General features: G+C 63.8%; 3 protein-coding genes across 12 annotated transcripts; 1 reads left to right on the top strand and 2 right to left on the bottom strand.

The window, feature by feature from the left end:
- The first annotated feature begins 3068 nt into the window (after positions 1–3068).
- Positions 3069–28923, top strand: RIMBP2 (RIMS binding protein 2). Of its 10 annotated transcripts, none has more exons than XM_079800892.1 (17): positions 3069–4431; positions 5290–5435; positions 6487–6563; positions 9554–9663; positions 10206–11024; positions 12140–12291; positions 13541–13978; positions 14213–14353; positions 15805–15960; positions 18365–19081; positions 20739–20853; positions 21796–21980; positions 22505–22673; positions 23457–23563; positions 24545–24616; positions 25061–25195; positions 28728–28923. In XM_079800892.1, exons 1-17 carry the CDS (start codon positions 4401–4403, stop codon positions 28806–28808), a joined length of 3651 nt encoding a protein of 1216 aa, XP_079657018.1. In that variant the 5' UTR covers positions 3069–4400; the 3' UTR covers positions 28809–28923. The 10 variants fall into 10 exon arrangements, with proteins under 10 accessions (XP_079657018.1, XP_079657014.1, XP_079657016.1 ...); XM_079800888.1 differs by lacking the exon at positions 28728–28923 and adding an exon at positions 27176–28332; XM_079800890.1 differs by lacking the exon at positions 28728–28923 and adding an exon at positions 27176–28332 and having other exon boundaries at positions 23460–23563.
- A 1132-nt stretch (positions 28924–30055) lies between these two features.
- On the bottom strand, positions 30056–39073 carry PIWIL1 (piwi like RNA-mediated gene silencing 1; the record flags this gene model as incomplete). The annotated part of the gene is made up of 20 exons (XM_079800895.1): positions 30056–30172; positions 30265–30412; positions 31005–31130; positions 32118–32271; positions 32454–32524; positions 33155–33258; positions 33329–33529; positions 33960–34032; positions 34501–34688; positions 35231–35345; positions 35667–35784; positions 35890–36016; positions 36117–36228; positions 36327–36524; positions 36940–37020; positions 37180–37301; positions 37468–37682; positions 37979–38096; positions 38640–38759; positions 38996–39073. 20 exons carry the CDS (start codon positions 39071–39073, stop codon positions 30056–30058), a joined length of 2586 nt encoding a protein of 861 aa, XP_079657021.1.
- A 25070-nt stretch (positions 39074–64143) lies between these two features.
- Positions 64144–66174, bottom strand: FZD10 (frizzled class receptor 10). Its single transcript, XM_079800894.1, has one exon. The coding sequence runs from the start codon at positions 66035–66037 to the stop codon at positions 64235–64237; it is 1803 nt and encodes a 600-aa protein (XP_079657020.1). The 5' UTR covers positions 66038–66174; the 3' UTR covers positions 64144–64234.
- Positions 66175–68167: the final 1993 nt, after the last annotated feature.

Consider the following 68167-nt stretch of genomic DNA (forward strand, 5'->3'; position numbering starts at 1 on the left):
CATCATCCATCCACCCACCCATCCATCCATCATCCATCATCCACCATCCACCATCCATCATCCACCATCCATCCATCATCCACCATCCATCATCCATCACCCATCATCCACCATCCATCCACCATCCATCCTTCCATCCATCATCCACCCATCCACCATCCATCATCCACCATCCACCATCCACCATCCATCATCCATCCATCATCCACCATCCATCATCCACCATCCATCACCCATCATCCACCATCCATCATCCACCATCCACCATCCATCACCCACCATCCATCACCCATCATCCACCATCCACCATCCATCATCCATCATCCATCATCCACCATCCATCACCCATCATCCACCATCCACCATCCACCATCCACCCATCATCCATCATCCACCATCCATCACCCATCATCCACCATCCACCATCCATCATCCATCATCCATCATCCACCATCCATCACCCATCATCCACCATCCACCATCCATCACCCATCATCCACCATCCATCACCCATCACCCACCATCCACCATCCATCCCGGCCGGTTCCCAGGGCAGGGGGGGGGCCCTTCGAGGCGCCCGTGTGTCCGGCCCGGCGTCCGGAACGGTGGCCACAGGACGTCTGTCCGCCCGCTCTGCCTCCCCCTGAAGCCGCCCCCGTCCTTTGACGGCCTCCCGGCCGCACCCCGAGCCTCCCGGGTGCCGGTCCCTCCCCGGCCACGGTGTCCGTCGGAAACCGTCCCGCGAAGGTCACGGCCTCCCCTCCGGCCGGCCCCGGCCCGGCCCCGCACACTGTGGCTCCCGTTTTCACGGTTCATTCTAACCGTCTCCGCGGAGGCCCGCACGGCCGGCGTGGAAGGAGCCCAGGAACACGGCGCCCGGCATTCGGTCAGAAACCACGCCGTGGCTGCCTGCTCGGCGGCGCTCCGCCGGCCGCTCCGTGAGCTGTAGCTTCCCCTTCCCGCCGCGGGGAGACGGGGCGGCGGCGGGCGGGCTACCACATCCTCCCCGTGTCGCGTGCGTCGTCCTTTGGCTGTGAAAGGAGCCCGCTTAAGCCCTCGGAGCCGGAGCCGCATTCAAGGACGGGAATCGGTCGCCCGTGTTCTGGTCACGGGCGCTGCGAAGCCTCGTTTGAGCAAACAGAACGGGGGGCGGGGTTGGGCCCAGCGCGTGGGGGCCAGGCCCCCTCCTGGCTCTGGACGCTCCCCGGGGGGCGCGGGGTGTCAGTCACTGTCCTCCAGGCCCGAGAGAGCATCCTCCTTCAGACGGAGACTTTTTACTTTGTTTTTTATTTTTCCTCATTGACTTTCAGAGAGAGGACAGGAGTGGGAGAGAGAAACATCCGTGAGGAGAGAGAATCACGGCTCGGCTGCCTCCTGCACGCCCCCCAGTGGGGATCGAGCCCGCACCCCGGGCCTGTGCCCTGACCGGGAATCGAACCCGGGACCCTTCCGTCCGCAGGCTGATGCTCTACCCACTGAGCCGCACCGGCCAGGGCTGTCCCACATCTGTATCCAGACGTCCTCAAAGGGCACGTTGGTTTCAGAATCAGCCGCCGCCCTCGTGCCCGAATCCGCCCCCCCCCCCCAGGCTCTCCGATCAGGGCGCACCTCCCAGTGTTGACGGGCGGACGCAGCGGAAGTCCCCCCCCCCCGCCCCCATCTTGCCCAGAGGGGGAGGGGGAGGAGAACGGATTGCGATGCTCGGAATTCGGGGCTTATGAGGGGGACGGAAGCCAGGGCTCACGCCCAGCTCATCTAGACGTCGCCCCGTTCTCTCAGATCCCCCCTTTAAGCCTTCACTTGTCTCTTTGTACCACCCACAAGGCTCAGGTGGAAGCGAAGAAGGAGCATGAGGGCGCCGTGCAGCTGCTAGAGGTAGGCGGCGAGGCCGGGCCGGGCCCCTGGGAACCGTCGCTCACGGGGTCCCGCCACCAGGGCTGTGCCCACCCCTCCCTTCTCACCGGCACGGGCGGCCCGCACCGCGATCCCCCTGCATGGGAGGCAGTGAAGGCACAGAGAGGTTGAGCCATTTTCCCTGGGCCACACAGCCCGCATCAGGGCGGGTCTCAGCGGTGGCCGCCTCCCCCTGCGGGCGTCTCCCCTGCGCGCTCCCTGGGCGGGAAGCTGGGGGGAGGGCCGGGCAGGGGCGGGAGTTCTGGTTTCCGTGGGGGGGCCCCTCCTGGTGGCAAAGGGGCTGCAGCTGCTCCCGACTCGCCACGTAGGCTCAGGCCCGGGCGGCGAGGAGCCGACTTCCCGAGGAGACGGGCGGGCGGACCCTTCCCGTGGGCCCTAACCGTGGGCCTCCCGCCCCCCGAGAATCGTGCCCAGTGCATTTTTAACTTTATTTCAATCCTCGCCCGAGGATACTTTCTCATTGATTTCTGGAGAGAGTGGAAGGAGAGAGAGGGAGACAGAGAAACATGGATGTGAGAGTGACACCTCCATGGGTTGCCACCTGCACTCGCCCTGCCCAGGGCCCGGCCTGGGGATGGAGCCGCAACCGAGGGACGTGCCCCCGACCGGGAATCGAACCCGGGACCCTTCCGTCCGAGGGCCAGCACGCTACCCACTGAGCCACACGGCCGGGGCCGCCCGCTGCGCTTTAATCGCATCGTCTCCCGGCTGCGAGCGTAGCTGCTTGGTTTCCAGTCGCCCGAAGCGCGTGGCCGGGACGGCCCTGCTGTCCTGATCGCCTTCGAGCTGCCGCCGCGAGGGTCCCCGGGCTGGCGGCCTGCATGCCCGCCGTGGCGTGTGCTGGCGGCCGTGCCGTGCTGGGGGCGGGCGCTGCGCTGGGCCGGGGGCCGTGCCTGCTACTCACACGCGTTTCTGTGCTTGTGTCTCGTTGCTTCGGCCAGAACACCTTGGAGAGCATGCAGGTACTTGGGGGGCGTCCCGCCCGCCGCGGGGTGACGCCTCCGTGCATGGAGCCGCCACGCTCAGGGCCGCTCAACCCTCCTCCCCAACGGGCAGCTCCTGGTGCCGCCGAGGGCGTGGGGTCGGGGATCGGGGGTCGGGCTGGGGGCCGAGGAGCTGCCCGGAGCCCTGCACGGGTCAGACGCTCACCGGGCCGGGCGCCCCGTGCTGGCCTCTGAGTGTTGGGCGGCCGCGAGCTGCTGTGACGCTCAGGCTCCCTGAACGCCGATGACCCAGGAGGGGAGTGGTGTGCACGGGCACCGCGCCATCCAGAGCCCGGCCCAGAGCCTGGGCGTCGGGGGTCGGGCATCGGACTTCAGACCCGGCCTGAACGTCGCACCCGCGCGTCCGTGTCCGTGTGTGTGTCGTGGGGGCTGTGTCGTGGGGAGACAGGCGGCACGGCGGCTCCTGCCTGCGCTTCCAGGCCTCGGCGCGGAACCAGGGTCGGCTCTGCTCACGGCCGTGGCCCGAGCGGCACGGGGCTGGGCTTGGGCAGACGCGGGAGCGAGGCCAGGGTGGCCCGTGGCGGCGGCGTCTCTGCCGCGTCTGGATCCCGGGGTCTGTGTGAGGCCACGCAGGTGCCGCTCGGGGCCACAGGGCTGTGCACGCGAGAACCCCAGAGCGAGCAGATACAGCTTGTGCGTCACTCCTCGTGGTCTGCGGGGCCTCGTTTCTGCCCAGGGCCATGTGGATATTTATGGGCCTTTAAAAATATATTTATTTCATTGATGTCAGAGAGGAAGGGAGAGGGAGAGGGAGAAACATCAGTGATGAGAGAGAATCATGGGTCGGCTGCCTCCTGCTCGCCCCCCACTGGGGGTGGAGCCTGCAACCTGGGCCTGTGCCCTGACCAGGAATCGAACCCTGACCTCCTGGTTCATAGGTCAGTGCTCAATCCCTGAGCCCCGCCACGGGCTAGAGCTCCCCTTCATTGGGAGCGAGGTGTCCTCTGAGGCCCCGGAGGAAAGTGCATTGTGGGTGAGCGACTGAGCTCTCCCCACGTCCGGGCTGTCCCCACCTCTCACCCCAAATCTCAACCCCAAAGTGCCCGGCTGCACACACAGCCAGGGGCGGCCCTCGGGGCGCTGAGTGTCGGCAGGTGGGGTTTCCTGGCTCCTGCGGTTCCCACGTTCACCCGGGAGGGCGCTGGGCCGGCAGCCGGGCTGTGTGGGAAGCTTGCTTTTATCGGACGCCGAGCCGATGGAGGTGGGAGGCAGCCCCGGCCACGCGCAGCACGCATGCACACCCATGCACAGACACGCACACGCATGCTCCCCGACCCCGCCGCCCGCTGACTCACGTGCCGCCCGCAGTGCAAGGTGCGGGAGCTGGAAGACAAGTGCCGGGCGCAGAGCGAGCAGTTCAGTCTCCTGTCACGGGACCTGGAGAAGTTCCGGCAGCACGCGGGCACCATCGACCTGCTGGGCGGCTCCCTGGCCCCCCTGGACGCCCCCCTGGCCCCCGGCAGCAAGCCCTTCCCGCAGTTCATGAACGGACTCGCGCCCTCCATCGGGACAGGTGAGGCCTGGAGCCTCCCCTCCCCCCCGAACCCGGGGCCGAGTGGAGAGGGGACCGGTGAGCCCCACGCGGGCCGTGCACAGCGGGGTCAGGAGGGTGGGCAGCCAGCCTGCCGGGACCTGTGAGCACCTGACAGGTGTCGGCAAACGTGACTCAGTGCTGCCCCGAGCCCCACTGCCCGGACGAGGAGGCCGGGCCCCGCGGGGACCATGTGGCCGGGAGCCCAGAGCAGGGCTCGAGCCAGGAGGTCGGGGGCGGGGACCACTCTGTCACTCAGGCGGGGTCTGCCAGCCGCGTTTCTCTCTTTTTAAAAAAATGTTTTTATTGATGTCAGAGAGGATGGGAGAGGGAGCAAGAGAGAAACATCAGGGATGAGAGAGAATCATGGATCGGCTGCCTCCTGCACGCCCCACACTGGAGATGGAGCCCGCAACCTGGGCCTGTGCCCTGACTGGGGATCGAACCCGGGACCGTTCAGTCCGCAAGGTGACGCTCAATCCACTGAGCCAGGCTGGCCGGGCCTGCGTTTCTCTTTAGCTGATCCCTCCCATCCCCCCCTCTGGCAGCCCCTGGTGACACGGGCCGTACCGGGAACTCGGTCCCGACAGAGGCAGCGAGCTTGACAGCGGTGCATCGAGCACGGGGCTGCCAGGTCCCGGGGGCAGGGGCTGGGGCTGCCCACTGCCCTGTGCCCAGGCCCACAGCCCCGCTGGGCCCAGCGGGTGCACAGGAGACATTTATGGGATGAACCGTGCCCGGGGGCTCGCGAAGCCAGCGGGGAGCAGGCGCGGCTGCGGACGGTGCTGTGCGTGTTCCCATCATTCCATCTCCGTCCACCGTGTCCGTGTCCGTGGCCAGGTCAGGACGGCCCCTTCGGAAGCCGCGCTGTGATTGGGGACTACATCCGGCCCCGCCCGCTGCCCGGGGACACGCAGGAGCCTCCCTCCGCCAAGCCCCCCTTTCTGTCCAGATCTGGAAGCTCAAGATGCAGATTTGAGTCCGATGTGAGTCCTGCCCCGGGGAGGGGGCCTGTGTGTGAGGAGGAGGGAGACAGTGGACGCACAGCCTGTCCTGGGGAGGTGCCCACGAATGCTCACGCTCACGCTCACACCCACCCCTCGGCCCGGTGCCAATGGTGGGCCCGGCCCCGCCCCCTCCTGTCCCCCCCCACCCCCCCGTGGTTGTGGCTGCGGTAAGGGAGCTGGGTGGGCAGAGTCCTTGTGCTCTGCAGACTCTGAGACGGCAGAGAAGTGGGGACCTGGAAGGAAAGAGCCCTGTGCCACCTCCTCCGTGCAGCCCTCCCGGGTGCCTCAGGCTAAGCACTGAGCCAAGCGGCCCATGGGTCCTTCCCTGTTGAACCTTGAGAGCAGAGGGCACAAATCATGGTCTATCTTTGTCTTCTCCTTCTTCTTTCTAAATGTATTTTTATTGATTTTGGAGAGGAAGGGAGAGGGAGAGAGAGAGAAATATGATGAGAGAATCAATGATGAGAGAGGATCATTGATTCAACTGCCTCCTGCATGCCCCACACCGGGGATTGAGCTTGCAACCCAAGCGTGTGCCCTTGACCGGAATCGAACCCAGGACTCATCAGTCCTCAGGCCAACGCTCTACCCACTGAGCAACACTGGCCAGGGCTTTCTCTGTCTTTAAGGACCCTCGCAGGGCCCAGCTCAACGAGCGCCCCGTGCCTTAGATCATGTGGGGAAGGCCCTCCCCCACGTCCAGGCGTGGCGTGGGCACAGGAGTGCTTTATCGAGGTCCCCACGGGACCCGGGAGCCCGCGCAGCTTCCTCCTGGCCTCAGGGGCGCCAGCATTTCCCGGGACCCTCCCATGAGAGGCTGCATCTCCTAGGGACCCCCCACATAAGGATGCAGCAGGGCCCAGGGACCCCCCCCCACATGCGGCTGCAGGGCCCGGGGACCCCCCACGAGAGGCTGCAGGGCCCAGAGACCCCCCACGTGAGGCTGCAGGGCCTGGGGGGCCATGGGAGGGTCCCGTGTGTCCCGCGCAGGAAGCGTGACGTTTCCTAACCAAACATCCTGTGTCCCCAGATGGACAATGAGCGGAACGCCAACCCCCCGAAGCAGAGGTACTCAGGGAAGGTGCACCTGTGTGTGGCCCGCTACAGGTGAGGCGGGGCCCGGGCAGACGCGGGACGGCGGGGGCCAGGCCGGGAGCTGAGGGCGCCCCTTCCCGGCCCCGGGAGAAGGTTGGGCGAGGCTTCTGTGGACGTGGATCTGAGGGACAGGGATGTGGCCGCGCCCGCACGGACAGGCGTCGGGAGGCCTGAGTCCTGGGCCACGCCCACGGCTTCATGGATCGCGACGTTGGACACGTCCACGCTCCTCACTAGGATGTTAACGTCGGGACTAAGACGTGTGCTTGGCCTTGTCCCCGAGAGCTAACTTCGACCAATAAAAACGTGGCCTCAGGGCTGCAATCGCGGGAACCATCACCCTTTGTTACAATTGAACAGCGCACGGCTGTCACCACGGGCCGCCAGGGATGGCATGCTAGGTGTGCCGGTTAATGATGCGGATTTTTTTCACTAGATGGAGTTACACGTATGTTGATATAGATGCGATTTGATATGCATGCTATTTTGTTGTAGTGACGACAAGCTGCAAAACGTCCTATGTCAAATTTTCTGAAGGTGTTAACATCAGATATTTTTACGCTTAAAAAGGTCGAATTTCGTGCCCAAAAAAAGAGCATTTGCAGGAAGTTTTAATTCATTATTTTGAAGAAAAGTGCTGCTGAAAGTGATCGTAGACTTCGGGAAGCTTATGGTGAACATGCTCCACCTCAAGACACTTGTGAGCGCTGGTTTAAACGCTTTAAAAGGGATGATTTTGATGTGAAAGACAAAGAACGTCCAGGTCCATTTGAACCACGCTTTGATCGTAAAACGACCACAATGGGCCAGAAGACACGGCAAAGTAATTCTGCTTCACGATGACGCACCATCACACACTTCAAAACCAGGTAAAGACACGTCAAAAGATCTTGCCCGGGAAGTATGAACCCACCCGCCGTGTTCACCAGACCTTGCTCCTTCAGACGACCACGTGTTCCGATCGACGGCACACGCACTGTCTGAGCAGCACTTCAACACGGACGAAGAAGTGGAAAATGGGGTCTCTGAACGGTCTGCCTCAAAACAAGAAAAGTCCTATCGGGACGGTACCCACAAATCACCCGAAAGATGGGGGAAATGTGTGGCTAGCGATGGACATTACTTTGAATAAAGCACTTTTGATGTTTCTCTTGAAATTACCGTGTTTTCTTTGATTACAAAATCCGCATTTAAAAAAAAAATTTATTTTATTTTTTAAAGTATTACAAATAGTAGTACATATGTCTCTTTTTCCCCCCATTGACTTTCCCCTGGCCTCCCCGAACCCCTCAAAAATCCGCATTTTTAACTGGTTAAGAGGCAATCCGCATTTTTAACCAGTACGCACATAGCTAGCTGTTCACCAGTTAAAAATGCAGATACTGGTTAAAAATGTGGATTAGCTATTAACCGGTTAAAAATGCGGATTTTGTAATAAAAAACACACACGATAATTTCAAGAGAAACATCAAAAGTGCTTTATTCAAAGTAACGTCCATCGCTAGCCACACATTTCCCCCATCTTTCGGGTGATTTGTGGGTACCGTCCCGATAGAACTTTTCTTGTTTGAGGCAGACCATTCAGAGAACCCATTTTCCACTTCTTCGTACGTGTTGAAGGGCCGCTCAGACAGTGCGTGTGCCATCGATCCGGACACGTGGTCATCTGGAGGAGCAAGGTCTGGTGAACACGGCGGGTGGGTTCATACTTCCCAGGCAAGATCTTTTCACGTGTCTGTAACTGGTGTTGAAGGGTGTGATGGTGCGTCATCGTGAAGCAGAATTACTTTGCCGTGTCTTCTGGCCCATTGTGGTCGTTTTATGATCAAAGCGTGGTTCAAATGGACCTGGACGTTCTTTCTCTTTCACATCGAAATCATCCCTTTTAAAGCGTTTAAACCAGCGTTCACAAGGTTCTTGAGATGGAGCACATTCACCATAAGCTTCCCGAAGTATACGATCACTTTCAGCAGCACTTTTCTTCAAAACAAAGTAATGAATTAAAACTTCCCGCAAATGCTCTTTTTTTGGCACAAAATTCGACATTTTTAAGCATAAAAATATCTGTGATGTTAACACCTTCAGAAAATTTGACATATGAGGTTTTGCAGCTTGTTGTCAATACAACAAAATAGCATGCATATCAAATCGCATCTATATCAGCATATGTGTAACTCCATCTACTGAAAAAAATCCGCATTATTAACCGGTACATTTGGTATTTTTCTACTGAGGCGCCTTTTCTGTTGTTTTTATTCTATTTTTAATTTTTAAAAAGTCCTCAAAACCTCAGAAGGAAGGTAGGGGACAGTGGGGGTAAGTGGGGGGAGATCAACCACAGGACTTGTCTGCATGCATATAAGCCTAACCAATGGACACAGACACCCGGGGGGTGAGGGCATGAATGGGGGGGTGGGGGGCATTGGGGGGTAAGGACGCATATGTAATACCTTAATCAGTAAAGAGAAAAAAAAAACGTATTTAACTTTGATGGCAAGTAACTCTAAAGACAGAGACTTTTTAATTGAATGTATTGGGGTGATATTGGTTAATAAAATTATGTAAGTTTCAATTGTAAAAAATAAAAATCCTCACCCGAGGATGTTTCCCATGGATTTTAGGGAGAGTGGAAGAGAGAGGGAGAGACAGAGAGAAACATCGATGTGAGAGAAACACATCGACGGGTTGCCTCCTGCATGCGCCCCGACCAGGGCCCGGCCCCAGGGAGGAGCCTGCAACCAAGGTGCGTGCCCTTGACCGGAATCGAACCCGGGACCCTTTGGTCCGCAGGCCGGCGCTCTATCCACTGAGCCACCCCGGCCGGGGCTCGCCCTCTGCCTCAGGTCTGTGGGAGGAAGCTGGCGATGGCCAGGATCTGACTTGTTGGTGCCGAGGCGAGGCCCACGGGGAGCAGGCGAGCACGGCCCAGGGTCCGCGCGGCGGGGGCGGCCGTCGGCCTCCCTCGGAGCGTCTCCGTCTCCGAGCGGCTGTTTCTCCCGCAGCTACAACCCCTTCGACGGCCCCAATGAGAACCCAGAGGCCGAGCTGCCGCTCACGGCGGGGAAATACCTCTACGTCTACGGGGACATGGACGAGGACGGCTTCTACGAAGGTCTGTTCCAGGCGGCGGTCGGTGGGCGTGCGAGCGGGTCCCCGCTGGGCTGACCTGTGCGGGGCCTGAGGAACGGGCAGGCCGGGCCCCAGACGACCCGCTGGCCCGGGCTCCCCCGGCCTCCTCCAGCGGGACGGGTCCCCCCCACCCCCGGCGCCGAGCGGGGCTCCTAGGATCACTCCTCTGACCCCGGCACGCGGTGGTGTTATTACGTCCACCTGGTTTCCCAGCAGCCACGCGCCACACGCGGCCGAGACCCCCGGGTCCCCACGGGCTCCCTCCTCCCTCTTGAGTCACTGCCCAGCACTGGGGTCCCCCGTTGGCATCCTCTCGGGCAGGGCCCGTTCAGGAGCCCCCTCTTCAGGCTGCAGCAGGCGCCCTGGAGAAGAGCAGGCCGATGGGTGGGGTCGCCCCGTGGGTGGCCACGGGGGTGTCTGCAGTGGGACCCGGGTCCGAGGGATGACGTCTGCGCGGGGGACCCGGTCACGCTCGCGTGGCTGCGGGCCGTGGGCTCCGGGCGGTGACTCTGCCCTCGCTCCCAGCAGGTGAGCTTCTGGGTGGGCAGAGGGGGCTGGTGCCCTCCAACTTCGTGGACCTGGTGCAGGACAGCGAGGCCCGGCTGAGCGCGCTGGAGACCGAGCAGAACCTCCTGAACCAGGCGGGCCTGGGCCTGGGCCTGGGCCTGGGCGGGGAGGACCCCCTGGACCTGCACCCGCCCTCCCCCCCGGCCCCGGGCCCCGACGACGACGGCGTGGGGACGCTGGACGTGAGCATCGACGACCTCGGCGAAGACCTCGTGCCTTACCCCCGGAAGATCACCCTCATCAAGCAGCTGGCCAAGAGCGTGATCGTGGGCTGGGAGCCGCCGGCCGTGCCGCCGGGCTGGGGCCCCGTGGGCGGCTACACGGTGCTGGTGGACCAGCAGCCGCGCCTGAGCCTCCCGCTGGCCGGCAGGACCAAGGCGCTGATCGAGAAGCTGAGCGTGGCCGCCTGCACCCACCGCGTGTCCGTGCAGTGTGTGACCAGCCGGGGCAGCTCGGACCAGCTGCGGTGCACGCTGCTCGTGGGCAAGGAGGTGGTGGTCGCCCCGTCCCAGCTGCGGGTGGACAACGTCACGCCGACCTCCGCGCAGCTCTCCTGGCTGCCCACCAACAGCAACTACAGCCACGTGGTGTTCCTGGACGGGCAGGAGCTGGGCGTGGTGCGGGCCGCCCGGTACCAGTACCAGCTGCTCAACCTCAGGCCGGGCACCGCCTACAAGGTCCGCGTGCTGGCCCGCCCCCACCAGGTGCCCTGGCAGCTGCCCCTGGAGCAGAGGGAGAAGAAGGAGGCCTTTGTGGAGTTCTCCACGCTGCCCGCCGGTGAGCGGCCTCCGGGGCTCCGTGGGGAGCGGGGGGGGGGTCACCCTGCAGGACATAGGGGCAGGGGAGGGGGACGGGGAGCTACGTGCAGCCACAGCATCCAGGGAAACCCCTGTCACCTGCCAGACACGGTGCGTGTGTGTGTGTGTGTGTGTGCGTGCGCGTGTGTGTGTGTGTGTGTGCGCGTGTGCCTGTGTATGTGAGAGAGAGGGGGGGTGTCGGCAGTGGGACCTGGGTCCCGAGGGGGTGGCGTCTGAGCGGATCCCTGTGACCCCGTCACTCTCCCCGCGGCCGGTCAGGCCCGTGTTCTCTGGGCGATGACTCTGTCCTCGCTCCCAGCAGGTGAGCTCCCAGACAGCAAAGGGGATGGCGTGTGAGGGAGACACACGCACACACATGCACACAGAGACACACGCATACACACGCACACACACGCACACACACATGGAAGGAGGAGGGGCGAGGCCGGGTGCAGTCGTGTGCCCATTGGCCAGGCCTGAGTCGGGGGCGGGGGCGCGCCTGGGGACCCCCAGCAGCTCGGTCCAACCACAGCCTGAGGACCCAGCGCTGGTTCCCGACGGGGCAGTCGGGGGGCGCCCTCCTCCATGCTCTGGCACTCCCCTCTCCCCGCCCTGCCCAGCCACCCCTCTTCGCATGCGCGTTTGTTTGTTTATTTATTTATTTAAAATACATTTGTATTGATGTCAGAGAGAGGAAGAGAGAGAAACATCAGTGAGGAGAGAGAATCATGGACCGGCTGCCTCCTGCACGCCCCCCACTGGGGATCGAGCCTGCAGCCGGGGCCTGTGCCCTGACCAGGAATCGAACCCTGACCTCCTGGTTCAGAGGCCGATGCTCAGCCCCTGGGCCAGGCCGGCAGGGCTCATGTTTGTTTATTTTTATTAAAGTGGAGCCGGCACACGCCCGCACACGCGTTCCAGGTACAACACAGGGATCCCTGCGACCCCCCTGTGACCCCGTCACCGTACGAGCTGTGACGACACGGCTGACCACGGCCGGCTCTGTGATTGCTTGTGTTGGCAGCCGGTCCCTGTAGCGAGCGGCCTCCTCCTGGGAGAGCCCCGCCCGGCACGTGCCTCTGCGTCTGTCCCCAGGTCCCCCGGCGGCCCCCCAAGACGTCACCGTCCAGGCGGGGGCCGCCCCAGCCACTGCCCAGGTCTCCTGGAAGCCGCCCGCCCTGAGCGCCGCCGGGCTGTCCAATGGGGCCACCGTCACGGGCTACGGCGTGTACGCAAAGGGGCAGAGGGTGAGTCACGGGGGAGGGGCGCCCAGCACCGTGGATACTGCTCCGGGGATGGGTGACCGCTGGGCGTCCTTCCTCCCTCCTCTGCCACCAGCATTTATTACACACCGGCCACCCGCCACCCAGGGCCACCCTCACCCCAGGGCCACCCGCCACCCAGGGCCACCCTCACCCCAGGGCCACCCTCACCCCAGGGCCACCTGCCACCCCAGGGCCACCCTCACCCCAGGGCCACCTGCCACCCAGGGCTGTAGCAGAGCACAAGGCCCCCCACTTCTGTCCCACCCCTTCCCAGAATCCCCTGCCCGCCTCCCACTGCTCACCCTCCTGGTTCTCCTGCCCCCGGGATTAAAAGTCCACCTGTTTCGCCCAACCAGCGTGGCTCAGTGGTTGAGCGTTGACCTATGAACCAGGAGGTCCCCGTTCAATTCCCGGTCAGGGCACATGCCCGGGTTGTGGGCCTGATCCCCAGGTGTGGGGCGAGCAGGAGGCAGCTGATCCATGATTCTCTCTCATCATGGATGTTTCTCTCTCTCTTCCTCTCCCTTCTTCTCTGGAATCGATAAAAATATGTTTTTTAAAAGTCCACCTGTCTTGAGTTCCCCGACATCAGGGCCCCCCGATAGATGACAGGCCTATGAGTCCCCCATGAACACGTGGCCGGGCCTTGACTCCACAGGGCAGGGTGGGGAAGCTGACAGCCTGAGCCCCATCCCCATCCCCCTCCCCTTCCCCCCCCCTTCCCGGCCCAGGGGTCATGCAGCTGCCTCCTCCCTCCGCCCCGTTTCCAAGGAGCAGGCTGACCGCCCAGTGGGCCGCAGTGTCTGGCTGCCTCCAGCGCCCTCTTGCGCGGGGTCCCTGCAGCCGGGTGGCCCTGTCTCTGCTCCCGGCCAGGCACACCCTGCCCTTCTCCACTGTCCGGACGCCCGTCCTGGCCTCGGCCCCGCCCCCTCCTGCCCAGCTTGGGCCACAGTGACCTTCACGTCCTGACCCCTCTGCGCCCCCAGTGTGTCTCTGAGTTGGTTCTGGACACGGAAGCCTTCTGTCCAACGGGGGGGGGGGGGGGGGGGCGGGGCTGGTGTCCACAGACCCCCACGGGCCCCTCCCTGAGACCCGCTGATGCGCAGGCTGCGCAGTGGGCCCGGCTGGACACACGGGCCCCTCCCCGGCCACAGGGGCAGCTGAGGCGGCCCGCCCAGGGCTGCAGGGAGATGGCGGGGTGGGCGGCCTGTCAGTGGCTCTCTCCGTGCAGGTGGCCGAGGTCGCTGCCCCCACGGCAGATGGCGTGGCCGTGGAGCTGGTGCGGCTGCGCAGCCTGGACGCCAAGGGCGTGACGGTGCGGACCCTCTCGGCCCAGGGCGAGTCCGTGGACTCCGCCGTCGCCGCCGTCCCCCCCGAACTCCTGGTGCCTCCCGCCCCCCAGAGAGCGCCCACCCCGAAGCCATTAGCAAGTGCCGGAGCCCCCGAAACCAAAGATGACCGCCCGGGTCCCCACGTCCACGCGGACGAGGCCTGGGAGCAGGGCCGGGCGCCTTCCCTCGGGCACACGCTGGAGCTCCCGGGCCTGCCCGGCCGGCGCTCGCCCTCGCCCAGCCGGATCCTCCCGCAGCCGCAGGGCGCCCCCGTGTCCACCTCCGTGGCCAAGGCCATGGCCCGGGAGGCCGCGCAGAGGGTGGCCGAGAGCAGCAGGGTAAGGCCACTGCCTGCGTCCGCCCCTCTCAAATCAATAAAAATATATAAAAAATAAAATAAAATAACCCCCCCAGGAGCCAGGCCGGCCTCTGACCAGGGCCCTCGCACGGTGGCTCTGAGGGGCTGTGGGGGGCGAAGGGAAGGGTGGGACCCAGAAGACCTGGGAGCCCGGGCGCCCCCTCCCCTCTGCAGCCCGCCCAGCACCTCGCTCACCCGCTCTCTCCTCCTCAAGTTAGAGAAAAGGAGCGTGTTCCTGGACAGGAGCGGGCAGTACGCCAACTCGGACGAGGAGGACGGCTACGAGTCCCCCGACGTCAGGAGGAGGGGCGCCTCCGTGGACGACTTCCTGAAGGGCTCCGAGCTGGGCAAGCCGGTGAGTGCCGGGCGGGGGGTGCCGGGCGGGGGGTGCTGGGCGGGGGGGGGGGGGGCGTGCCGAGCGGGGGGTGGGGATGCTGGGCGTGGGGTGCCGGGCGGGGGGTGCCGGGCGGGGGGTGCCGGGCGGGCAGCTGGAGCAGTGGCCACAGGAGCCTCTGGAGGTCAGGACCCCCCCACCCCAGAAAGATGGGGAGGTGCCAGCCCTTGTGGCAGCCATCTTAGTGGGTGCGGGGGGTTCCGATTTAACTGCTGTGCTGTGGGACCTCATTGGGGGACAGTTTAAAAAGTCTGTATGCGAGCCCCCCTCTCTTAGCTCCCCTAGCCCCTCCCCCCCACCGCCACCTAAGTTCAATTGGGGCAAAACCCGCCATTGGTTGGTTCACTCTCGGTAACCAGGCAGATGTTTGCTGGTCATCTGCTAGGTGCTAAGCATCACGGGAAATTCAGAAATCAAACCTCCGGTCACGTGCAGACCACGCAGCGCACACGGAGGCCTTGCACACCGGGGCCTTGCACACGGAGGCCTAGCACACGGAGGCCTTGCACACGGAGGCCTTGCACACGGGGGCCTTGCACACGGGGGGGGGGGGGGGGCCTGTAAGCTTTCTTTGATTGCAGTTAAGGTTCATTTTAGTTTTTTCTTTCAACCCGTGTGCCATCCCCAACCTTCCTAACCCGGGGAACACTCGGCCGACCAGGGTGCGGGCGGCGGGGCAGTGCCCACAGCGGGTCCCCAGGGCAGGGCAGCCTCAGGTTCAGCCGGGCCTCGTCTGACGGGAATGTCCTCAGACGGGTCCCGATCCCGCCCAGACCAGCTGTGTGTGTGCATTTTATTTAATTAATTAATTTATTTAAAACGTGTTTTCATTGACGTCAGAGAGGAAGGGAGAGGGAGAGAGAGACAGAAACATCAGTGACGAGAGAGAATCACGGACCGGCTGCCTCCTGCACGCCGCCCACTGGGGATGGAGCCCACAACCTGGGCCTGTGCCCCGACCGGGAATCGAACCCTGACCTCCTGGTTCCTTGGTCGACGCGCAGCCACTGAGCCGCGCAGGCCGGGCTCTGTGAGTTTTAGACCACAGGCTGCTGTTTAAATCTTAAACGCCCGGAAGAGGCGCATAGACACCCCACTCCCCCGCACCCTCCATCTCCCGTGCCCGAGCCTCCGCCCACCTGGGCTGCTCAAGGCGGAGCTGCTGGGGTCCCGGAAGAGCGCTGTTTCCCAGCCCCGGCGACGAGCTGCCGGAGCCCACGGTCTGCGTGCCCGTCCCGTCCGGGCCTACCTCCGGCCGCCCAGCTCCTGGGCTCACGGCCGCCGAGGCCTCCACGCCTCTCGCCCGACGCCAGACGCATCTTTGAGCGCCCGAGCCCGAGCCCGTTAGCCGAGAGGGCGGGGAAGGGGCTCCGGGCCTGGAGCGGGTGCTCACCGAACCCTTCCTGCCCCAGCCGCACTGTTGCCATGGAGACGAGTACCACACGGAGAGCAGCCGGGGCTCGGACCTGTCGGACATCATGGAGGAGGATGAGGAGGAGCTGTGCTCGGAGATGCAGCTGGAGGGGGGGCGGCGGCGGCCCAGCGGCACGTCCCACAGCGCCCTCAAGGTCAGTGCGGCCGGCCCCCAGGCCCTGCCCGCTGCTGGTGGCCGGGCTGTGGCCTCGAGCCTCACCCTGCTGCCCCTGGGAGCCCGCCCCTCGGGACTGGCTTCTTCCTCGCCGTTGACTGTGCATCCGGGAATCCCGCCCCTCCTCTGGGTCTGAACTCGGCCAACACGTCGGGGGAGGGGTGTGGGAGAAGCCCTTCGGCAGCCTCTGGGGCCCCCAGCTCGGCAGCAGGGATTGGGGGGAAGGAGGGGAACAGTGAAGGCCCACCTCCACCCTGGCCCTGAGCGCTCACCCCAGAACCAGCAGCCGAGAGCAGGGACCCCTGAGTCAGGACGGGGATGGGGAGCCCCTGGGCCGGCTGGGGGTGGTGGGAAGGTCCCGGCACCCAGCTGGGCCCTGAGGGGGAGGCGGGAGGGTGAAGAGGGCAAGGAGGCATGGCTGTCCTCGGGGACAGTGGGGTCCCCACACACGACCCTCCTCCGACACCCCCCACCAGGGACCCCATGCTCGGCGCGGCTGTCCGCGGGGTTTGAGGGGAGGTCACCGTCATGGAGACGAAGCCCGGAGTCGGGCCCTCGTGTGTCCCTGTCCTTGTCGGGGGCGCGGCCACCCCGCTGCTGGCTGCTCTGGCTCGAGCGCGTATTCACGCCCCTGGGCAGCGTGGGTTCCTGGGTGGGTCTCCTCTGCGTGCGAGGCCCTGCACCAGGCCACAGGGGCGAGGATGGGCGGGACCCCTGCTCCTAGCCCCTCCCCACCCCTGGGGAGACAGACAGAAGGCTGGACAGCTGGTAGGACCCTGTGGGTTTTCCGGATGGAAAGGTTTTGGGGAGGAGACTCCGTGGGGGATAAGGGGCCCGCCCGGCGTTTCTCCAGGAACTCAGGGCCGCTTTGCACAGAAAGACTGACTGATGCTCCGCAAAGGCCAACACCCCACCCCCCTCGGCCCAGGTCCCTGTGCAGACCCCGCTCGGTTGCCGCTCCCGCCCCTGGCGCTGGCCCCTCGCACCTGCCCCCGCGGCTCCCCAAGGCCCCGTCCAGCAGGAGGCAGGAGCCTGTGACGCAGGAAGGCCCTGGGGGCGGGGGGCGGGGCGGTCCAGGCTCATGTCCCCAGGACGCCGCATGCTCACAGCCGGACCTGGGGAAGCGGCCTGGTTTCCTTGTCGGGAGGAAGCTCCTGGGCGGGAACCCCCAGGACTGTTGAGCAAAGAAATGACCGGCTGCCTTCCCTCCCAGGGAGGAGGCCCAGGGGGCACACAAGGTCGTTGTAAAACCCTGTGGCCGCAAGCACAGCCCCCACCCCCTTGGGAACAGCTGAGTGGACATCACAGCTGGCAGGAAGTGGGGCCAATGACGTGGCAGGAAGTGGGCCAATGACGTGGCAGGAAGTGGGCCAATGATGTGGCAGGAAGTGGGGCCAATGACGTGGCAGGAAGTGGGCCAATGACGTGGCAGGAAGTGGGCCAATGACGTGCAGGAAGTGGGCCAATGACGTGGCAGGAAGTGGGCCAATGACGTGGCAGGAAGTGGGCCAATGATGTGGCAGGAAGTGGGCCAATGATGTGGCAGGAAGTGGGCCAATGACGTGGCAGGAAGTGGGCCAATGATGTGGCAGGAAGTGGGCCAATGATGTGGCAGGAAGTGGGCCAATGACGTGGCAGGAAGTGGGCCAATGACGTGGCAGGAAGTGGGCCAAACACGTGGCAGGAAGTGGACCGGCTGAGAGCTGCAGGGTCCCTTTAGTTTGTCTGCAGTGCTCTCAGCTGTGTGAGGGTCAGAAGCTGCCTCAGGCTGACCTGAAAACCCCAAGCCAGGGCTGGGCTGGTGCAGGGCTCGGGGAGCCGCAGGGGAGCCTGCTTCCTGCCGGAAGGGCCCAGGAGGCCTGTGCAGACGCCGAGCGACCAGGTCCCGGCTTCGCACTGACCTTTTAGCCGGCAGACGATGATGCCGGCCAGGCAGGAAGGAGGTCCGCTCAGTGCTGGGCGAGAAGGAGAGCGGGCAGGGACTGCTGTGACGCGGCTCCGGCTCCCGGCGTCCGGTGGCCGCTGCCCTGAGGCTGTGGGCGCAGCCAGCGGGCCGCGGGGCTCAGGTCTCCCAGCGCTCTGGGCACGGCCGGTTCCCAGCACCCAGCAGCTTGGCCATGGGCAGCGTCCTGCCTCTGTGCCCCCTCCCCTCCCCCCCGCCTACCCCGCTGGTTTAGTGCATGGCCTGCCCCCTGCTGCTCCCGCCTGGCTCCATCCTCCGCCCACTGCGCCCTCATTTCAGAGCCCGGCCCGAGCACGCCCCCCGCCCCCCAGCATGCTCCCCGCCCTCATAGCCCCGAGACTAATGCTGTCTGTCTGTTTTCTTTCCCTCCCTCGCCCACTTCACGTCCGCTCACACCCGTGGGTCCCGCATGCCCCCTTAGGAGTGCTCTAGGCATAGGACCTCGGACGGGGCGTTCCCGGAGCCGCCCGAGGGCCCCCCGCAGGCCCCACACAGTGCGCGGCTGTTCAGTATCCCCGAAGTAGCCGAGGAGGACGCGGAGCCCTGTGAGTTCCTGCACAGACAGGGCGTAGGGTGCCCCTCCAGGGCCTGGGAGCCCCGGCACGCCAGGCCCTGCCGGGGGCACCAAGCTCCCCAGGGCTCCCGGGTCTCCGCGAAACCCAGGGGCCCCCACGCCGAGGACTTCCTCCACGAAGACCGGGGCTGCCGGGTCGGCCGCTCGGCCACCAGGAGCCCAGACAGCGGCCTGGACTGCGGGAGCGAAGAGGAGGACCCGCGATTGAGCCTCAGGAGCGAGGCCGCCACGGGCAGCCCGGGCCCCGGGCCCTGTCCCTGCAGGACCCTCCGGCCCCTGCTGGCCCGGCGGCGGACGCTGACCCGGCAGACCAGCATCGAGGAGGACTTTGGGGAGCAGGACCCCAGCCCCGTCGTCAGGAGCGACGACCCCCGCCCGAGCCCGGAGAGGCCGGCCCCCAGGACGTCTGGCTGGGACCAGCCCACGGGGCCCAGCGTCTGGAGGAAAAGCATAAAAACGCCCCACAGTAGGGCGACCGCCCAGCACCCACAGGCGGCTCCCCGAGTGGCAGACGGCCCCGCGGTGTGTGTCGTGAGCCCGCCCCTCCGCTTGCCAGACCAATCGGTCCGCCCCCTCCATCTCCCCTCTTTATGTTGGTGCCTCCGGACCCGGCGGGTGCTCCGATTGCCATGCGGGTTCATCACTGCCATCGCTTCCAATCGTAGACCTGCTGGCGGCTTCTTTATGTTGCTTTCGGATGAGATCCTCCCCGCCCCCCAATCAGCGACGATTCTGGCTGCTTTGGTTAAAGGACAACTGAATCTAAATTTTAATTAAGGGTTAGCTGAACGCTCGTCACCCACGCGTTTGACAACGAATGAACACAGGGATGGTTATGGCCACCGATAGGATTGAAGGGTTTCTTCTTGGGGTGGTTTGGGTATTTTTGTTTTATGGCCTTCATCCGTCACTGGAAAAAGAAAGAGAACAATGATCAAAGAGATCCACTTGTGCATCTTGTTCCAAAGGTGTTAATTCCCTTACATCCAGTTTTCAGAATGAATTTTCCATCATCAGCTCTAGACACACACACACACACACACACACCCCGCCTTGCCCTCCGGGTGTGTGAGTGGCTGTCAGGAGCTCCACTCCCCTCCGAGTTGTGTCCGTTTTCCGAGCATTTGCTCACACGTGTCCATGAACACACAGGTGAGAGCGCAGGTGGGCCAGGCCTGGGCTCCGGGCCGGTGCAGTTTGCGATCTGTCCACTAGAGGGCTCTGCCCCACGCCCCACGCCCCACGCCCCACGCCCCACACACTTCACCCGGCCCACCTGTGTCCCGCCCACCTGTGTCCGGCCCATGCCAACCCCTTATCCCTGCTCCTTCCCTGAGTCCCCAGAACTTCCCCACTCAGATCACTTCCCCGGGAGCTGGAGGCTTTGCCGGACGCTCGGACACAGAGCTAACCTTGGGTGCGTGTTAGGGCCACGTATCAGGCAGGGCAGCCCCAGAGGGACCCTGTCTCCAGAGCAGGGCCAGGACGGCGCCTGGAGTTTCAAACACCCAGAAGCTTCTGTCCTTGAGGTTTCCAACGTAACCTCACGTACAGCTTGGTCCCCGTGGGACACGTGGCCGTGCGGCGTGGTCCCACGTTTGTGATCCTAGGAGGAGGCCCTAGAGGTCAAAGGGGCCGTTGGGGCGATGAGTCGTATTGAAACCATTCTCTCTTGGGTCAAAGTATCAGCCTTCTCGCCCGGCTGGCGTGGCTCAGTGGCTGAGCGTCGACCTATGAACCAGGAGGTCAGGGTTCAATTCCCAGTCAGGATACAAGCCCGGGTTGCGGGCTCCATCCCCAGTGTGGGGTGTGCAGGAGGCAGCCGGTCCATGATTCTCATCATTGATATCTCTCTCTCTCTCTCTCTCTCTCTCTCTCTCTCGCCTCTCCCTCTCTGAAATCAATAAAAACATTAAATATATATATATATGTATCTGTCTTCTGCAGCAGGAGCAGCAACACAGATGCCCCCTGCCCCCAGAATTCTTTCTAGCCCCCTCCCCAGTCACCCCCCTCCCCCAGTTTCGAAAAGCAACTCCGCTGTGGAAGTCGGGGTGCCCAGGGTGAGCGGCTTGGTCCCGGGTCATTCAGCTAACCTTTCAGTTAAAAGCTACGTTTAGTTGCCTTTAGAGCTTCTGCTTCTACGTTGAGTTGATTTGGCTGACTTCATGCTCGTGTCTCTGGGCCGGCGGGACTTATGACTCTGCTGTTCTGTCTTAAGATTTTAGGAAACCCGGCGTCTGCAGGACGGGCGGACAGGGCGGAGCACGGGGGCCGGAGGTATCCCCACGGAGGCGCCGGCCCACAGAGGTCCCGGCCCGCGGCCCCGTCCATCGGTTAGTGGGCCTGCTGACCCTTTGTCCTTCTTTCCACCACAGGGCCCGTGGCGGCTTAGTCCTCAACCTAAACATCTGAAAACACGAGTGGGCGGTTCGATTCCCGGTCGGGGCACAGGCCCAGGTTGGGGGCTTGATCCCCAGTGTGGGACGTGCAGGAGGCAGCCGATCCATGGTTCTCTCTCATCGTTGATGTTTCTAGCCCTCTCTCCCTCTCCCTTCCTCTCTCTGAAGTCAATAAAAATATATATTTAAAAACAATAAAAAAATTAAAAATGATTGGGAATAGCGTTTTCATCTAGATACAAAAAACTCTCAGTTGTGGCAAAGAGAGGGCAGAAACAGCACAAGATAAAACCGATTTGTACGGATTCTCAGATGGAAAGATGCCGTTACACTTTCAGGAGACAAAAGTGAATCGTGCTCAGCAGCCACCCAGAACGGGGAGACGGGCTGTTTAGAAGCCGTTGGAAATGAGAAAAAAATAGGAGTGCCTGCCACGCACTGTAAACAAACCCCAAAACAAAACAGAACAAACCCCCCAAAATCCGTGTGAAGAAATGGAAGAGGCCGCTGCTCAGGGTTTGTTCCCTCCCAGCAGGTAGCTCACTGGACTTCCGGCTGATGTAGGCGTCCTAAAAAGATCTCTAATTAACGAATAAGTAAATTAATTAATAATATATTTTTATTGGTTCCAGAGTGGAAGGGAGAGGGCGAGAGAGAGAAACATCCATGATGAGAGATCAGCTGCCTCCTGCGCGTCCCCTACCGGGATGGAGCCCCCCCCCCCCCCCCCGCATGTGCCTTGACCTCCTGGGTCATAGGTCAACGCTCAACCACGGAGCCACGTGGGCCCCAAACGTGTTTTCAAAGGACAGAACGAGCGTGTCTGGGTCCGAGCCCCCGGGGGTGACCGCTCTGTCCTGTGCCTTCCGCTCCCAGATGACTACGGGGACCGGGACCGGCTGTCCCCCGACTTCTACGAAGAGTCCGAGACGGACCCTGGCGCCGAGGAGCCCCCGGCGCGCATCTTCGTGGCCCTGTTCGACTACGACCCTCTGAGCATGTCCCCGAACCCCGACGCCGCCGAGGAGGAGCTGCCCTTCAAGGAGGGACAGATCATCAAGGTGGGTGCGGGGGTGCGTCCCCCCCGTCACCCCCCCATCACCCCCGCCATCACCCCCCTCCCCCACCATCGGGGAGGCGTGGCCTGGAGGGGGCGGAGCAAGACGGGAGCCCGTGGGCAGGGGGTGGGGATGGGGTGGCGGAAGGTGGAGGTACCGGGCGTCCCGCCAGACAGCGAGGCCTGGGAAGGACGCTGGTGCCACCGGAGGGTCCGTGGGTCTCGTCACGCCCCCATCCCGCTGCCTGACTTCCAACGCGCCCACGGCGGGCCCAGCGTGTCCCAGCCCGTCCTCAGGGCCGTGCGCTCCGGGCGTCGTTGCAGGCACATGATACAACCTGTTGTTTTACGGTATTTGACCGAGGCCTTCTGAGCCAGCCAATCACCGCACTGTAAGCGGTGACGGAACTCTGAGCCAGCCAATCACCCTGCAGTGACGTAGGATTCAGCCAATCACCTCACTGTAAGAGGGTGACGTAATTCTGAGGCAGCCACTCACTAGGCCTCGGCTTCTTCCCGCGGCCCCAGGTCTACGGCGATAAGGACGCCGACGGCTTCTACCGCGGGGAGACGTGCGCGCGGGTCGGCCTCATCCCCTGCAACATGGTCTCCGAGATCCAGGCCGAGGACGAGGAGATGATGGAGCAGCTGCTGCGACAGGGCTTCCTCCCGCTCAACACGCCGGTGGAGAGGATAGGTGAGGCCGCCCGCTGCCGGACCGGGCCGGCTGTTCCTCGGGAGCGAGGGCGCTGGGCCGCCCTGTCCTTTCTCAAGGTCACGGTCCTCACCTCCCCGGTGACCCGGCGACTCGGAGCATTGTCATTCCCTCCGCAGTGCGTGTGTGTGTGTGTGTGTGTGTGTGTGCGCGCGCGTGTGTGAGTGTGTGTGTGTGCGTGTGTGTGTGCGTGTGTGTGTGAGTGTGTGTGCGTGTGTGTGTGAGTGTGTGTGAGTGTGAGTGTGTGCGCGCGTGTGTGTGTGAGTGTGTGTGTGTGAGTGTGTGTGCGTGTGTGAGTGTGTGTGAGTGTGTGTGTGTGAGTGTGCTTTAAATATATTTTTGATTCCAGAGAGGAAGGGAGAGGGAGAGAGAGAAACATCCATGAGGAGAGAGAACCATGGACCGGCTGCCTCCTCCACGGCCCCCACTGGGGATGGAGCCCACAACCCGGGCCTGTGCCCTGACCGGGAATCGAACCCTGACCTCCTGGTTCCTAGGTCGATGCTCAGCCACAGCCACGCGGACTGGGCCGCCTGTGTTTGGTTTTAAGGAAACACAGCCCCAGGTTTACAAAGGTGTGCTCGCTCGTTCTAAATTCAAACAAAACCTAGGAAGCCGGGCGGCTGGCCCAACTCCGCCGCTGTCCGCGGGCCGTGGGCCTGAGGCCTGGTGGGGGCGGCGTCCGGGGCCCATCGCCGCGGTGATGGGACGGCCCCCGCTCTCGGGCGGTATCGTGATGATGGCTTCCTTCTCCCCCGCGGTCAGCAGAGAGGAGCAGGCGAGGTGGCCGGCAGCAGGCGGTGTCCACGCGCAGGATGGTGGCCTTGTACGACTACGACCCCAGAGAGAGCTCGCCCAACATCGACGTCGAGGTGCCCGCGGCCCTCCCCGCCCTTCCCGCAGGGCGTCCCGGAGCCGCCCCCGGAGCAGGGCACGGCGGCCACACCCAGTGGGGTGCCAATAGTGTCACCGAGGAGAGGGCAGAGGTCGGGGCGAGGTGGGCAGGCCCGGAGTCCTTGGCGGAGAGAGGCTGGGAGCTCTGCCCCATCGTTACTTCTGACGAGGGGCCAGCATGAGGCCCCGTTCAAAGTGCCCTGAGCAGGTTTGACTTACGATGCCTGGCGGCCTCTCCCCCATTTTCATGTTTGTTTGGTTTTTTTTTTTTTAATGATTTCAGAGATGAAGGGAGAGAGAGAGAGAGAGAGAGAGAGAGAGAGAGAGAGAGAGAGAGAAACATCAATGATGAGAATCATGGATCGGCTGCCTCCTGCACACCCCACACTGGGGCTCGAGCCCGCAGCCCGGGCAGATGCCCTGTCCGGGAATCGAACTGTGATCTGCTTGTTCATAGGTCAAAGCTCAACCCCTGAGCCACGACGGCCGGGCATTTAGAAAGAAAAGTGCATTTTCTGGCACCTCCACCAGCCTGGTTGGCCTGTTCCCGGCCTGGAGCCTGCCCCCCTCCCCCCCCCCCCGAACGAGGAAATAGACGTTTCATTAATAATTGAGCACCGTCTCAGACGCAGCAGGAGAGCATTTATGTAGAGGCCCAGGCGCTGCGGGCTGCGGGGAGCAGGTCCCTGACGCCCAGGTGCTAAAGTTAAGGATCTGGCGGGTGTGAGGCTGTGGCCGGCGCTGAATTCTGGCCGGAATCGGGGAGCCCGGTGCTTGGGGGGAGGGGGGGGTGGCCTGCGTTGCCGTGGTCAGAGGCCCTTGGTGGCTCTGTATCTTTCGTCCTCATTGGCCGGAAGGAGCAGGTTAACGCCCAGATCACAGGAAAACGAGACAAAGGAACCGAGAAGAGGTTCTGTGGGAAAACGGCCTTGCGGCCCTCACCGCGCCCTCTCCCCCAGGCCGAGCTCACCTTCTGCACGGGCGACATCATCTCCGTCCTCGGGGACATCGACGAGGACGGGTTCTACTACGTGAGTGAAGCCGCGAGACCCCCGGGCAGCGGGCGGTGCGTCGGCCTGTGCTGTCGGCTTGCTCTTGGGGAGGGAACCAGGGGTGGACGGGCTGGGCCCGGCGGGTCCCACAGCGGCTGCCCCAGACTGAGGGGAGGCCCTCCTTTATTTATTTATTTTTAAAATATAGAGAGGAAGTGAGAGGGAGGGAGGGAGGGAGGGGGGGGGGAGAGAGAGAGAAACATCATTGATGAGAATCAGGGATCGGCTGCCTCTTGCACGCCCCCCACTGGGGATCGAGCCTGCAACCAGGGCCTGTGCCCTGACCGGGAATTGAACCCTGACCTCCTGGTTCATAGGTCGACGCCCAGCCACGGAGCCAGGCCGGCCGAGCCAGGGCGGCTGCTCCTTAGCGGGGCGGGTGGGTGGTGGGAAGGGGAGTGAGGTGTCCGCCTGTGTGTCCAGGGGGAGCTCAATGGGCAGAAAGGCCTGGTGCCTTCCAACTTCCTGGAAGAAGTGCCTGACGATGTGGAAGTCTACCTCTCGGACGCCCCGGCCCGCCGCCCACAGGACACGCCCGCGCGCTCCAAGGCCAGACGGGTAAGCAGCCTCCCGGGCGTGTCTAGCGCCCCTGCCCCGCCACCCACGCTCTCACGTGTGGTCTCTGCATCGTGGGCCAGAAGCACACACCTGAGCGTTTCCTCGCCTCCCCTCCCCTCCCACGGGGCCGTCCTAAACCTGCTGACCTCTGACCCTTACATATATTTCACCAAAAGGGACATTTTCCATTCTAACCGGCTGCCTCTGCTCACAAGGGGACCCCCCGCGTGACAGACGCACACCGGGCTGTGGCGAGGGCGAGGGCGAGGGGCTGGCCTGTCCTGAGACTCGGCCGCGGCCGAGACCTGCCCCGAGGGTCGCGGTCCTCCCCAGGAGCAGACCCCCCGCCGGCTCATGGAAGGACAGACGACATCCATGCGTAGTGTCTCATTTTTATTTTACGTCATCGCCGCGAGTTTCCTCTATTCTATTTTTATATTATATATATTTTTATTTCTTTGCTCATCTGCTTGGAAACAGAAGAAGAGTGTTCATTTCACACCTTAATCAGGCAAAGTAGCCTTCACGTAAGTGAGCAGCTGAAGATACCAGACACCCGAGCTGCCTTAGCGGCTCCGCGCTGGGCGCCCGGGTCCCGGGGCTGAGAAAGAATGTGTCTGACGACCACTGGTCTCAGTAGTAAAGCAACTGAAGGCGTGGCGGGCTGAGCCGCCTCGCGACCGTCCCCCGATCCCCGCGGAGCCGCCGGCACGGGGCATGTTCCTGAGCGGCTGTCTCCTGGCGAGCCCGGTGTCTCCCCCGCGGGCTGCGTATTGCATTGCCAGCCGCTCTCGGAAAAGCACAACCTCGGCCTCGTGTTTACGGCAGATTTCCTTATAAATTTAAAAAAATGTATTTTTATTGGTTTCAGAGAGGAAGGGAAAAGGGAGAGATAGAAACATCAATGATAGAATAATGAATCGGCTGCCTCCTGCACGCCCCCTACTGGGGATCGAGCCCACAACCCGGGCCTGTGCCCTGACCGGGAATAGAACCCGGGACCCTGCAGTCCGCAGTCCGCAGCTCTATCCACTGAGCCACACCGGCCAGGGCACGGCCGATTTCCTGCTAAAAGTGTGGCTGGAGCTCAGGCAGCTGGGCAGTGGGCAGGCCGACCCGGAGTCGCGTCCCACTGCCTGCACTGCGTCTCCTCCCGGCCCCGCCTCCACCTGGTGTGGGCCGGGCTGCGCCGGGTGGCCTGCCAATGCAATACCCGCTCCGAGACACGCGGCTCCGCGGCGGCCCAGACGGGCCGTGGTATCTTCAGTGATGTGGGTGCTTGACGAGGTTTCATTAGAGTTAGACCTTGATTCTAAACCCAAGCAAGCTTGGAGCCCGGCGGCCGTGGCCTGCGCAGTCCTGCACGCTCCTCGGAGGCGGCTGGCTCTGAGTCAGAGCTCAGGCCTGGGGTGGCCCATGTCCCATCAGGCGGGGCCTCAGGTGCCCGTGAGCTCAGCACCCGACCGCGTGCTCACGCGGACAAGCTCCCCCGAGACCCCAGGGCGTGCAGGCCGCGCGGCGCACACGGAGGCCTTGCCCACGGGCCCGGAAGCTTCCTTGGTTGCAATTAAGGTTCATTTTAGTTGTTTTTTTTCTTTCAACCGGTGTGCCATCCCCAACCTCCCCACCCGGAGCCGCGGCCGACCAGGGCCGTGGCTTCAGACGAGACTCCCTCGAGTGCATTCGCTTGGAGATGGCACTGCCCGGGTGACTGTCACCCTGACCTAAGCTCCCTACTCCCTCCCGCCTCCACCTGGTCTTAATTACAAGGACGTGACCCGCTAGCCCCGTCCTGCCCGAGCGAGGGGCGCCCCGCCCCGTGTCCCAGAGGCGCCGGGGCGGGCGGGCTGCTCCTGGCGCTCCCACTTGAAAGAAGAAAGAACACCCACCTCCCTCCTCCCTCCCGCGGGCGGGCGGGCGGGCGGGCTGCGTGTGGCCGGCTGGCGTGCACACTCAGCACACCGTCGCCTGTACCACCAGGTGCCTCCTGAGGGGGCAGGCCCGGCCCGGAGAGCGCCGTCCCCCACGGCCCATCTCCACGCGGGGCCCCCTGCGCCGGCTGTGGGTGCCGGCGGCCCCGGGAGAGGCAGGGGCGTGTCCTCAAGAAAGAAAAAGGGGCTGCTTTTCAAAGGCAAGAGGCTGCTGCAGAGGCTGGGCGCCGTCAAGTGACCGGGACACCTCCGCCGCGGTTCACTCCCCACCGGGGCTCCCGGGACTCGCGCTCTCCCCAGCCCCCCCCCCACACACAGCAGGGACCTCTCTGCCCCCCCCCCCCCCACCCGCCCCCAGCACCTGTGAGGACAGAGCCGGCCTCCTGGGCCTCAGGCTCGGTCGCATCCCTGTCTGAGGGGAGGCCCAGCACAGGGCCAGGCCTGGCCCTCGCCCTCCGGGTGATCTCTGTGCGTGTCCCGCCCCATCCCGCCCCTCCACGCTCCGCTGACCCCCTCCCCTCCCCTCCCCTCCCGTCCGAGCCCCGGCCCGCCTCGGTGTCTGCCTTACTCTGCACATGGTTTGTACCGTCCAATAAACTCGCTGTGCTCCTGTGTGTGCGCGTCATGCTCTCACCCCAACGGGCAGGCTTGCGGCCACGCCCAGGCCACGACACAACACGTGTCCTCACGCACACCCTCAGAGCAGGCCCCGCACCCTCAGTGTTACTAGGTGGGTCTGTCCCTCTTGTGCCAGACGGACGGACACAGCAGCACACAGGCGGCCCCCCCTCACGCACAGGCCACGGCCCAGCCCTGTCAGCCTGTCCCATGTGACCCACACCGGCCCTCCTGGCATCGAGCACAGACCAACCGCTGCCAGCGTGCCCCCCCCCCCCCCGGCTGCTCTTTTGTACCCTCGTCCCCTCCCTTGTACCGTTTTTACTCTTTATACACACGTTCAGACCGCCTTCCTTTGTAACCTGTGCGAGGCTGAGTGAGAGCGTTCCCGTGGTCACGTACTGCGAGCGGCGGGCACGTCGGGAGCGGCGTGTGGGTGCGTGTGTTCGGTCGGTGTCCAGTCTTTTCTAGAATAAACTGTCATTTTCCACGAAGCCGCCTCCTGTGTGTGTGGGGCGGGGACGCGGCAGCACCGGGACCAAGTGCGCGGGGCACACTCCCTCCCCTCCGGGAGCTCCCCAAAAGAGCTCCGACGTGGGCCGAGCCCGGGCCGTGCTCAGGGCCCACCCTCGGGGAACCACTCGGCAAACTTGGGAGACGGATAAAGGTCAGCACACAACACCCACCGTCTCCCACAAACCAGCAGGCAGTTCAAGCGCACACGTCACCTAATAGAAGTTGGAGGGGGGGCTGGCTGGTGTGGCTCGGTGGATAGAGCACCAGCCTGTGGACTGAAGGGTCACGGTTCAAATCCGGCCAGGGGCATGTGCCTGGGTTGCAGGCTCGATCCCCAGTGGGGGGCGTGCAGGAGGCAGCCGATCAGTGATTCTCATCATGGATGTTTCTCTCCCTCCCTCTCCCTTCCTCTCTGAAGTCAATAAAGAAATATTTAAAAAAATAAACGTGTGGTGATTTACCATCAGAAACACGGACGACCCAGGGATCCCGAGCGACTGTGTGCACGGCCCGTGTCCGGAAACTGCAGCGTTGCCCCGAGACTGTAACGGAGCCCGTCTTCCTGGTGTGAGACGGGAGCGTGCAAATGCGTCCGCGCCTCACAGTAACCCTCCCGTGGGAGTCGTCCCTCAGCCACGTCGACTGAAACCAGGAGTGGCCTCCGGGTGGGCTCGGAGTGGACCCCCCGCGGCGTGGAAAGCGCACCCCATGCTATGACTTCAGTAAAACAGGACGACGCTGTCCCGCACACGAGGCGACGGCCACTTTAATTATAACCAACGGAGCGATGCCAGCTGCCAAGGAAACAGGTGAACACACGGACGCCGACACTGACGGGCTCTTCTGCTCAGATTCCTCAAACGTTTCTCTGAACAGAAACTTAGAACTTCTCAACTATCTTTTTTTTTTAATTAAAAAAATTTTTAATTTTTTTTTTTATTTTGTATGTTTGATTTCAGAGAGGAAGGGAGAGGGAGAGAGATGGAAACATCAATGATGAGAGAGAATCACAGATCAGCCGCCTCCTGCACGCCCCCTACTGGGGATCAAGCCTGCAACCTGGGCCTGTGCCCTGACTGGGAATCGAACCTGGGACCCTTCAGTCTGCAGGCTGCTCTACCCACTGAGCGACACTGGCCAGGGCTCCCCTATCTTTTTCTAACCCACAGCGCTCAGCCCCAGCGGAAAAGCAGGCCTGCTGTCCAGCCCCCCGCTGCCTGGGCGAGAGGTGCCCAGCCTGCCTGCCTGCCGCCCCCTGGGCTCCCCGCCCCCCCCCCCCCCCCCTCCTCCTTCCCTTCCCAACGTTTCCAATATGAGCTTCATGCAGCTGTAAGGACGCCTTCCTCATCCCAAAGCACTTCCCAACCGTTTAAGAGTCTGTTTATAACACAAAATACTGTATTTCTCTCAGAACAAACAGAAACCCTCCCAACAGAGGAGAGGAAACAACTTAAATCTAAAACCTAGCCCTGGGGCGGCTCAGCTGGCTGAGCCTGGTCCCCTTGTCCTGTGCACCAAAAAGTTGCGGGTTCGATCCCTGGAAGGGGCGGGGCGCGTGCAGGAGGCAACCAATTGATATCTCTCTCTCTCTCCCCCCACTCTCTCTAGAAAAAAAAAAATCAATAAAAACATGTCCTTGGGTGAGGACTAAAAAACACTAATTTTTACCTAAAAATACGTCGGTTGGTAGTGATGCTGGATTAAGTCTCTAGACACTAGTCCCCTCCCAAGTCCCACCAGGACGAGAAGGCTGACCGGGGAGCGGAGCCCCTCGCTGCGTGGACGAGCCGCTCGGCTAGAGGTAGTACAGGCGGTTGGACAGCGACAGGTTGGGCTCGCGGTGGATGCTCTGGCCCACGAGGAAGGCCAGCTTGTGCGCGTACTGGCAGGGCGCGGGGACGCGGATGACGCCCTGTGGGGAGCGCAGCGTCAGGCTGGGGCCGCCGGCCGCCGCCCGCAGGGGGAAGCCCCCGCCCGCTGGGGGAGCCGGGCCCGCAGACTCACGGGCCAGTTGTAGTAGACGTGGCACAGCTTGTAGGTGAGCCTCTGGATGTGGTCGGGCTTCAGGCCGCTGCTGTCGTAGATGACGTTGTAGTGGGTGGGGGACACGCTGCCGCTGCGCACCGCCTGGCTCACGATGAAGAAGTCGTACCTGCAACCGCCCGGGCCCGGCCCTCCGGTCACTGGCTCCCCCAGGCACACGCGCTCCCGCGCCCGGCCCCGTGGACGGAGGCTCCAGTGCTGCTGGGTGTGTGTGGAGGGCTGGGTCCTGGGGGCCCTGGGCCCACCATTTGCTGGGCAAACCATGGCCCACGCCTCTGCGCCCACCCCTCCCGCCCACACCACGGCCCACGCCTCCGCGTCCACACCACGGCCCACGCCTCCCATCCACACCACGGCCCACGCCAGGGGTGGTGGGCCTGGGGGAGCCCAGCCTTAGCTGTCCCTGGATGCTCCCCACAGAACCTGTCCCTGCTCATGGATCATGCAGGCCCACGCGTGACGCACACGGTGCAGCTGGAAGCCACGTGTGTGGGCCTGTGTTTCTGAGTGGGCAGCTCCAGGGCAGCGCGTCCCAGGTGAGCCTGACCCTGGACACCAGGAGCACCGCGGAGCGGGGAGCACGACTGGGGACCAGGCTCCGTGCAGACAGGACGGCTGGAGCCCGGCCCGCCCTGCGTGTGCCATCAGGCCTGAGAGCCGGTCCTGTGCTCAAGGCCGGGGGCGCGGCAGGCGGGACTCACCACTCGGGGCGGGTGACCTCCACGTCGATGACGGTGCCCGGGAGCGGGTTCTGCAGGCGGCCCCCGGACTGAGCGAAGAACCGGGCGTTCACGCGCTTCTTCACCACGATCACCGTCAGCCTGGGGCTGGGAAGCCGAGGCCGTCAGGGCTCCCGCCACTGAAAGACCCCCCTCCCCGAGCTGTGGGGCCACGTCAGGGCCTGGAGGGGGACGGGAGGCGTGTGGGTGGCAGACCCAGTGGCCGGGGCACTCGCCCTGCGGCACGGCCCCGCCCACCTCAGGCCCAGGCGGCCGCGCAGGCCTGCACGCCCGGGGCTCCTGCGGCAGGTGAGGCGCTCACTGCGGAGGGGAGGCTGAGGGGGGGAGGCTGAGGAGGGGAGGCTGATGGGGGGAGGCTGAGGAGGGGAGGCTGAGGAGGGGAGGCTGAGAGGGGGGAGGCTGAGGAGGGGAGGCTGAGGGGGGGAGGCTGAGGGGGGGAGGCTGAGGAGGGGAGGCTGAGAGGGGGGAGGCTGAGGAGGGGAGGCTGAGGAGGGGAGGCTGAGGGGGGGAGGCTGAGGAGGGGAGGCTGATGGGGGGAGGCTGAGGAGGGGAGGCTGAGGGGCGGAGGCTGAGGAGGGGAGGCTGAGGGGGGGAGGCTGAGGAGGGGAGGCTGAGGGGGGGGAGGCTCCTGGGGCCTCCCAGCCCAGCTCCAGAGGCTGCTGCCCACCCCGGGGCTGATGCAGGTGCCGTCTGGGGAGGGGAGGGCACAGCAGAGTGGGTGCCCCGAGAGGGTCCCCCACAACAGGCCCTCGGCCTCTCGGCCTCCAGGCCTGAGCTCTGCTCACTCTCCCACCCGACGGGGACTGCAGCCAAGGCGCTGCTCCGCCCACGGCCCTCGGGGCTGCCCTCTGCCAGCAGCAGGGGCGAGGAGTCTGCCGGGCTCAGGGCTCCAGGCACCCCCAGCCCCAGTGAGACCCCCCTCCCCGCCCAGCTCACAGGGACCCCGCCTCCCTGGTGGGGAGGGGCCCAGGACGACCGGCGTGCGGCACCTCCGTGGCTAGTGGCCCCACTCCCTGCCCCTCCCGGCGGGCGGGCGGGGGCCTCGGGAGCGAGGTCGGGGATGCAGGCGCTCACTTGTAGCCGCGGCCCACGGACTTGAGGCAGTCCAGGAACTGCGGCACCTCGTAGTTGACCAGCGTCTTCAGCTGCCCGTCGCCCACGCCGTCACGGTACACGATGATGCGGCTGGGCATGTACTCGTTGCACGTGTTCCAGGCCCGCAGCGCGGCTGCAGCAGAGCCGGACACGCACGTGAGCCCACGCGGCAGGCGGGCGCCCACCCGGCTCGGCACGGGCAGGGCTGTGGCTTCTGGGCAGGTTTCTGGGACCCGGGACGGGGACGGGACGGGGACGGGGTGGGGGTGGGGACGGGGATGGGGGCGGGGACGGGGCCGGGCAGCGGGCACTGACCTTGCAGGCAGACCTTGAGCCCGTCCACCAGCTCCTGGCCTCGGTCTTGGAACACACAGCGCGAGAACCAGCTGCGGACGGAGCGCGGAGTCAGCCCGCAGCCGTGAGCTCGGCTCTCACCAGACCGGACCCTCCAGTGCCGGGTGCGGCTCCGACAAAGGAACCGGTACACGACCCTGAGCAGCCCCACAGGCCGGGACCGGGTCCTGTCGGCACCGCGGGGCCTGGGACACCCGCTCTGACGGGAAGGCCGCACCCTCACTGCCGTTCCCGCGACCGCTTTGTCCCGGCAGGAGCGCGGCAAAGGTCACCGCGTCAGTCACCGTGACGGCACCCACGTGGGCTTCCCAAGCCAAGTCCCTGTCCGCCTTCAGCTGCCCCGGGGCCACAGCATCCCTCTCAGCCCAGAGGGTCCCCCCCCTTCAGCCAGACTCCGCCGCCCACAACGCAGCGGTCACCTCCCCCCCCCCCCGCTCCCACCCCGCTTCAGCCGACTGCAGCCCGAGGACGGGGGTGGGGGTGGGGGAGGGGGAGGGGTGGGGGTGGGGGGACGGGGACTGGGCCGGAGGCAGGGCTGGGCCAGGCCGCTGACAGCTGCTTCCCCCCACCTCCCTGGCTGGCTCCCGGGCAGAGGAGCGGCGGCCGCACTCACCGGGTCATGCCCTCGTTGATGCCCTCCCGGGTCATGCCCTCCCACTCACCGGGTCATGCCTTCGTTGATGCTGGCCACGAAGCCGGCGATGGAGCGCCGCCCGGCCGTGGTGTCGTGGTAGCAGTCGATGCCCACGATCATCACCAGCTTCAGCTGCAGGGAAACCGCCGTCAGACGCGGCCCAGCAGGCGGGGGCGGCCCGCCCCGGGGAACGCTCACTCACGGGCATGTCCACCCTCCACAGCTCGCCCCCCATCTTGCAGTTCATCTGCAGGGCGATCTTGGTGGCGATGGCCATCACCGTCTGCTGCTTGCCCAGCGTCCGGGCCACCACGCACTGGCTGGGCGTCGGGCAGTCGGTGCACAGGTACTTCTTGATGGCGTCGTACTTGTCCTTCCGGTTGCTCGACAGCAGGCAGACCACCTGGGGACGCCGAGGGCGGGAAGCCGAGGGCGGAAGGGCGCCAGCCGTCAGGGTAGCTCCCAGCGCCACAAGCAGAAGGGCCTCTGAAGGGCCCGGGGTTCACTTGTGCACGGCTCCCCAGACCCCCCCCCCAGGCCCCCCTCCACTGCTGTGACCTTTTGAAGCTCTGGAGAGACCCTGGTCGCTCTGGACGTTCCGAGGACCCCGCCCCCCGGACGCCAGGAAACGGGACGTGGCAGCCCAGCCCCGCCTGCCCGGGCCTGTCCCTGCTCAGCACGCAGCCCCCTGCAGGCGGCCACCTTCTCAAGGGCAAACGCTTTGGGGCCGTTTGGGAACCTGATTTTAACCTTTGGAGTGAACTCAGGCCTAACAGTTCCCGACGCCCCTTAAGCGGCGGTTTCAGGACACGGCTCTGGGCGCGGGCACTCACTATCTGGGTGTCGGAGGTGACCTTCTGCTGCAGGACCCGCAGGTAGGCCTCTGTCCTGTCGTCCACTTCGATCCTGGAAGGAGACGCGGACGCCCTGAGGGGGACGGACAGCGCAGGCCCGCGAGCCCCGCAGGCCCCAGTGCCCGGGACGCTGCGTGCAGAGTGCACCCCCCGCAGCGCTGCTCCCACCCCTCCCCCCCCCACACACACACCCTGCCTCAGCCTCACACGTGCCGCACACGGGCGGTGGGCCTGTATCTGGCCTTTACACTAGATCATCGATGTGATGTGGTTTTTGCTAATCCTCACCCCGAGGTAGCTTCCTTGACTTTTTAATTTTTATTTACTTGTTTTTAGAGAGAGGGAGGGAGAGACATCGATTGGCTGCCTCCCACCCGGGCTCCAAATGGGCCCGTGCCCCTTGTGCACACGGCTGACCCTCTAACCACTGAGCCACGCCGGCCGGGGACTCCCTGCTTCTGGGACCTTCTCCCCTCGAGTCCCTCCCTCTGACGCCCCCGCCCGCCTGGGGGTGGCTCACATGACCGCCTTCTTCATCTGGATGCCCATGGCCGGGGTGACCTTGAACAGGTTCTGGACCAGCGAGTTGGCCGCCTCGTAGTTCCTGCGCGTGTAGACCAGCAGCCAGTTGTCCAGCGGCTTCACGCTGATCAGCGGCGCGCCCCTCGTCTCCTTGGACCAGTCCGCGAACTGCGGGTTGTACTCGAACTGGGGAGAGCGCAGACACCTGAGTGCGTGCCCAGGCCCGGCGGCTCCTCCCGGTGGAGGGCGGGCTCCCACCAGCCGCTGCCTCTCGGTGCCGCGGGCTCAGGACCCGGTGCCCAGGCGCCTTCTCCGCCATCTCCCAGCAAGCTCGGGGCCCAGGTGGGACGCCCTCAGACACGACCGGGCAGAGGCGGGCGTGGCGGCGAGGCCCCTGCCGGTGGGCTGTTCAGGCTGGGACCGCGGGCGGGCACCGACACGCAGAGCCTGGCGCCAGGGCTGGGGTGGCCGTGCCGTGGGAACCCCGCTGCGCTCAGACACTCAGGGCGGAGGAGGGCGGAGGAGGACCCGCTGCGGGAGCTCACGGGCCTGCACCCCTCAGTCACGCACGAGCGAGGCGGCCCCCCCTGCACACGCTCCACACGGGCCGTGGGAGGGAGCCGTCACGTTCGCGCCGCGGCACCTCAGCCCGGCAGACAGACGCTCACAGGGCCGGGGTGACCCACGAAGGCCCTCGGGAGCCCCCGCCGCCCGGACCCGGCGCCTACCGTCTTCCCGCCCTGGTGGATCTTCTCGGCCTGCAGGACACGGCCCGAGAAGGACAGCAGGTTCGAGTCGAAGCTCAGGCCCCAGTCCCGCAGCTCCCGCTGCACGTTGTCGTCTCTGTCGAGGGGACGGCACGTCACCAGGCGAGAGACCGCGGGCAGACGTGGGCGCACGGACCCCACCCTGCCCGTCCCTCTGCCTCGGCTGAACCCTGGTGCCGACGCGGAGACACAGAGCCCCTCGTGTCCGCGCTCCGTCCCCGTCCACGTCCCGTCCCCGCTCCCGCCACCAGACCCCTCAAGGTAAGCCAGTCCGCGGTGTCCGGGGAGAGCAGCGCTGCCCGCGCCCAGAGGAGCTGTGAGGCCGCGGCTAGTGTCGCTATCAGCCCCGCCCCGCCCCGCTCCCCCCTGCCCCCCCGTCCCCCGCCCGCGGGCTCACTTGTGGATGTAGTCGATGAGCCGGCCCACCTCACGCTGCCGCTGCTCGGGCGTCAGCCTCGTGTGCACGGCCAGGTCCTTCATCACGTTGAAGTCGTTCCGCATTTTGTCCGTCAGACCTGGGAGGGGACGGTGACGCCGGGGTGTCTGCAGGGAGGCGGAGGCAGGGGCAGGGCATTTCAAGGGCCAGCAGCGCCGGGGGAAGGGGGGGGCGGCGCACACACCTGTGAGGTAGCACAGCTCGGGGATGAGCATGGCCGGGCCGGGGAGCACGCCGCCCGGGCCCCGCCTCCTCTTGGGCTGGCTGACCAGCACCGGCTGCTTCAGGTCCGTGATCTCCTGGTTGTATTGCTGTCGGGGGGGGGGGGGGGTCAGTGTGAGGGAGGAGCCCGCCCCCCCGCCCCCCCCCCCCCCCCCGCGCAGCCTGGCCCGAGGCCCTGGGGCGGCGTACCTTGCGGTAGTACTCCAGGAAGCTGACCTCGGAGCCGTCCGCCTTCTTGAAGGTGCTGTTGGGGTTCTGGTCCCAGTCAATGTCGTCCACGCGGTACGTCTTGTTGTTGTACCTGCGGGGCGAGTGCGTTTACCGGGCTGGGCGGGAGGCGGGGGGCCTGGTTCCGTCGGGAGGTAAAGCCGCCCTCCCTGGCTGGGGAGGGGGGCTCACTTGGTGAGCACGATGAGGCCGACGAGCTCCTTGGACACCTGCTCCTGGAAGCGGTGCTCCTCCGTCTGCTGGTAGAGGCTGAACATGAAGTCCAGCACCGTCTCGCTGCGCAGCACCTTGTGGCTGACGTCCGTGCACAGCATGATGTTGTGCTCGTACTGCAGGATGGAGGTCGTGAAGCCCGGCCAGATCACCAACCTGCGGGCACACCGTCGGTGGGCACACCCCTGCTGACCCCCCACCCCCGTGTTTTACAAGGCCCCACGTAAAGACCCGTCTCTGAGGTTCTCACGACGTCCTTTAGTTGTGGGTCAGTAACTAACTTTGTTCGAGTGCCCGTGTCCTGGCCCGAGCGTCTTGGGTCCTCGTTATTGCACCCCACCCTGGCCGCCACCTGAGGTGCTGAGCCCCGAGGCCACGGCCCCGGCTGGTGGGCAGACCCGGCGGGTGTGAGGCAGTGGCTGCACCCCGTGACCGTGACCGTTAAGGCCCACGTGGTCTGGGATGTCTCCTGTGATTCGAGCTAAGTCCAAGGCCCACCCCCCGCCAGGGCACCGCTAACGCGCCGTCACTCAGCCTGTGAGCGAGCCCAGGAGCGGCCGCTCACACACACCTGTGGTTTGGGATATCAATCGGGTCACTTGGGTTGTAATAATTCCGTCCAATCTGTTGCAAATTCATGATCTTCAAAAGCCTGGGAGGTGAAAGGTCAGAGCAGAGGCGTGAGCACTGGGCGGGTGGGGCTGGGTCCCCAGGGGCAGGCACAGGCCTGGAAGCTGAGCTCGGGGTTCGGAACACAAATTCAAAGCGTGTTTGAGAAGCCAGCCCACGGGGGCCGGGGCCTCGCCCGCACCTCCGGAAGATGATGTTGTAGAACTGCAGGCAGGTGGGCGAGGTGGGCGGGAGCTCGTTGGTCAGTGTGATGGTGATCTTCACGTGCTCCCCGTTCCGGGTCTGGCTGAACACCTCGGTCACCTGAGCGGGCGGCGGGGGAGGGGGGTGTGAGGGAGCCGACCCTCCAGGGCGACAGCCCAGATCACACCAACGTGCTCAGGCCTGGCTGTGGGCCGGGTGGGCGGCCCCCTGTGCCCAGTGTGTGCGGCCCAGCACCCGGGGCCGCCCCCGCCGACCTCTGACTGACCTTGTGCTGCAGCCTCTTGGGCAGGAACAGGATGGTCCCGTCGAAGGCGTGGCAGCGCCCGATCAGGTCCTCGTGCTGGAAGAGCAGGGCCGAGCGCAGCCGGCGGGCCTCCATCAGCGGGCTGTAGTCGATGTGGTACTGGTACAGCGCCCACTGCGGCCGCGACGTCAGCCGGAAGTGGTTGGTGCTCAGCCTCACGATGATGCCCGAGGAGCCTGGGAGGGGAGCCCGGTCAGCGAGTGCCCGGGCCCATCCCGACACCTCCTGCGCCCGGGCCCTGGTGGGGGGGGCAAGCCAGGTCCTGGGATGGGGGGGGGGACAAGCCAGGTCCTGGGATGGGGGGGGACAAGCCAGGTCCTGGGATGGGGGGGGACAAGCCAGGTCCTGGGGGGAGGACAAGCCGGGCCCTGTGCCCGCGTTGGGGCAGGCCGCACAGCACGCAGGTGCCCGGGAGCCCTGGCGCCCTCCGCCTGCCCTCGTGGAGCCGCCCGTGGAGCGTGGGGGCACCCACCAGTCTTGGACTCCTTCACGTGGTCCAGGTTCTGCCTGGTGTTCACGCCGAGATCATGGAAATCTCGGCGGCGACCTCCTCGCTCAGCTAAGGATAGCTCCTGAAATCCCGCGGAAATCTGGAGTTCTTGGAGACAGAGAGGGGAAACTGTACACCCAGCAGCACGGGCGGGAGCTGGAGAGCAGAGCCCGGGGTGACGTCCTGCCCGGGTGCTTCTCCTGTGCAAACCCCCACGGCAGCGGGGGGGGGGGGGGGGGGGGACCTCACGCGTCTGCAGCTGCGCGTCTGGAACCCGAGCTGGTGCCCGGCCACAGCTACCCCAGCTTGGACCTCAGCTCCGCGTCCGAGAACCCACCCTCGCGAGTGACTGCCGCTTTGTAATCCGGTGTCCAGGCTGACCTGGGCCCCAGTGCATTGTGGTCCAGGACAGCCCGGCCCTCACCTCCAGCGGAGGGACCGGCGGGCAGCAGGCTCAGGGCTCCGGGAGAGGACACCCCCCTGGACTCACAGGACCACTGTGGCCCTTCACCTGGGGTCTGTGCCCCGGCTGCCGGCCCACGTCTTACCCACCCACACACCCACTCACACCCACACACTCACCCACTCACACTCACACACACTCACTCTCACACTCACACACCCACCCGCCTGCACCTGCCACCTCGTCACCTTGGGACTTGGCTGCGGCTCCCACGGGTCCTCTCTGCCGCCCTCGGCCGATCAGGTCCGCGTCCGACAGGGGCTGCGGGGGTCGCGGCTGGCCGAACCCCGGCTGCTGGCTCTGCGGTCACGTGACACGCCCGGGTCACAGGAGGCAGGTCGTCCCCCCTCCTCCCGGTCACCGAGCCCCTCGTCCCGAGCCCCCAAGTCCAGAGCCCGCGCGGACGTCCGGGAACGGGGCCTCGGACACCGAAGGGGGGACCGCCAGCCGGGGGGTGGGGTGGGGGGTGGGGTGGGGGCTGAGCACCGGGCAGGAAGGACGGCGGGAAGGACGGCGGGAAGGGCGGCGGCACTCACCGCGGCGGCGCCCACGTGCTGCGCGATCTCCTGGCCGCGGGCCCGTCCCCGCGCTCGGGCTCGGGCGCGCCCCGTCATCTCGTTCCTCGGGGGGAAGCGGAGGGGAGGCCGCCCTCAGTCCACGGCCACGGCCGCTCCTCCCCGCGGGGCCGCTCCCACCGGCACCGGGGAGCCCTCCGTCCCCTCCATCCCCGAGCCGGGCGGCCTGGCCGGAACCGACCTTTTCAAAAACCGGGGAGCAGCCCAAGGGCCCCCCCAACCCCAGGGCGCGTGTGAAAGCCGAGGCGCAGCCGGTGGGGCTCCAGGCTCAGGGGGTTCAGGGGCCCGGGGCTCCAGGCTCGGGGGTTCAGGGGGTTCAGGGGCTCCGGGGCTGAGCGCCGACCTGCGAACCAGGAGGCCAGGGCACGCACCCGGGTTGGGGCGCCCCCCCAGCAGGGGGCGCGGGAGGCAGCCGGGCCATGACCCCCTCATCCTGGCTGTTCCTCCCTCTCCCTTCCTCTCTGAGGTCAATAAAATACATATTTTTAAAAATGCACGTGGAGCAGCTGCTCTCGGGTGTTGTCAGCGGGGATGGGGCCCCCCTCCTGCCTGAGCGTGAGGCTCCAGGGGCGGCCCGCTCGGCCCACCGTCCGTCCAGGTCTCAGCTCCGGGCCCCGCCACTTCCCCGCGGCCGGCACCCGGCCTCCGAGGGCGCCGCGGCAGGTGGCCTCCAGGCCCGGCTCCTGCGCCCCACGGACCCCGAGGCACGGACGTCCCTCCGGGGCGGCCGCCCGATGCCCGTCCCCCTGTGCAGCCGGCGGCCCGCCCCCTCCCCAGCGCCCCGTCCCCGCCAGGGGCCCAGGGGCCCGGGGCCAGGCCGGGCGCCTCACCAGGCCCTCCGGCTGCCGCCCGGGAAGCTCCGCCCGCCTCGCCGCGGCCTCTGGACTAACAGCCCGCGGCGCCGCCAACGGCCGTGCACGTGGATCCCTCCGCGCCGGCACTTCGCGCCTCGGACTTGGGGCCCCAACCGACCAGCCCCGCTGGGTCCGCAGGCCCCCGCCCTCCCGCGCTGGCCGCCCCGTCGCCGGCTGCCCTGGGCTCCCGATCGAGGGCGACGGCGGGGCGCGGGCGCGGCTGCAAGTGGGCGAGGCCCTTTTTTTCCAGCGGATGGATACGGGCTTCGAGGGGCAAAGTGCGCAGCACGTGACCCGGCACTAACGGCGGGCGAGGCCAGGCGCCCTCGCTGCGCCCTGATTGGCTGCCGCGAGGATGGCGGTTTCTCAGGGGGCGGGGTCATTAGACCACGCCCACAGATGGCCCCGCCCCGTCCATGCCCCGCCCCCGCCCTGCCCAGGCCCCGCCCCTGCCCCGCCCAGGCCTCCCCGTGCTCCCTGGAGCAGAACAGTTCAAGGGCTTGGATTGCTGAAGTGGGGGTGCGGGGCGGTTTGGTGCCCTCCCAGCTGGGGGAACAGGACCCCCCCCATAAACTCCGAGATTGTGACCCGGTGCAAAATGGTGGGCTTAACCTTGGGCCGGCCCTTACGTTTAGACATTAATTCCTTCCTCAACTAGGGAAATAGCATTTGAATGTTGCACTTCTCGCCCCAACCTCCCCCACATAAAAGGGCATTGCAAGGCCCGGACGGCAGGCGGCTGCGTGCCTAGCGGACTTCACTCTCCAAGTCGACCGACTGTGTGCTGCGTGTGTGCGTGCGTGCCTGGGCGACAGGGAGCCAGGCCGAGGCCCTGGGGCTGGATCACCCAGAGATGGCTCCGCCCGCCCCTGGAAATCCTGGCTCCGCAGGTTTGGTAATTGCACCTCTGATAAGTTCCACGTGGTACTTAGGCACGTGGTCCAGGGGCCAGGTTGGCGGGAGTCACTGGGCCAGGTGCCGGGGTCACTGGGCCAGGTGCCGGGGTCCCTGGGCTAGGTGCCGGGGTCCCTGGGCTAGGTGCCGGGGTCCCTGGGCTAGGTGCCGGGGTCACTGGGCTAGGTGCCGGGGTCCCTGGGCTAGATGCCGGGGTCCCTGGGCTAGATGCCGGGGTCACTGGGCTAGGTGCCGGGGTCCCTGGGCTTGGTGCCGGGGTCCCTGGTCCAGGTGCCGGGGTCCCTGGGCTAGATGCCGGGGTCCCTGGGCTAGATGCCGGGGTCACTGGGCTAGGTGCCGGGGTCCCTGGGCCAGGTGCCGGGGTCCCTGGGCTAGGTGCCGGGGTCACTGGGCTAGATGCCGGGGTCACTGGGCCAGGTGCCGGGGTCACTGGGCTAGGTGCCGGGGTCACTGGGGTCACCTCCATTAGGAGTTTGTTTCCTCGTCGGGCAAAAGCAACCCGTAACTACCGTCCATATCGGGAAATAGAACAGAATGATCGGTCAGCGTGGAAGCGGGGTGATGGTAACTAGGGATGTGCTCATTCAATGGCTTCTTTATATCCAAGCGGAGCGGGTAGCGGCAATGCGGTTACCTCCAGGGACCGGTTTTCAAGCTGCACTTGTGTAGCAAACATGATGGGTTTTATTCATACTCGAGAGTGTACGTGCTGACGGAGGTGGGGAGGGGGCTGGAGAAGGCTTAAGTCTCCCTAAAGCCAGCTCCCCAAGTACAACAGCCTTGTCTGGGGGGCGGGGGGGGGGTGTTAAAGGAATAACACCCATAATAGCTCCATTGTAAAAAAATAAAAAATAAAAAAATCCACCGGGGGCTCAGGTTCCCGGATGGATCGTGCCGATTCAGTAGGTTTGGGACGGGAGCAAAGACTTTTAAGGAGAGACGCCACGTGATTCTTACGCTCAGAGACGTTTAGGTAATTGGAGGCAAGATCTGTGAACCTGGCATTATTATTCCCCTGGAGAGTTTATGAGAAAAGGCAAAAACACTTGAAAGACGGGAGTCATTTGGGGCCCCCCAAAAAAGAGGGGGGGCTCACAAAGCTTCGCGCTTTTTGTAAAACGAGAGGCGCCCATGAACTCCGCAGAGGGGATGGGAGGTTTGGGCGACAAAGATGTTCTGCCACGTGGCCAGCAGGTGGCGCAGCACAACAAGAAATAGGTCTTGGGTGCAGCCGCGACCGCAGGGGTGGCAATACCCTGAGTGGACGTTAGAGGGCAGGAGCGACGCTTATTTTCTCTGCCTGAACCCCTTGCAGCTGCCGAAGGCACAGTGTTCTTGTGTGGACCATGGCCAGAGTGTCCTGCGCTGTGCAAGGCACAAAATCTTCCTTTCTAGCCCTGGCCGGTGTGGCTCAGTGGACAGAGCGTCGGCCTGCGGACTGAGGGGGTCCCAGGTTCGATTCCAGTCAAGGGCACAGGCCCGGGTTGAGGGCTCGATCCCCAGTGTGGGGCGTGCAGCAGGCAGCCGATCCATGATTCTCTCTCGTCATGGATGTTTCCCTCTCTCTCTCTCTCTCTCTCTCTCTCCCTTCCTCTCTGAAATCAATAAAAAATATATTTAAGAAAATCTTAGCCAAAACCGGTTTGGCTCAGTGGATGGAGCGTCGGTCTGCGGACTGGGGGGTCCCGGGTTCGATTCCGGTCAGGGGCATGTGCATTGGTTGCGGGCACATCCCCGGTGGGGGGTGTGCAGGAGGCAGCTGATCGATGTTTCTCTCTCATCGATGTTTCTGGCTCTCTGTCTCTCTCCTTTCCTCTCTGTTAAAAAAAAATAATAACAAATAAATAAAAATAAAATAAAATAATCTTAGTTTCTAAAGACAGAAGATGTGATATAGCAAGATGTAATTCTCGCACCCTCATTCTTTTTTAAAAATTTTTAAATGTATATATTTTTATTGATTTCAAGAGGAAGGGAGAGGGATAGGAACATCCATGGTGAGAGAGATTCATGGATCGGCTGCCTCCTGCACGCCCCCTACTGGGGATCGAGCCCACAACCCGGGCCTGTGCCCTGACCGGGAATCGAACTGTGACCTCCTGGTTCATAGGTCGACGCTCAACCACTGAGCCACGCTGGCCGGGCCAAACACACCTTCTTATGGGAGGTGGCTGGTTCCAAAGAGACCTGAAGTCAGTACTGGGGGCTGGGGGGGGGGAGGGGGGGGGGACGCGCAGGATGGGGCGGGGCGGGAGGGCAGGGGGGGCGAGTGGGGGAGGTCAGAATGCACTGGACAGCTGGGTGGTCAGGTCACCTGGTGAGAATCAGACACAAAGTCGTCTTGAAGCTGAAATTCCTGAAAAGCTGGCGAAATGCCACCTCCTGTAAGATGGCCCCCTCGATGGCCCACCTTTCATTTTCCCTGGCCCCCCACACAAGGGGCAGCAGCCAGTGGTTATTTGGGCAGGTTTGTGTGTGTGTGTGTGTGCACATGTGTGTGTGTGTGTGGTGTGTGTGTGTGTGCACATGTGTGTGCGTGGCGTGTACACGGGCATGGTGTGTGTGCATGTGAATATGTGTGCATGTTTGCACAGAGTGTGCATATTGTGCACACATGGCGTGTGCACATGTGTGTATGTGCGTGTGCATATGTGTGCACACTTGGTGCATGCACACGCATGTGTGCACGCCTGTGTGCGTGTTTCCTTTTCCCACCGAGCTCCCCTTCCCGTCATCGCCCGTTGTGGCAATAAACCACTTCCCCTTACATGCCAGCCCTAAATGGAAACAGAGCAGAGAACACAGGACAAAGGGAGCCGGGAATTTTCCGAAGGCGCATTTGATGTCGGAGTGTAAACAGGAAAGCGCAGCCGGGGCGCGGGCGCTGGGCGGCCAGCTGTGGGCCTGCCCTCCCCGGCCTCCGGGAGGGAGCGAGGCGGGCGGGGGGGAGCCGGGACGCTGCCCGCTCGCCCCGTGTCGGGTACATTCCCGGCGGGAGGCCCCCGCGAGTCTGGTTACTCGCCGCACCCATCAGTTCACGCAGATCCACAGAAACGGACTTAAAAAGAACCCTTTTCTTTTTTTATGGATGTCAGAGAGGAAGGGAGAGGGAGAGAGAGAGAGACATCCATGATGAGAGAATCATGGATCAGCTGCCTCCTGCACGCCCCCCCGGGCACGTGCCCTGACCTAGGAATCCAACCGAGACCTCCTGGTTCATAGGTCAAAGCACAGGCACTGAGCCAGCGGCCGGCGGGCATCCCTGCTCCGGCTCCACCTGGACGAGGAGGAGACCCAGCGCCGCGTCCGCCTCCGTCCCGTCCTCTCGTTGCAGCCACACGAGGGTCACGGGCAGTCCTCGGCGGCGGTCTGCGAAGCGGGTGGCTCGCCGGGCCGCGGTGGGACGTGTCCCCAGCCCACGGTCTCCTGCTCGGCTTCGCCGGCTCCCCGCAGCCCCCGTGGAGAGCGGAGGGACTGAGCCGGAGCCGGAGCCGGGCCGGGTGAAAGGGCTGAGCTGAGCCTCAGATGTCGGCTCTAAGGGACGCCCCGCCCGCCGGACCCGGAGCCGGAGCCTCATTGCTGGAGGGAGTTCTCTCAGCGACAGAGACAGAGCGTGTCTGAGAGGCCGCCTCCACCCCAGGGCCCGGCGCCGCCTCGCCGCTCAGGACCTCGGAGCCCCGAACGCCGCATCCTGGAGCCCATCCCCTCTCTCTCCCTCCCTCTCTCTTCCTCTCTGAAATCAATAAAAATACATTTTCAAAAACAGAAACAGTTGTCACTGCAGAAGCAGTTGCCCTCCTAGGGGGGAGGGGGGAGGGGGGAGGGGGAGGGGAGTGGAGAAACCGGGGGACGAGGTCAGGGTCACCGGCACCCCGAAGCTCAGAAGAGGGGTGCTGCCCGGTTGGAGCAGGTGCCCCCGAAGCTGCCCCAGGTCCCTGCAGCACGCCCCCCCCCCCCCTCGCGGAAGGTGCTGGGCCTGCCTCTCGGGCTGAGGAAGGACTTGCTGGAAGGCACCTCTCTGGTCCGATCTGGGGGACGCTGTGGTCCCTGCTCTCGGGGGACGGCCTGGCTCTTCCAGGTCCAAACCTCCTCCGGGGAATCGAGCGGCTCAGGACCCCCGTCCGGCCCTGGGGGGGCTGGTGCGTCTCCTCACTTCCTGTCCGCTGGGTGTGCCGCCGGTGCCCGCCCCGGCCCCTGCCCCCGTCCTGTGTCCTGTGCCAGAAACAGAGGGAGCCGCAGGGTCCTGAGCGCCAGCCGCCTGGCCCCTGGGTGTGGCCGTCACAGTGGAGGTCACAGCGAAGGTCACAGCGAAGGTCACAGTGGAGGTCGCAGTGGAGGTCACAGCGGAGGTCACAGCAGAGGTCGCAGCGGAGGTCACAGCGAAGGTGAATGTCAGCACCAGGGGAGCCACCGCGCCCCCCCCCCCCCCCCCCCCGCCATCTCCCGTAGAAGAAATCAAGTCCGTCACCTCGAAGGTTAAAAAAACAGAGCGTCCCATCGTCTCTCGGTTCTGTCCCTCCCCGGAGACTGCGGTGCCGTGTGAACCCTCCAGGACGGGCGTGAGGGAACCACGGAGAGAGGGTGAGGTCCTCCACGGAAAGGGGGGCGGGGTCTGCCCGGCCTGTGTGGCTCAGGGGCTGAGCGTCGACCTAGGAGCCAGGAGGTCAGGGTTCGATTCCCGGTCAGGGCACAGGCCCGGGTTGGGGGCTCGATCCCCAGTGCGGGCCGTGCAGGAGGCGGCCGGTCCATGATTCTCTCTCATCATTGGTGTTTCCTAGGCGTACCGGGTACTAATGCGGGTTTTCCCCAATACATGGAGTCACACGTATGTTGATTTACATGCGATGTGATGTGTGTGCTATGTTGTTGTGTTGCTCCTTCAGACGACCACGTGTTCCGACCGATGGCACACGCACTGTCTGAGCGGCACTTCAACACGGACACAGAAGTGGGAAATGGGGTCTCTGAAGGGTCTGCCTCAAAACAAGAGAAGTTCTATCGGGACGGAATCCACAAATCACCTGAAAGATGGGGGAAATGTGTGGCCAGCGATGGACGTTACTTTGAAGAAAGCACGTTTGATGTTTCTCTTGAAATTACCGTGTTTTCTTTGATGACAAAATCCGCATTTTTAACCGGTTGACGGTTTGAGTCTCCCCCAACCCCCGATGACGTCTCCAAGGACCTGGGCCCCCGGGCGCCGGGCGGTTCCGGTACTGAAAAGGGATCCAGTGTCCGGGACATTCCAGTGCCCCCTCCTGGGGGGTGGCGGTGAGAGAAACTCTGAGAAAGGGGCTGGCGGGGGGTCCCCAGGCTCAGAGAGGGACGCTGAGCCTGCTGGGGAGCCCTCGCGTAACCCCGCCCGCACGCTGGGCCTGGGCCGGGCTCCCAGCCGAGCAGACTGCCCTTGGCGGGGAGGGGAGGGGGTGGGTGCGAGTGTGGGGGGACTCAGCCGGTCTCAGCGCAAATGAGGGGGCCTCCCCCGCCCCAGGCCTGAGGGGGGATTAGAAAAAGAAGTTCAAAGCCCAGCAGGGCCCATTCCGCTCCCCCCCCGCCCCCCCATTTATTTTTTTAAAGGGGCCAGAACACGGCGGGTTATTATCTCCAGTTATTGCTGCAAAGAATTCCGAAATTAAAAGATAACTGCCCAGGGGAAGCTCCGTCGTGTTCATAAAAGGGACTTAAAGCAGATGTTCCCGGTCGGGGGAGGGCCGCGGCCTCACAGCCGGGGAGCCCCAGGCCGGAGCCCCGCCCGAGCACCCACCGAGCGTGGGGGGGTCCGGGCGTGGACGACCAGCGTGAAGTGTGGGAGCGCGGCCACCATCGCAGCTGGTCGGGGACTCCCTTTCCGCTCCTGGGCCCTGGGGGGCGGGGAGGGGGGGGTGCCCGCGTCTGGGCACCAGACCTCTGCTGAGGAGATAATTTAATTTCGGGGGGACGGGGGAGGGGGGGAGAGAATCTGCCGTCCGGAGCGTGCTGATGTCAGACAAACCACAGGCCAGCCGTCTCCGGACGGGACGCCAAGGCCGTGTCGGCAACCCGACCTCTTCCTCCGCGTATCAGGGGGGCGGGCGTGGGGGGGGGGGTCCCCGTGTTTGCTGGTGGGCGGCTGGCCCAGAACCCGGCGGCGGTTTGGGGGTGTCTGCTGTCCGCCTCGGGCGCGTGGCAGCCGCCGTGGCTCGGGGCGCCTGGTGTCTGCCCTCCCCATGTGGCCGCTCCTAGTCATTCCGGCGGAAATGAGGTGATGGACCCGGATTTCCCCCCCTTTTTTAAAAATTTATATTTTTATTGATGTCAGAGAGGAAGGGAGAGGGGGAGAGAGAGAGAGAAACATCCATGACGAGAGAGAATCATGGACCCGCTGCCTCCTGCACGCCCCCCACTGGGAATCGAGCCCGCCACCCGGGCCTGTGCCCTGACCGGGAATCGAACCCTGACCTCCTGGTCCATTTCGACCTGGATTTTGTAAGAAGAGAAAGCGCAGGCGATCGGACCAATAATATCCCGTTAGACCCGTAGGAGAGGTAAACACATTGAGAAGATGGGCCGGCACCGGGTCCAGGGAGCTGGCCCCGGGGTGGCTGCCAGGAGCCCTGCCCAACCAGGCCCGTCGCAGGGACATCCAGGAGCAAGAAATAAGCACCTACTGTGTGCAGCCACGGAGGTCCGTGCTGCTTGCTACAGCCATTGGACTAAACGGACTGATACGCGTGATGGGAAGTCCGGCCCTGGCTGGTGTGGCTCAGCGGGTAGAGCGTTGGCCTGTGGACCAAAGGGTCCCGGGTTCGACTCCGGTCAAGAGCATGTACCTTGGCTGCAGGCTCCTCCCTGGCCCAGGCCCTGGTCAGGGTGCGTGCAGGAGGCAACCCATCGATGTGTTTCTCTCACATGGATGTTTCTCTCTCTCTCTCTCTCTCTAAAAGTCAATGGAAAAATATCCTTGAGTGAGGATTAATATATGTTAATATAGTTGGTTATATAACCATGTGGATGAGTTGGGTAGTTGGTTAGTTATTTGGTGAGTTGGGTAGTTGGTTGATGAGCTGGTTAGTTATTTGGTGAGTTGGGTAGTTGGTTGATGAGCTGGTTAGTTATTTGATGAGTTGGGTAGTTGGTTGATGAGCTGGTTAGTTATTTGATGAGTTGGGTAGGTGGTTGATGAGGTGGTTAGTTATTTGATGAGTTGGGTAGTTGGTTGATGAGCTGGTTAGTTATTTGGTGAGTTGGATAGTTGGTTGATGAGCTGGTTAGTGGTTTGATGAGTTGGGTAGTTGGTTGATGAGCTGGTTAGTTATTTAGTGAGTTGGGTAGTTGGTTGATGAGCTGGTTAGTGGTTTGATGAGTTGGGTAGTTGGTTAGTGGTTTGATGAGTTGGGTAGTTGGTTGATGAGCTGGTTAGTTATTTAGTGACTTGGGTAGTTGGTTGATGAGCTGGTTAGTTATTTAGTGAGTTGGGTAGTTGGTTAGTGGTTTGATGAGTTGGGCAGTGGTTGATGAGCTGGCTAGTTGGATTCGGATTGGGTTGCTGGCTGTCCCCAGGTGAGATTAGTCCTGGGCTGCCCTTTGATGGCGAACAGCAGGCTTCGGAGCGGCCTCGTCTGCCGAGCACTGCGGCCTCTGGGGGTGGGGGGTGGGGCGGGGGGGGTGAGCGTGTGCACCTGCGTGTGTCCCGGGAGCGTGACAGCTGGGCCCCCGGCCCGGCCTCCGCCTCCATCGGGTGAGAACACACGGCCTCCACCTTCCACGCACCAGACCCCACCCGGCACCGTGCAGACCCCGGCGGCCGGCCCGCGGGGAAGGGGGCGCTGTGAGAAGCATGTTCAAATGGAGGAGAGCCGCACGGGGACGAACGCCCACAAGAGCATCTCGGAATGAGGCTTCGGACAAAAACGTCCGGCCTGGCTTTGAACGGGAACGCAAAGCCGTCTACCCAGCATCCTCCCGGTTCACTGCGACGTTTCTGACGACAGGGAGCCACGCCGGGAGAGGGAGGCCGGCCGGCTGCCACAGAGGTCACGGCCTCTGGCACATCCAGCTCCCCGGGCAGGACGGACGGGGCCGCGTGGAGGAACGGGACCCGGACGGGCGGCCGGCCGGCCCCTCGGGGCCCGGGCGCGGGGGTTATGTGTGCTCTCGGGAGACACAGACGAGCGCTCATCAAAGGCCCCGCCACGCAGCAGGGCCGTGACAGCCCGCCGCCGCCCGCCGACAGGCCCCGTGGAGGCCGCGGCCCCGCTCCGGCGCGCCGCCCGCAGTAATTAAAACCCCGATCCCCGCTGTTTCATCGGCTCATTAGCGACGGGCCCCGGACTTTCATCCCTGTTTGCCGGGGATCCGGAGCCCTGATTGTACGGGATGAAAGCCGGGTTAAACTTTTAAACACGAGCAGTGACTGCTCACAATGTTTCTTTCCTTAAAGCTGATTAAAGAGACCCTGTCCCCCGCCCCTCGCCTCCTCCAGGAAGACCCTCTCTCCGCCCGGCCGCGATGGTGGTGTCACCCCGAGGGCTGTGCGCGAGGGGCGTGAGTGAGACGCACTGGCCACACGCACCCCGAAAGCTCGTCCTGCTTTTTAAAAACGTACATGTTGCCTAACCGGTGTGGCTCAGTGGATAGAGCATCGGCCTGCGGACTGAAGGATCCCGGGTTCGATTCCGGTCAAGGGCACGTGCCTTGGTTGCGGGCACATCCCCAGTAGGGGGTGTGCAAGAGGCACCTGATCGATGTTTCTCTCTCATCGATGTTTCTAACTCTCTGTCCCTCTCCCTTCCTCTCTGTGAAAAATCAATAAAATATGTTTTTTAAAATGTACATGTTTGTATGGATGTCAGAGAGGAAGGGAGAGGGAGGGAGAGAGAAACATCCATGGTGAGAGAGAGTCAGGGACGGGCGGCCTTCCCCATACCCGCCACCGGGGACGGAGCCCAAGACCCGGGCCTGTGCCCTGACCGGGAATCGAACCCTGACCTCCTGGTTCCCAGGTGGACGCTCAGCCCCTGAGCCACACCGGCCAGCCCCTCCCTCACCCCCTCCCCCCGCTGAGGGGCCCTGCTTCCCGGCTGCGGCTGTGGGTCGGCGCCCCGGCTCCTGGTTCCCTCCGTCCCCGTGTCTCCTGCTGACCCCCCTCCCCCCGCGCCCGTCGCCCACAGTTGTCCGTCTCCACGGTCCCCACGTCGGTCTGGTCCCACCTGACACTCTGTCTCAGCCGTTTGCCGGGTGGGGGAGCAGCCCTGACCACCTGCAGCCGCAGCCAGAGCCGGGGGCCCCCCACACTCTCCTCTCTGCCCCTGGGGGCCCACACTCTCCTCTCTGGACCCAGGCTGGGGGGCCCCCCACACTCTCCTCTCTGGACCCAGGCTGGGGGGCCCCCACACTCTCCTCTCTGGACCCAGGCTGGGGGGCCCCCCACACTCTCCTCTCTGGACCCAGGCTGGGGGGCCCCCCACACTCTCCTCTCTGGACCCAGGCTGGGGGGCCCCCCACACTCTCCTCTCTGCCCCTGGGCCCCCCACACTCTCCTCTCTGGACCCAGGCTGGGGGGCCCCGTGCCCAGCCGGGGACGAGACCTGCTCGCCGAGGCGGAAAGCAGGAGTGAAGGGGGACCAGGGCCCCGCTCTCCATGCCCTCCCTGACAGACTGTGTGTGTGTGTGTGTGTACATGTGTGTTTGCATGTATTTGTGCGTCCCTGTGTGTCTATTCACACACATGTGTTCGTGTGTGCACGCGCGTGTGTTTGTGTATCTCTGTCTGTGCACGTGTGTCTCATTTTGTGCGTGTGTATGCATGTGTCTCTGTGTGTGCACTGTCTGTGCGTGTGCATGCGTGTATTTGCGTGTCTTTGTGCGTGTGTGTGTGGTGGCTCATGTCTGTGACCGTCTGCACATGGCTCCCGTGGGCAGAGCCAAACCCTGCAGGCCTCTTCGGGCCGCACAAAAGCATCCCCGCCCCCTCCCCCCTCCCCGAGCGCCCGGCCCTTCTGCTCTCTTTGCTGAGGAGGGGGTGGGGGGCGGGCAGCAGGAGGGGGGGTGGGGGGGATCGTACTTGAGCAAAAGTCGGCTCCAGCCGGGACTGTGTTAACCAACTTCTCGTCAGGCCTTTGAAGTCGGCGGGGGGCGGCGTGCCGCGGCGCGAGGAAGAACGCGACTTTAAGAGATTTCTTTTCATCCCGTTAACGCAATGAAAGATTAATGGCCTTGTTGTTTTTGTTTCTGCTCCTCTCGCTCCCCCCGCCCCCGCCCGTGGAAACCCAAGACCCTGCCTCCCCGGTTTTCTGGGTGGTTGGGTTTCGTGAATGTCCGTCTCCCCCCCCCCGTGCCCCCCCGCCGCTCTGCACCACCCTCTGCGCTCTGCACGGGACCACCTACCCCAGGCCCCGGCCCCGGGTGTCCGCGGGGGAGGGCCCGTGGTGATGGGCGCGTGGGTGGGGCGGGCGCAGGAGACTGGGCTGTATTCGAACCCGCCTCACCCCCCCCCCGGGGCTGTGGGGGGGGGGTGTTTTCCCCTCGAAGAGTCAGCGTGGAGGGTCCTGGCCCATCTCGGGCGGCCTGCCCCCAGCTGGTCAGCGGTGGCCGCACCCACGGGCCCAGGGCATCGTGCTGGTTGGAGGCAGAAAAGCACAGACACAAAGTCGTTCTGGGGGCACTGGGTTCTTCCCTCCCTCGCCCACCCCTTCCCCAGACGTGAGCCCCCCCCCCCGGGCCCCCCAATCCCCGTGGTCCTCATGCTACTTAACGGCAAGTCCATCCACCCGCTGCCTGGGCCGAGAATGTAGAGCGGGGATTTCCAGCTGGGGTGCCCCAAGAATTTCTAAAACATGCAATGCCCATGCCCGGCCGGCGGGGCTCAGCGGTTGAGCGTCGACCTAGGAACCAGGAGGTCAGGGTTCGATTCCCGGTCAGGGCACAGGCCCGGGTTGTGGGCTCGATCCCCAGTGGGGGGCGTGCGGGAGGCAGCCGGTCCATGATGCTCTCTCCTCATGGATGTTTCTCTCCCTCTCCCTCAATAAAAACGTGTTTAAAAATAAAACATGCAGAACCTGACAATGTCGGCAGGGGCACTGCCCTCCGTCCCCCTAGACCCGTGGTCGGCAAACCGCGGCTCACGAGCCACACGTGGCTCTTTGGCCCCTGGAGTGTGGCTCTTCCACAAAATACCACGGCCTGGGCGAGTCTGTGTTGAAGAAGTGGCGTTAGAAGAAGTTTACGTTTAAAAAATGTGGCTCTCCAAAGACATTTCAATCGTTGTCCTGTTGATATCTGGCTCTGTGGACTCATGAGTTTGCCGACCACGGCCCTAGATTGTCAAATAAAACAACGACAGCAGCCGACACAACACGGGCGTCTGGTGCGCGTGCGGGTCCTGAGCCGTCACTGCACAGGTCAGAGAATAGAGCTGCGTCCGATGGGTCACGTCGCACAGGAAGGCTGCATCCGATTGGCTAATTCTTGGCGTCAGCAATCCTTACACACGAGGACAGGCACCTGAGTTTCTGAAAAGTCTCTTTGGAGCAGAAAGGGGGGGTGGGTTCGACTCACCCACAGGCCCAGGTGTCAGAGCTGCTGAGGAGGCCGGAGAAAGACGGGGCCCAGCCTCCCAGCTCGCCCAGCGCCCGGGGGAGTCTCTCTCCAGACCCTGGAGTCGCACAGGGGTGCGCAGTTACAGCCGCTGGTTGTTGGAGGAGGTGGGTTGCTGGTAGATGAGCTAGTAGTTAATTGTTTGATGAGCCAGGTAGTTTGTTGATGAGCCGGTTTGTTGGTTGATGAGCTGGTTAGTTGTTTGATGAGCTGGTTAGTTGGTTGATGAGCTGGTTAGTGGTTTGACGGAACTGAAGGAAGCTGTGGTCCTTGAACTCCAAAGGGGGAGGGGGGGGACGTAGAGAATGCAATTGTCTCTCTCACTTTACTCACTTTAGACCCTTGGAAACATTTTATGAGCAAAGTTAGCGGAGGAAGCAAAATGTCTAATGAATAATAAACTCGGGCCATGAGCCTTTTTAAAGAGAAAGAGAGAAAAGACAGAGAGAGAGAGAGAGAGAGAGAGAGAGAGACAGCGAGAGAGAGAGAGAGAGAGAGAGAGAGGGGGGGGGGAAGGCCGCTCAGCTGGTCCCAGGACCTGTGGGAGGTACCCGGGCCTCTCCCCGTCACCTCTGAGGCCCCCCCCCTCCCGTCGCCTCTGAGGGGGCCCTAAGGGGACCCTCCGCTCTAAAAGCTTCCCGAGTTAAAGCGTCTAACAAGCGGCTCCACCAACCAACGCCTCTTCCTCCTCTTCCTCCTCCAGGTCTAGCCTCGGCCTGTGGTCAGAAGTGGAACTGTTGGTTCCATCCGTGAAGCACTACCGCCCCCCCGCCCCCCTCCCCCTCCTCCCCCCTCCCCCCTCCCCCCACCCCCCACCCCGGGGGCAGCGGGCCCTTGCCGGGCCGGCTCTGTTTTCTTTAATCCCGTTCTCTCCACAGAGTCCTTAACACGCTTTCCCCGAACGTGCAGGGGACGTGGCCCCGGGGACGTTCCCCCCCCCCAGCAAGGACGCACGCAGCTCCTCCTCCAGGGGGACCGAACGGCTCCAGCCACGCGGCCATGGCTTCCGCTGTGCCCTTCACCGGGGACAGAGGTCATCAGGCCGAAACCCGCTTCCGTCCTCTGCTTATTATTATTATTTTTTATATCTTTATTGATGTCAGAGAGGAAAGGAGAGGGAGAAACATCCGTGATGAGAGGGAGCCATGGACCGGCTGCCTCCTGCACGCCCCCCACTGGGGAGGGAGCCCACAACCTGGGCCTGTGCCCCGACCGGGAATGAACCCTGACCTCTGGCTCCTGGGTTCTGTCAATGTTTCCTCCTGGGAAGGACGAGGGGTTCTGGTGCCAGACGGTGACCCCGGCACCCCCCCCCCCCCCCCCGCCCACAGGGGTCATTCTTCCCGCCCGGTGTGGCTCTGACCGGAGTCCAGGGCCTCCTTCCCTCCGGTGACACACGGTGGGGACACGGGTTCGTTTACGTCACCCACCCTGAGGCGGCAGCGGGCGGGGGCCAGGGGGCGGCTCAGTTTGGGGGAGGGGGGCATCCGGCTTTTCCAGTGGCCACCAGGACTCCGCCTGCCCCCCGGGATGGGGAGAGGGGGACAGAGTTGTCCCCCCGGTGAGGTGAGAAGTTGGGTCTCGCTGGGTGTCTGGCCGAGCAGGGGGGTGGCCTGGGGGGGTCCCCCCCCAAATTCACCTGCTGGAGTCCCCACCCCCAGCCCCCCCAGAATGCAGCCCTATTTGGAACAGGGTTTTTTAGGAGGCGGTTCAGTTCAAAGGAGGCCAGGTGGGGGTCCCCGTGAGGAGAGGGACAGACGGGAGGACACGCATGCACAGAGGGACGGCCGAGGACACGCCCAGGAGAGAGGCCGCAGCCGACACCGTGACCTTGGCCTCCAGCCCCAGGCCCACGAGACCGTGCGTTTCGGTGGGAGCCCCCCCCCCCCCGGCTCCCCCATCGGGCGGTTTTGTTGTAGCAGCTGAGCTGACGGTACAGCAGGCGACCGGGAGCACTTAACAACGTCCAGTTCACCTGTATTTCCACTTAAAACGGCGGGCAGCGTCTTTCATCCCCCAGACCCCGTGGGAACGCCGCCACTCCGACGGTGAAATAATTCCCCGTAAACCCCGCGCCGACGCGGCTGCTCCGGAACATTCCAGCGCAGCAAACGGATGGGCGCCCGGCCTCGGGGGCCGAGGGACCCTGAGGTGGGGCCTCCGTGGTCAGCGAGGGGTGCGGAGAGGTGCCCCGTCCGTTAGACCGCGCCCGAAGCCAGCGGGGGGCGGGGGGGGAGCGGGTTTGGGTTTATGATGTAAAAACAAACTCACGCCCGGGGTCCCGGCCTCTGGCTCGAGGTGGCCGTCTTTCCCAGGGAATGTTTATTGGGGTTCCCGCTGCCCGAGGACCCACTTGTCCCGATTCTCGGGTTCCGGATGCTGCCGCCGGCGCTGTGAGAATGAGAGCGCCGATAAGCGAGGGGGGGAGACGGGGGGGGGGGAGGGAAACTGGGCCAGGAATTAAATTAATGCTTTTAGACAAATATCCCCTCCATCTCCAATTCTGATGCTAATTACATTTGGGGATCAAAGACCGTTCCTGCAAGTTCTGCTTTTGAAAAACCAGAGAGAGATTTTCCTTCCGCGTTTGATATTTTTATGGGACTCGATGGGGACGGTGGGGGGTCGGCGGCGGGGGGGATAGGGATCTGGGGGCCCAGGCCCATCCCCGCGGACCTGGGGGGAGAAGAGGCAGGTTCCCCAAACCTCGCTCTGTGCCGCTCAGCGGGCGGGTCCCCACGGCCGGAGCGGCTGGGCGCTGTGTCACAGCACAGACACGGGGGGGGGGGGGGGGGGGCGGGGGATTAAAAAGGAACAATGCAGCCCTGGCCGGTTGCTCAATGGTTAGAGCGTCGGCCTGTGGATGGAAGGGTCCCGGGTTCGATTCCAGGTCAAGGGCACAGGCCCGGGTTGTGGGCTCCATCCCCAGTGGGGGGCGTGCAGGAGGCAGCCGATCCATGATTCTCTCTCATCATGGATGTCTCTCTCTCTCTCCCTCTCCCTTCCTCTCTGAAATCAATAAAAATATAGTTTAGCCCTGGCTGGTGTGACTCAGTGGATAGAGCGTCGGCCTGCAGACTGAAGGGTCCCGGGTTCGATTCCGGTCAAGGGCACGGACCTCAGTTGCAGGCTCCTCCCCAGCCCAGGCCCTGGTCGGGCCTCCTGCAGGAGGCAACCCATCGACGTGTTTCTCTCAAATCGATGTTTCTCTCTCTTTCCCTTTCTCTTTAGGAAAAAAAAAATAAATAAATAAAAAATATATATATATTTAAATACATTTTATTGATTTTTACAGAGAGGAAGGGAGAGGGATAGAGAGCTAGAAACATCGATGAGAGAGAAACATCCATCAGCTGCCTCCTGCACACCCCCCACTGGGGATGTGCCCGCAACCAAGGCACATGCCCTTGACCGGAATCGAACCTGGGACCCTTCAGTCCGCAGGCCGACGCTCTATCCACTGAGCCACACCGGTCAGGGATATATATACATATATACTACCCGGCCAGCGTGGCGCAGTGGCTGAGCGGCGACCTGGGAACCAGAGGTCACGGGAGGATTCCAGGTCGGGGCACAGGCCCGGTCGCGGGCTCGATCCCGGGCGGGGGGGGGGGGGGGGGGGCGGGCCGTGCAGGAGGCAGCCGGCCCGTGATGGTCACGCGAGAGCAGGACTTTTCAAAAACACGGCACGTGACTCAAGGCCGCGGTCCCCGCTCCCCGCTCGGCGCCCGGCGGCCCGGCCGGCATCTGGCCCGAGGACGGGGCTCAGGGGCGGCGGGCCCGGCACACAGCTGTCGGCCTTTGAAGTCGATGTTTCCTTACGGCCGGAGCCGGGCGCCGGCTTCTGTCTGTCTGTCTGCCCCCAGACGGCTGAGTCAGCAGCGGGGACGGGAGGGGTGGGGCGGCCTGGGCCCGTGTCACCCGCTGCAATTCTCTCTGGAATCTTGGACGGGTCGGCCTCAAGCAGGCCCTCGCCCTGACTCGGGGCGGGGACGGGGGGTGGGGTCAGTGGGACGAGGCTTCCCGCTGTTAGTACGTTCCTGTAGCCCAGCAAGCTGATGGCCGAGCGGAGGGGGTGGGGGGGGGGCACAATTATCCACTGACCCTCCCCTGCAGCCCCTCCCACCCCCACGGACCCGGACACCAAGCTGGGACCAGGCGGACAGGCCCCAGGGACAGCCATCGAAGCTGGGGGACCGGTGACGAACCCACGATAAACACAGCAGCACGCGGCAGCCCTCGCCGGCCTGTCTTCTTCTTTTATTTTTAAAAATATATGTTCATATGGATTCCAGAGAGGAAGGGAGCGGGAGAGGGAGATAGAAACATCCATGAGGAGAGAGAATCATTGATCAGCTGCCTCCCGCACGCCCCCCACTGGGGATAAAGCCCGCGACCCAGGCCTGTGCCCCTGGCCGGAACCGAACCTGGGACCCTTTAGTCCGCAGGCCGACACTCTATCCACTGAGCCAAACCGGTTAGGGCTCTTCTTCTTTTATTTTTAAAAATATATGTTCATATTGATTGTAGAGAGGAAGGGAGCGGGAGAGAGAGAGGAACATCCATGATGAGAGAGAATCATGGATCGGCCGCCTCCTACATGCCTCACACAGGGGATCGAACCCACAACCCGGGCCTGTGCCCCGACCGGGAATGGGACCGTGACCCCCTGGTTTGTAGGTCGACGCTCACCCCCTGAGCGGGCATCGGTGGGGCTCCCTCGCTCTCACTGCCCGGGAATCCCGGCCGCGACTTCTCGGTGGATGGCGCCGCGCTCCCACACACTGAGCCGCCCGCCAGCGCCCGCCCTCCCCCGGCGCTCACAGCCCTGAGCACAGAGGAGGCCCCGGGGGCTGAGGCTCCGATGTCGGCGGCCACGTGGATAAGCTCACCGCACCTGGTTCTCCCGGGTCCCCGCGAGCATCCCGCGGACCGGCCGGCCGAGGCGGCTCACCGGGACGGGTCTGGGCGGCTCTGCGGGCCTGGGGACCCGTCCTTCCGGCCCGCCCGCTGGGGTGGGGCTCCTCAGCGTCATTCCTGCGGCCTGATTCCCGCCCAGGTTGGGAACCACGTGCCCGTGGCCCGGGCCCCGGGGCGTCCCGGCCCCGTCCTCAGTGCGCTCGCAGCTCACCACCCTTTTTATTTATTTATTTTTAATGTGTTTGCATTGATTTTTAGAGGGAGAGAGAGAGAAACAGGGATGAGAGAGAATCATGGATGGGCTGCCTCCTGCACGCCCCCTACTGGGGATGGAGCCTGCAACCCAGGCCTGTGCCCTGACCCGGGAATTGAACTGTGACCTCCTGGTTCATGGATTGATGCTCAACCACTGAGCCACACTGGCCGGGCCAGGGTACCCATTATATATATATATATGGTACCCATTTCTTTTTTTAAAAAAATATATTTTATTGATTTTTTACAGAGAGGAAGGGAGAGGGATAGAGAGTTAGAAACATCGATGAGATAGAAACATCGATCAGCTGCCTCCTGCACACCCCCTACTGGGAATGTGCCCACAACCAAGGTACATGCCCTTGACCGGAATCGAACCTGGGGCCCTTCAGTCCGCAGGCCAACGCTCTATCCACTGAGCCACACCGGTTTCGGCCCATTTTTTAATAACAATGAGATTTTAAAAAGTTTTTTTTTTTTTTTTTTTTAAATCTTGCCCTGGCTGGTTTTGCTCAGTGGATAGAGTGTCAGCCTGCAGACTGAAGGGTTCCGGGTTCAATTCCCGGTCAAGGGCACAGGCCTGGGCTTCGGGCTTGATCCCCAGCAGGGGGCGTGCAGGAGGCAGCCGATCCGTGATTCTCTCTCATCGTGGATGTTTCTCTCTCCCTCTCCCTTCCTCTCTGAAATCAATAAAATACATTTTTTTAAAAAAGAAAACTTGGCAACTTAAATTAGAAAGACACCCCCCTGCCTCACCTCCCAGCCTGCAGGGCCTCTGGGGGATTGAAGCATAAACACACCGGACCCACCGGGAAGGAGGCGCCGCGAGGGGCCGGGCACGGCCGCCGGCTCAGAATCCACCTCCAGCATCTCGGTGCTGGCCGCACGCCAGGACGTGTTTTGACACGACTCCCCCCCCCCCCCCCAATGTCTAACCTACGTGTCTCCGCGGGGAAATCCAACCCGTATGTTTCTGGTTCCTTCCCCTTGAACTCGGCCAGGGCCGTCCGGACACGCCATCTGACGGGAGGGGCACGGGGCCTCTCTATGAGGCTTAACGCAGGGAGCCCGGTCTCCCCAGGAGCAAACACACCCGCTCACAAGGTGTCCCCGCGGCCTGGCGACCAGGCGACCAGGCTGGGCCCTCCGGCAGCTCCGGACCCATGGGCGCGTTTCACAGCCCGCCTCCTGGGCCACCCCGCTCCGGGGGAAGGTCCCCCGGGGAGAGGCGGCGCCCAGGGGGGAGGCTGCGGCACCTGGGGCAGCGCCGACGGCCAGGCAGGACGGGGGAGGGCGGATGGGCACCGTGGGGGGAGACGGGAGGAGAAGGTGCCGCTTTGTCCCTTTGTGAGCGTCACGGGAGCGCTCCCCTCCTGCCCTGACTGGGGATGGAACCGTGACCTCCTGGTTCATGGGTGGAGCCTCAACCGCAGCCACGCCGGCCGGGCTCTGAAGGTTGTTTTTTTTTTAAATATATTTTATTGATTTTTTACAGAGAGGAAGAGAGAGGGATAGAGAGTTAGAAACATCGATGAGAGAGAAACATCGATCAGCTGCCTCCTGCACACCCCCTCCTGGGGATGTGCCCGCAACCAAGGTACATGCCCTTGACCGGAATCGAACCTGGGACCCTTCAGTCCACAGGCTGACGCTCTATCCACTGAGCCACACTGGTCAGGGCGGGCTCTGAAGGTTGTATTGGATGCTTCCCCTCTCTCGTTTCTTTTTTCTCTAGTGCTTTCTGTTTACCCAAGAGATGTGACTCTGTGCATTGCTGCAGTATTGCACTGAATTTATTTTATTATTATTATTTTTTTAATCCTCACCGGAGGTTATTTTTCCCATTGATTTTAGGGAGAGTGGGAAAGAGAGGGAGAGACAGAGAGAAACATCGACGTGAGAGAGACACATCGACGGGTTGCCTCCTGCACGCGCCCTGACCGGAACCTGGGCCAGGGGAGGAGCCTGCAACCGAGGTACGTGCCCTTGACCGGAATCGAACCCGGGACCTTTGGGTCCGCAGGCCGACACTCTGTCCACCGAGCCACACCAGCCAGGGCTCGTACTGTCTTGATTAAAGAAAAAAAAAAAAAAGGTAGCAACCACAATCCCCATAGCCAAATGACGAATTTTATAACCGACCATTTTTCTGTCATTCTCATTGGTTCCGTTGGTTGGTGTAGACCCGTGTCATCATTCGGGCAGATGAGACTCACACGTTCTTCCTACGCCTCTCATGCTTCCTTTTCTCGGGCCATTGTGGACGGGCAGGTTGGCACTGATTTTGCCAATACTCAGAGACAGGCTCTTAAAGAAAAAAAAAAAAGTAGCAACAAAGTTTCGGCTGAGTTTAGCTCAGACTGCGGCGGCCAAGGCGACATGGATACAATGTCACCACTTCAGGAGGCCGATATGGATACAATGCTACCACTTCAGTGGACGATATGGATACAATGTCACCACTTCAACAGGGCGATATGGATACAATGTTACCAATTCAGTAGGCGATACGGATACAATGTTACCACTTCAGGAGGCGATATGGATACAATGTCACCACTTCAGGAGGCGCATGGATACAATGTTACCACTTCAGTAGGTTGATATGGACACAATGTCACCACTTCAGTAGGTTGATATGGACACAATGTTACAACTTCAGGAGGCGACATGGACACAATGTTACCACTTCAGTGGCGCTGCTTCCCATGAGCTGTAGGAAGAAAAGCAGGTTGTTAATGAACCTCGGTGTTCAAAGCCGGCAAAACGAAAGTGTTTCCTGAGGGAGCGAGCGGAGGGGGGCCCCCCACCCCCGGAGGTCCCAGGTGTGGCCCTGCCGGGGGAAGGGGGGACAGTGGCACCAGCCCCAGGGGCTTGTCACTTGGGATCAAAGTCGGCACCTGCACCTCGTAACCACGTCGCCCACCTTTTAAGGCAGACGCTGATTTATCGCCTGTCAGGGCCGATGGCTTTGTAGTTCTGCCTCAGACACGGAAGATGTTGTCGGGATAGGTTTTAAGGTGGCGGTGTGTGTGTGTGTGTGTGTGTGTGTGTGTGTGTGTGTGTGTTTATTTTATTTTAATTTTCAGGGCAAAGATTCCCTAACATGCCCCAAAGTGCTCCTCAGAACAGATGTTCGAGGGACCACCTGAGAGCCTTCGGCCCCTGGTCCCAGAGCCCTGAGGCCACCGCCCTCAAGTGGCTTCGGGTGGGATGGACGGAGGTGGGTGTGTTTTGAGGGTGGTCTTTGGGAGCCCTTTATTTATTGATTTTCTTTCTTTTTTAAAATATGTGTTTATTGATTTCAGAGAGGAAGGGAGAGGTGAGAGAGAATCATGGACCGGCGGCCTCCTGCACGCCCTCTACTGGAGATGCAGCCCGCAACCCGGGCCTGTGGCCTGACCAGGAATAGGACCTCCTGGTTCCTGGGTGGATGCTCATCCACGGAGCCACGCTGGCCGGGCAGGAACCCCTTCCTTTAAACCAGAGCCCTCTGGATGTGAGCGGGGGACCACCCCTGCTGCCCCCCAAAAGAAGATGTCTTGTAATAACGCGACCCTCGGCCCTCACCGGTGTGGCTCAGTGGATAGAGCGTCGGCCTGCCGACTGAAGGGTCCCGGGTTCGATTCCCGGTCAAGGGCATGTACCTTGGTTGTGGGCACATCCCCAGTGGGAGGTGTGCAGGAGGCGGCTGATGGATGTTTCTCTCTCATCGATGTTTCTGACTCTCTGTCCCTCTCCCTTCCTCTCTGTAAAAAAATCAATAAAATATATTTTTAAAAAGTAACACGACCCTCGGTGACCCGAAAAGTCCGCCCGGGCTGCGGACACTGCGTAGGAGCTGAAGGGGCGTCCTCCTGGGCGGGGGGCTGTGTGAGCCCCCAGTGACGCCCGCGCGTCCGGGCCGCTGACACGGACTCTTTGGCGATTTCAGACGCGTCTCCTCCCCTCCTGCTTGGCCTTCACGCTCTTCATAAAACGTGAGAGCTCACTCCCCACGACGTGGCCCCCGCGTGTTCCCCGAGCTTTCCTGAGGTCGGGCGGCGCCCCCCGCCCCCATCTCCATCCACCGCGTCCTTTTCCCTGTGCCTACGCGGTGTCCGTGTGCCAGGCCTGGTTCCCCGGGAGGCGGTGAGGATGTTCCCAAGGTCAAAGCGGCAGACGGGGAACGCCGCCCACCTCCACGGAGGCGCCGAGCCCGCCTTAGCACCTCGACAGACCCGCGGGGACGCTGCGCAGCCCGGACCGGGACTGGACAACACGTTTCTCTAAGAAAAAGAAAAAAGACTCATTCTCGCCCTGGCCAGTGTGGCTCAGTGGATGGAGCGTCGGCCTGGGGACTGAAGGGTCCCGGGTTCGATTCCGGTCAAGGGCACAGGCCCAGGTTGCGGGCTCCATCCCCAGTAGGGGGCGTGCAGGAGGCCGCCGATCCATGATTCTCTCTCATCACTGATGTTTCCATCTCTCTCTCCCTCTCCCTTCCTCTCTGACATCAATAAAAATATATATTTAAAAAAAAACCTCATTCTCTTTGGAGACCATTCCTCACTAGCGGGTGGGTTGGACTTTCTGGGGGGCGGGGGGGGGCAGTAAACATATAAGAGCAAGTATTCATGGAGCCTTCGGTCCGTGCCAGGTGGCCTTCTTAGTGCTTTGCAGCCTGAGATTTTATTTAATCGAGTCTCTCCCGGGGTGAGGGTAGGGGAGGGGGGTTGTGAGGAATTAGACAGCCCAGCCCGGCCGGCGTGGCTCAGTGGTTGAGCATCCGTCCACCTGTGAATCAGGAGGTTCCAGTCCCAGTCAGGGCACATGCCCGGTGGTGGTGGTGGGGGGGGGGGCGTGCAGGAGGCAGCCGACCCATGATTCTCTCTCATCATGGAGGCTTCTCTCTCTCTCTCTCCCTCTCCCTTCCTCTTGGAAATCGATATAAAAGATACATATTAAAGATAAAATAAGTCACTGCCCCCCCCTCCCCACCCCCCGGACCCTGCCCATCGGCCAGGACCCTGCCAGGTCCCAGGGATGAGCTGTGACCTCCCAGCGGAGACCACACTCAGCTTTTCCTCTCTCTCAGCGCACAAGGGGCCAGTGGCAATCGGAAGAACACGGTTTATTTTTAATGAAACAGAGGAGCCTGAAAATATATCATCTAGTCACCCAGGCACTGCAGGCCCAGGCCTCGGTGGGGGTGGGGACGGCCTGGAGGGGTGTGAGCGGCCCCGGGCTCCAGGCTCCGTCAGGGAATCCATTTGTGTCACAAGAGAGTCCCTAAGCCCTCCTCCCCCAGGCCCCTCCCTCCCACAATCGGGGAGCCCAGAGCAGGGGGCTTGGCTTCCATGAAGAAGCCACAAATGTCACCACGCGGAGGGCGCTGAGGCCTGGCCCCCCCACCCTCGGTGGGGAGGTTTCTGTGGTCTTTACCCGCCCCCCCCCCCCCCCCCCCCCGGCGGCTCCGCTTTGGCTGCGAGGGAAAGAGGAGGAAAATGTCCCCTGGACCCGGGTGCGGTGTGGTGAGCCTTTCTGTCCGGGAGAGAGAGGCGGTGTGTGGGGGGCAGGCGCTCGGGTCCGTTGTCAGGGACCCAGATGCCCCACCCACGGGGGGTGCTGGGCCGGCAGGTTCCTCTCTCTTCCTGTGGGCACAGAGGGGGCCGCCCTCCTGCCCTCCTGAGGGCGGGCCCCTCCCCTCCCTGCCCCCCCTGCCCCCCCTGCCCCCCTCCCCCCTTGCGCTCTGCACCCCCCCAGAGGCCCTTCCATTTGCAAACAAGTCCGCTCCGCTCCGGTGTGTCCCAGGCGAGCGCAGCCAAAGCAAACACACGCACCGACGTCTATTTACCGAAGCTTCTAAACAAAGGTTTTCTTCCGGGGCGGGGGCGGCCGAATCCACTCCTTCACCACAAATTGGCTACAAAGAGGCCACTTCCCCCGGGGAGCCCTCCCCCTTCCCGGCAAACAAACCCACCCCCTCCCCCAGCCTCGCCGTCCAGGGTCCACGGCCCTCCGGAGTCTCAGGGCAAACGCGGTTCCTTCGCCCGGCCGGTTCCTTCGCCCGGCCGGCAGGGCGCAGCGGCAGAGCGTCCTCCTAGGACCCAGGAGGTCACGGGTTCGATTCCCGGTCCCGGGCAACAGGCCCAGGTGGCGGGCTCCATCCCCAGCAGGGGGCGCGCAGGAGGCAGCCGATCCGTGATGCTCTCTCATCATGGGTGTTTCTCTCTCCTTCCCCCTTCCTCTCTGAAACCAACAAAAATATATTTTAAAAAGCAAAACCCGCCGAAACCGGTTTGGCTCAGCGGATAGAGCGTCGGCCTGCGGACTGAAGGGTCCCAGGTTCGATTCCGGTCAAGGGCATGTACCTTGGTTGCGGGCACATCCCCAGTAGGAGGGGTGCAGGAGGCAGCTGGTCGATGTTTCTAACTCTCTATCCTTCTCCCTTCCTCTCTGTAAAAAATCAATAAAATATATTAAAAAAAAAACACAAAACCCAAAAAATGCCGGTTGATTATTATTATTATCATTACTTTTTAAACTTTTATTTTTTTTTTTAAAAAACACACCAACAACAAACCAACCAACCCCCCAGCCCTCCAGCCCCCCAAGAAAAGCACCAAGAAAGTTTGGCTCCGCCGGCCACCGTCTGCCCCGTGGGAAAGTTTCCAGTCTTTTTTAATTTTTTTTCCAGGTCGGTTCACACGCAGGCAGGCGGCTGTTGGGGGAGCTCATACTTCCCCAGGCACGTTTTCGGGGGGTGCTGGGCTTTTTTGTAAATCCCGCCGCCGCCGCCGTGGGCGTGGGCGACGACGCTGGCCGGCTTCCTGCGGCTGTGCCTGCGGAGGCGGCGGCCGCACACGGAGCGCCAGGCCTGCAGCGTCTTGGCCGTCCAGATCCACACGCCGCTGGTGATGCCCACGACCAGCAGCATGAAGATCTTGAGCAGGAAGACCTCCACGGCGGGGATGGAGGCGGCCAGCCGGCAGTCCAGGCTCTGCGTCCGCTCGTCCAGCCGGCACCGGCGCTGCGCCGCCAGCGCCCGCCAGCGCTCCGTGTGCAGGCGCTCGTACAGGTAGCAGGCGATGACGCACGTGGCGGGCACGGTGTAGAGCACCGAGAACACCCCGATGCGCACCATCAGCTTCTCCAGCTTGTCCGTGTTCTCGCCGCCCGTCTTCATCACGCGCCGGATGTGGAACAGCGCCACGAAGCCCGAGAGCAGGAAGGACGTGCCCAGGGCGAGGTAGCAGGCCAGCGGCACCAGCACGAAGCCCGTGAGCGCGTGCACATCCATGCTGCCCACGTAGCACACGCCCGTGAGCTCGTCGCCCGCCACGCGGCGCATCACCAGGATCAGGATGGTCTTGACGGCGGGGATGGCCCAGGCCGCCAGGTGGAAGTAGCTGCTGTGCGCCTCGATGGCCTCGTGGCCCCACTTCTTGCCGGCGGCCAGGAACCAGGTGAGCGTCAGCACCACCCACCAGAGCGAGCTGGCCATGCCGAAGTAGTAGAGCACCAGGAAGACCAGGGTGCAGCCCGTGCTCTCCAGCCCCTCCTGGATCACGTAGAGCTGCCCGCTGTCCCGGTCGCAGGCGATGCTCTCGGCGCCCGCGAAGAGGCGGATGATGTAGCCGAGCGAGGACACGCAGTAGCACATGGACAGGAAGACGATGGGGCGCTCCGGGTAGCGGAAGCGGCCGGGGTCCACGAGGAAGGTGAGCACGGTGAAGGCGCTGGAGAGGAAGCAGAGCGCCGACCACACGGCCAGCCAGACCACGGCGAAGCGCTTGTCCTCGCGGCTCCAGTACACGTCCACGCCGGGCGCGCACAGCGGCGCGCACGACGCGCTCCTGCCCACGTGGTGGAACTTGCCCGGGTTGGCGCAGCCGGCGCGCCCGGGGCTCCCCACTTCCTGGGGCGAGGGCTCCTCCGGCGCGCCCGCGGCCGGGGGTCGCGGCTGCGGCGGCCGGAACAGCGGCGGGAACAGGCCCGAGCCGCCGCGCGCCGCCGCCGCCGCCGCCGGCTCGTCCGAGCCGTTGCTGGGCGCCTCCATGCACAGGTAGTTGGGGTCGTTCTTGTTGGGGAGTTTGCCGCAGTCCAGCGAGTCCGGCCACTGGAAGTGGAACTGCTCCATGATCGGGGAGCAGCGCAGCCGGGCCTGCTCGCACATGACGCGGCAGGCGGGGATGGGGGCGGAGACCTGCTCCGTGCACATGGGCGCGTACAGCGAGCACAAGAAGAAGCGGAGGTGCCCGTGGCAGCCGTACTCCACGAGCGGCGCGAACTCGTGCAGCTGGATGGCCGCCTCGCGCTGCTGCTCGTGGCCCATCAGGTTGGGCATGCGCGTCATGTTGTAGCCGATGTCCTGGCACATGGGGATCTCGATGGGCTGGCACTGCCCGTCGCCCGGGCGCTCCAGGTCCAGGGAGCTGATGGCGGCGCACGTCCCCATCACCTGCAGGACCAGCCACAGGCGGGGGGGACCCGGGCGCCGCGCCATGGTGCTGGCGTCGGAGGCGGGGCCCCGGCCGGCAGGTCCGCTGCCCTCAGAGCCGCCGCTCCCGGGCCCGGGTTCGGGCTGTGGGCCTCGGCTCCGCGTCCCGGCCCGGGCCCCCGCCCATGCCCGCCCAGCCTGTGGCCCTGCTCCCCGCGCTCGGCGGGCCGGGGCCCCCCGCCGAGAGGGGGCCGCGGAGCCGAGGAGCGAAGTCGGCGAACAATACCGGGAAGCGAGGGGGCCCTGGGCGCGACCGCCGGCGCGGGCTGCTGCGGGTCTCGGCCGGCAAACTTTGGCCTCTTCTGGGAGCGAACGGGGGGCGCGCGTCCGGAGCGGGCGGGCGGGCGGGAGGCGGGGGCGCACGGTGGCCGGGCCAGCGCGCCGGGCTCCTCCTCCCCCGCCACCACCCGCGCCGGCCTCGGCCTCGGCCCGGCCCGGCCCGCAGCTGTTGGGAGGTTTGCGTCCCGGGGTGAGAAGACTCGCGGAAAGGCGAAGGGGGAGAGCCGAGCGGTGACAGGCCCCGCCCCCGAGCGCGCGCCCCGCCCCCGCCGCCGCTTTGCATGAGAAAGCGGGGCGGCCCCTCCGCCGCCTGCGCCCGCGCCCCCGCCGCCGGCTCCGGGGCCCCGCGGGGCGCAGCGCTGTCTCGCCCTCCCTCCCCGCCCGGCCTGGACACCCCGCCGGGCGCCTCCGTCTGTCCTGCCCGCCGCTCCTTCTCCCTCTCTGCGCCGGCCTCCAACTTTGCGCTCTCTCCGCCTCCTCCCGCCTGCGTGCGCGCCCCCTTTCCGGGGGACCCCGCGGGATGGTCCCCGGCACCCCGTGGTCTCTCGCGGCCTCCCGCCTGCGCCCCATTTCCCGGAGAACCCCGAGGGCGCCGAGGTTACGGGAAGTTGGGAGACGGGCCGGACGGAGGAGGGGGCGGGCGCCCGCGGCGGGGGGCTGGGGCGCATCTCCCCTGCTTTTATGGGGGGTCCCGGGCAGAGGGCGCTTTCAAAGCGAAGTGGGATTTGCGTTTCACAGCCGCGGCCATAAAGTGGCCCTTTGGCTTGTAAACCCGCCCGCGCCGTCCCGAGGCGGGGAGTCGCCAGGCCTGCGCGGGGCCGGCTCCGGGAGGGAGGCCCGGGCCTTTGAAATTTCAAAGAGAAGCGCCCGGCCGGGGGGAGGGGGCCGGGAATCCGGACTTTTAGGGCCGCTCAGGCGAGGTCTTCGCCCGGAAGGAGGGCGGGGGAGGGGCGGGGCCGCTCCTGGGACTCGGACGTCCCGACCCCTTCCCTCCCCATTCCCGGGAAGTGGGGGGCTTGGCTTGGATCCTGGGGACCCCCCCCTCCCGCCCCCACCAAAGCCGTGGCGTTGAGGGGCCTCGCGCCGGTCGGGGCTGGTGGTTTATTGATGATCGGAAGTCATCCGCCCATCGGGTCTTTAGATTGTGGGGCGAGTGATGAGTCCGGCCTGCACCCTCCTGGGCTACAGACCCGTCGGGTGATGGGGACTTGGGGGGGTGGGGAGAGGCGGGAGGAGGCTGAGTCAGCGGGATCCCCAACTCCCCGGGAGGCGCCCACACCACTCGGGTCTCCTAGAAAGTGGAGCGAGCGTCCCAGACGGAGGCCCTAAGCCCACCCCCTCGCCCTGGGGCCGGCCCGTTGGTGATGAAGTCACTTGGGGACACCACCCCCCGCCCCACCCCCGCACAGGGCGCGCGCACACACCCAGCCTCCCCCGCCAAGAAATGTCAAAGGCTTCACCTCGCTCCGAGTGTGAGCCCGTCAATCAACAGCCCCAGGGCGGGGCGGGCGGGGCGGGCCCCCTCTCCTCTTAGAGGCTCTGGGGGCCGGGATCGCGGCCGGTTCTTCGCAGACTCCCGGGGTCTCATCCGGGTCTCATCCGCAGGGGCCGTGGGAGGGCTTCAGGGTGGGAGGCGAGGGCAGAGGAGCGGGCCCTGTGCTCCTGGGCCTTCTCTCCCTCCTCCCATCCTCAGGCGACTCTGGAGAGGGGCGCAGACACCCCTGGGGGTCGGGGCTGAGCCTCCCAGAGAGGCCAGGTACCCCTAGGAACCCCCTCCCCCCCGAAGGAGAAGCCACTGCCTGGCACTCCTCCTTCCGGGAAGCTTTGCCCGCTGTGGCTAGGGGCACTGCGCTGAGA

This window comes from Cnephaeus nilssonii, assembly GCF_951640355.1.
Source record: "Cnephaeus nilssonii genome assembly, contig: SCAFFOLD_129, whole genome shotgun sequence".
Classification (NCBI taxonomy): Eukaryota; Metazoa; Chordata; class Mammalia; order Chiroptera; family Vespertilionidae; genus Cnephaeus; species Cnephaeus nilssonii.

Excerpts from the sequence above, each read along its gene's own strand:
- RIMBP2 (XM_079800884.1), top strand. The coding sequence starts at position 4,401 with ATGAACGGACTCGCGCCCTCCATCGGGACAG. Across the intron at positions 6,564-9,553 it reads CTGTGTGTGGCCCGCTACAG|CTACAACCCCTTCGACGGCC; the intron begins GTGAGGCGGGGC and ends TTTCTCCCGCAG. Across the intron at positions 12,292-13,540 it reads TGTACGCAAAGGGGCAGAGG|GTGGCCGAGGTCGCTGCCCC; the intron begins GTGAGTCACGGG and ends CTCTCCGTGCAG.
- FZD10 (XM_079800894.1), bottom strand. The coding sequence starts at position 66,037 with ATGGCGCGGCGCCCGGGTCCCCCCCGCCTGTGGCTGGTCCTGCAGGTG.